This window comes from Diadema setosum, chromosome 15 (genome assembly GCF_964275005.1).
Source record: "Diadema setosum chromosome 15, eeDiaSeto1, whole genome shotgun sequence".
Taxonomy (NCBI): Eukaryota; Metazoa; Echinodermata; class Echinoidea; order Diadematoida; family Diadematidae; genus Diadema; species Diadema setosum.
Genome location: NC_092699.1, coordinates 8,507,040 through 8,567,987, shown reverse-complemented (window position 1 = coordinate 8,567,987; position 60,948 = coordinate 8,507,040). Strand labels below are relative to the sequence as shown.

General features: G+C 39.3%; 4 protein-coding genes and 1 pseudogene across 5 annotated transcripts; 4 read left to right on the top strand and 1 right to left on the bottom strand.

Annotated features, from left to right (window-relative positions):
• Positions 1 to 325: 325 nt before the first annotated feature.
• LOC140238947 (solute carrier family 25 member 35-like) lies at positions 326 to 5,450 on the top strand. The gene is made up of 3 exons (XM_072318844.1): positions 326 to 715; positions 3,281 to 3,499; positions 4,603 to 5,450. The coding sequence occupies exons 1-3, from the start codon at positions 326 to 328 to the stop codon at positions 4,942 to 4,944; spliced, it is 951 nt and encodes a 316-aa protein (XP_072174945.1). The 3' UTR covers positions 4,945 to 5,450.
• Positions 5,451 to 7,060: 1,610 nt separating this feature from the next.
• On the top strand, positions 7,061 to 11,489 carry LOC140238927 (uncharacterized). 2 transcript variants are annotated; one of them, XM_072318824.1, is made up of 4 exons: positions 7,061 to 7,196; positions 7,401 to 7,581; positions 9,016 to 9,091; positions 9,925 to 11,489. In XM_072318824.1, the coding sequence occupies exons 1-4, from the start codon at positions 7,154 to 7,156 to the stop codon at positions 10,375 to 10,377; spliced, it is 753 nt and encodes a 250-aa protein (XP_072174925.1). In that variant the 5' UTR covers positions 7,061 to 7,153; the 3' UTR covers positions 10,378 to 11,489. The 2 variants fall into 2 exon arrangements, with proteins under 2 accessions (XP_072174925.1, XP_072174926.1); XM_072318825.1 differs by having other exon boundaries at positions 7,062 to 7,209.
• Positions 11,490 to 16,652: 5,163 nt separating this feature from the next.
• Positions 16,653 to 29,497, top strand: LOC140238823 (uncharacterized). The gene is made up of 8 exons (XM_072318722.1): positions 16,653 to 17,112; positions 19,290 to 19,428; positions 21,277 to 21,339; positions 23,817 to 23,937; positions 24,848 to 24,995; positions 25,574 to 25,842; positions 26,394 to 26,637; positions 27,282 to 29,497. The coding sequence occupies exons 1-8, from the start codon at positions 16,835 to 16,837 to the stop codon at positions 27,487 to 27,489; spliced, it is 1,470 nt and encodes a 489-aa protein (XP_072174823.1). The 5' UTR covers positions 16,653 to 16,834; the 3' UTR covers positions 27,490 to 29,497.
• Positions 29,498 to 38,308: 8,811 nt separating this feature from the next.
• Positions 38,309 to 40,903, top strand: LOC140239217 (uncharacterized). Its single transcript, XM_072319098.1, has 2 exons — positions 38,309 to 39,324; positions 40,510 to 40,903. The coding sequence occupies exons 1-2, from the start codon at positions 38,309 to 38,311 to the stop codon at positions 40,901 to 40,903; spliced, it is 1,410 nt and encodes a 469-aa protein (XP_072175199.1).
• Positions 40,904 to 48,307: 7,404 nt separating this feature from the next.
• LOC140239215 (beta-lactamase domain-containing protein 2-like) lies at positions 48,308 to 56,529 on the bottom strand (annotated as a pseudogene).
• Positions 56,530 to 60,948: the final 4,419 nt, after the last annotated feature.

Here is a 60,948-nt window from a genome sequence, read left to right as displayed (position 1 = left end):
GTATATTGCATTTGATTTCTCAACTATAACCTTGTACTCGTACACCGTCTCAAAGGAAGCAAACCTTGGAACAATCGGTAGGACATGCAGTTTTGGCAAACGTCCCCTTATCATGGGCACATTGTATGTTTTTGACGTCTGTTCATTGCATTATGGCGGGCTTCACATGGCATGCAACAGCAAACGTGTGCGACTTGTGCACTTGATCTGAAGTGCATTGTTTATTGAACCTTCCAATGTGGCGGTTGACCTGGATGTCATGAACTCATGAAGGGGGCGTAATCGACAGCGACCGATACATCCACGAAATTACCTGCTTCTCACGATGCCGGTCGACGTGGTAGAATTCGTTCTCGGTGGCTTGGCAGCTTCATGTGCGGTTGTCTTCACCAACCCGCTGGAGGTCGTAAAGACCCGCTTCCAGCTGCAAGGCGAGCTGCGAGCCCGGGGCACCTACCACCGTCACTACCGTCACGTCTTCCATGCCTTCTACATCATCGGCCGCTTCGACGGCCTCGTCGCCTTGCAGAGCGGCCTGGGTCCGGCCATCGTCTACCAAATGATGCAGAACGGCACGCGACTGGGTACCTACCAACTCATGCAGGATTTTCTGACCAAAAACTCTACTTCGAGCCGTGCTAGGATAGTACCAACCATTCTTGCCGCTGGAGTAGCCGGATCCCTCGGGGCTTTTGTCAGTAGCCCCATGTACCTCGTAAGTAGGCCTGCATTATATTTACAAACTGAGAGATCTATTTCTTGCGTTAAATAATGATATTATTGGCAAGCATATACTGACAGAAAATGACATAAAACAAATAATAGATAAAAAAATCGTGGAGATTGGGTAATAAAAATGCAGGTTTGTGAAACTCCTTGTGAGCTTTACCAAAATATCACACAGATGCCAGTGTGGCATATACTACTGGCTGGGTTGTTAAAGCTGTAAAATTGACAATCGAAAAGTGCCTCGTGTAGTTCTCTTAGTGTAATATTATGGAGATGTACTAAAGTTATAAGTAGCACCTTCATCATTGTTCATAGCAATACATTGTATTACACATAATGCTCCTGAATAACCCTGTTTGAAAATCCCTACGCCTTCTGTGTATCTCTCCTATCTCTCACACACACTCTCTTTCATTCATTCTCTTTCTGTCTTTTTTCTATCAATATCTATCTATCCATCCATCCATCCATCTATCTATACATCTATCAATCTATCTATCATCCATCTATCTATTTATCTATCCATCCATATCCATCTATCTACACTATCTATGTATCTTCTATCTATCAATCTATCTATTTATCTATCTATCTTCCTGTCTATTTCTCTTTCCCTCATCTTGCCTATTCTTGCAAACCCTTTACTATTTCTCGCTATTTCCGTGAGTCTCAAAAGTCCGTATGTCATAAATACAGTTCCAATGGTTTAGCGAATATAATGCATTGATATACCAGATTATATTATATGACCTATATAGATACCAATGTGTGATTGGTCAAAATGCTGTCACGTGACCATGTTCACAAGGATGAGAAGCGTTATATTTCATAACATGACGTAAATTACGTACAATCATGGAATATAACAGCGACTACGTTAAACAAATGGCGTTATATCTGGAGGGGTGACGTAATCAAAAATCAATTGTTATGATGCGCGCAACATACACAGAGACGCTTTTCACACACACACATACTTACGAATGTAATCGTGACCGGTCGACCGACCACACGCACCATACCACTTACGTTTACAGAATGCGCTAGCGGTATTAAATGAGCATCACACTGACACACGCTAGAACAATGCAAGCGCGAATTACGAAATTGCAACTGATTTGTTTTCGTCAAACTGGCATGGCAGCTTTGATGAGCAGCTGCCCTTCGCTTGTGAGAGAGAAAGAATTGTTGTCCTGATAGCTCCTTCTCCAATCAATGTTAGACAGTCGTGACAGGAAAGCCAAAGGATTTCCCATTACATTACCAGAGCCTGAACTGAGTAAGTTTTTTTGCTACTTGTACTAGCGCAGGACCTGGACCAGGGCCAGGTCCGTAGTCTAAACAGCTCTTGTACCAGTGACCGCAGGCAGAAGAGATTAGGCCCTACATTATCAGAAAGTTCACATTCTCATACATCACCACAAACAAATGTTATGTCAACAAGCTTGCTTTACCCAGACCAAAAGCGGCATTTGGTCTAGTCTTCTAACGTTACAATTTTTACATCTCTCATTACAAAATCTGGCTCTACCGCTACGAAACTAGGCCCTACGTACGACTGATTAACGACTGTTCTAGAAATTACTTTGTGATAAACAGGCAACGGTCGTACTCCACGGATGAACGAATTCCCGGTAGGCCTACGTGAAAGCCATCGGAGTTAGATCTACGTATCAAAAGGTTACTTGTGGCTCGATTGAATACCACTGGCACTAGCGCACTGTTGTCATGCGGTACGCGCGTTCATGCAAAGGAGTAGTGTTTCTAGACCTAGTCGTTTACCCTACAGCAGTTTATTTCTTGTACTGTAGGTCATATAATATAACAGATATTGACTTTTTCCTTCGGTAGGAATATAACATTTAATTTCCCTTGGGAAGTTATATTTTTGTCTCGGAATACTATATTTTTCCTCAGCGCTACGCGCTTCGGAAAAATATAATAATCCTCGACAAAAATATAACTTCCCGCGAGGATCTCAAATGTTATATTCCACCTCTGGTAAGTCAATATCTGTATAATATCTCACGTGAATCGATCCTGCGAACAATGTGCCCAACTGCCAGCATGGTATATCTTCTAGTGTAATATTCATACAATCAAAATCACCGAGCAGAGAGTTGCTAGCACCTATAGAGAAGGTTCTACTTCTTGATATTCAAGTTGAGATCTGATTTGACTATGAGACAGATAAAAGTCCAGACAATCATCTGCTAATCACCCAAACAGTACTGTTATATTTTATCATCTATACTTTGTTTTTTCTCCTGCATGTTCACTAGTGTCTTATTCATCTATACTCGCAAAGGAATATTCTTATGTTTTGTGATTGGTGAGATGGTGTCTATGTTTTGATAGTTACTTTGTATTATTAAGGTGTTTTTTTTTTTTCTGGTAAAAGACAATACGAGAATTTTAAGAAGGTAATCTCATCATACCACCTCATTCTCCGCTGAAGCCCTTCACCCATGTATTCAAGTGACTGCTAGATGAGTAAAATCAATCAGTCAATCAATTAATCAACCTATCTATCTTGCAATCAATTACTCAGATAAAGACTCAGATGCAATCTCAATCCGTCGAGGTGATAGCGGTGGGGCACCAGCACGAGCACACGAATTGGATGCGAGGTTTGCGACGTGTTTACGTAGAGGGCAGCATACCAGGTCTATGGCGAGGCGTCAGTGCGCAGACGGCTCGAAACGGTATCGGCTCGATGGTGCAGCTGCCAGCCTTCACGGCCAGCAAACAATGGGTTGCAGACACGCAGGTATGTAATTATTATGCACAACACGTGTTTTTTTGTTGGGTTTTGTTTTGTTTTGTTTTTTGTTTTGTTTTTTAATTCGGCGGGAAAACGGGGTTTTTTCAGGCTGGATGTACTATGTGCATCTACAAGCCAGTTTATTCTTGAGATTTACAGAACGCATTTTTTTCTATTTAATTCTTTTCTGAGCACTCTGATGTCGGTTTGGGGTCTAATTGTGACTTTAAATCGAGTGTTTCTTTACGTGTCCCTATACACTGCTAAAATGTGTGCCTTTTAATATTTTCTTCTTAACTTTGTTAATGAAGTTTTGAGTCTGTGAATTCAGTGACAACTATTTGTGTGTGTTGTCCTTATTGACTCCTCCAGTGAGCATGGGCATGCAGCAGCCCTCAGTTTAGTCTCCAAAAACCCTAACCAATTACCATTAGCGTTATTGGAAAATAAAAACAAGAATGGATTATGTAGATAATGAGTACGACAGTAAAATGAATCTTACGTGCTTGTCCACGGTGCTTTTCGAATTCACGGTTAGATGACTAAGGCAACTATTCTATTGTCGACACAAGTTACGCGAAATAAAGTTTTCACCCGATTTAAGTCAACAGACTCATTCAAAGACAGCTTAGCTAAAGTATTAGATAAGCTACCAATTCAATAAATCAATGCATAGATAAATACTGAATACAGTCTCGACATGTGAATCTTTGACGTTTGTAAACTACCGATATATAATACAGCACTCATTGGATATTACACCAAAATCATGATAATGTACATTTCCTTTTGGTTACAGATTTGTATTGTTTTCGTCTGTAGTTGTATTACCGATGCACCAATTACAATCATGGTTGTCTTTTTTTAAGATTGTAGATACAGTTTTTGATGTCCCAAGGCACACTATATCTTTAAACGAAAAGTTAATCACAATAGACATGATGATAGACCAGACTACTTTAAGATATTGCAATTTGCTATTACAGTGGCCAAACTTTGATAAAGTTAACAAAAAGTAATATACATAAAAAAAAAGACAGTACAATAAGTGCAACAATGACCACGGTCTTTAACGTTTTCTTTTAAACTTGTTCGTCTTAACTCGACAGGTGTTTTCACCGAATAGTTACTTTGTTCCAATCATCGCCAGCATGATTGCAGGCGCCGGAAATGTGGTTGTCATGACACCCCTTGACGTCATAAGTACCCGGCTGTACAACCAGGGACTGGACAAACGTGGCAAGGGTCTCTACTACCGTGGTTTCTGGGACTGCGTCGTAAAGATCTTACGACAGGAGGGTCCGCTTGGATTCTACAAGGGTTGGTCGGCCTCGTGGTTTCGACTCGCCCCGCAGACTGTCCTCAGCCTGTCGTTCTGGGATGTGGCGAGAAAACATTATCACCGCAACTTGGAAAGGCGGGAAAAGTTGGTGACGGATGGAGTTCCTTGAACTTGTCCCTTTCAGTAGCAAAACCTCGTAAGCACCATTCACATCTGAAGCGAGAAAGTCGCCAGTTGAAAAGAAATATATTGAGTGGTTTAAGTTATGTTGGACACGCACTGTGGAAGGAATGCAGCGCATCGGTGACTGTTACGTAAAGTTTGACAAATGTGGCGACGAAATACCCCGACGACGTTTTAAAAGGCTCGCTGCTAGCGTGGCTAGTGAGTCGCGGTTACCTGCTGCGCAGTCTTTCGAAATATTGCGTGTAGGTCATGTCGCAGTTATGTTGTCGCATGATTTGTTTTCAACTGACATTAATACACTTATGCTTTTTTACCACCGTCTTTTTCAATAGAACTTTCTTTACAACTTTTATCATCAGCATATTATGCAACATCATGTTTCATTGCAAATATTTCTAATATTAGTGATGGAACACGCTTAAAGGCATGATGGCAATTTGTGTTATCGTTGTCAAAATCTGGGTTTAAATAAAATCCGGTCTATGCACTCTTGACGCAGCTTTGTGTTAAGTTGATTTTGTGATTTTGTAATTTTGTGAAGATGCTAAGGATGACGATGTTAGTGAAAGAATGATAAAGAGAGAGAAAGAGAGAGAGAGAACAGGAAAGAGGGGGAGGGGAGGAGAATGAAGGGAGGGAGGGAGGGAGAGAGGGAGAGGAGTCTTAACTCCAGCGTTGGCAAGGATTCAAACTGCCATGATCAATGTGGTTAACGCCATCGTCATAACCTATAAGCGGCGATTCTATATCAGGGCTGCACAGATTTATTTTGGTATTCTTATACAGGACCGGCGGAACCGGGGGTTGGGGTGTGGGTCTTTTTTTTTTTTTTTTTTTTTTTTTTTGCATCATACAAATGATTAAATCAGGTGTCACCACTTTGCCCCCCCCCCCCCCACTTTTTTTTTTTAAACCCCGGAAGTGCGTAAGTGGGACTAGAAAGAAATAGATAGAAACCGTGAAGTATGAGGGCGGTAAGGCTTTGTTTTTGTTATTGTATTTCCTTGTTAGCTATTGCAATTGTTGCGCTGAAGACCTTTTTTTTTTGTTATTTTGTTATTTATTCATTTATTATTACTATTATCATATATATATATATATATATATATATATATATATATATTGCTTTTTAGCTGATGAAACTCGGAAATGGCACCAGAACTCTGAAGTGGGCCCCCACTTTTGAAAACGTGGCGCCGACCATGCTATTCGATAGAATAGTAGGATTGCCATGATTGTAAATAATTTTGATGATTATGGTTCAAAGGTACAATTGTACTTCTACCCACACCGTCATGTTTTAGGTTCGCATTATTTATTTTGTATGACATTATTTGGTGTCAATCAAGAAAAGTAACACTTCTCATTCATGAATAAACTCTCGAAAGCATCATGAAGTCTTTCCTTATTTCAGCATAACAGTGTAGGCCGATATGGGTAGACATTTTAATAATAAGTTACCCCTTCCCCAGCCCAATACTCTACAGACTACGACTGTCAGCTGTATACACACGGGATCTATTACCAATCACAAGTAAAGAGAAATGACCTACACAAAGACGCTATATATAAGTCATATCATTTACAGGACCCGTGGAACCTCACAGATTGAGGAAAGGAAATGAATATGACTATACATATTTTCATTTTTGAAGGGCCATGAGCACCGAAAGGTGGACCTGTGTGCTATACAACATCTACATCTCCTATTTTTCGATGGCATTAATTCAACTGTAAAAGTATAAATTACAACGCCACCCACTTGGTTCAAACTTGAGAGCGAGATAAAAACATCACGTCGGTGATGATGTAGTGACATCATATTATTGCTTTTGTTGACATAATGAAGACCTTTGTTTTTCCTCGTTAAAAAAAAAAAAGGATATTAAATTTTGGCAATAGGCCTACATTGTATCGTCACATCACGTCATAATTATGGGAACATGCGTTTATGCGCGAAAAGTGTGCGCATTTTCTATTGTTTTGTAGGCATGAGGCGCACGCCAGAACTACCGCATTATGAGCGCGCTTCGCGCCCACTTTTGTTTACAGCAACCAGTACAGTAACCACACATTTTTATGTGACCATCATTTCACACAAGACGATCAATAACAGACAAGCGATTGAGCTATTGGGAGTTGTCATCACTCTTCAAGTTTCAATCGACAGAATCTGTTATGCCAAGAAAATCATGCAAGATACCAAAGCAATGAGTTCTCTTGCTGAGGTAGAAGGTAAGTTGCACAGGTAATTTCTTTGATTATTCTCGTGTCAGTAGAAAGCATGTTTTATAGATTTTACTTTTTCCTACGTTAGCAAATTATGTTTTCATTTGTGATTAGCCTATGTCTTCTTCCCGTATCGGTGTTCAATAAGTGTTATTTTTTTCCACAACATTTCATACTGTGTTAATATACCGATGTGATTCTTATTAAAAGAGCTCGATCTTAGGTCATGCATCGACGGCTCGTGCACACTGCCGCCACTCGATTATAACGCCAGCATCGATTTTGATGAGCCGATATCAGCGGGGTGCAGCGGTGAGATGAGTTGGGCCGACACGGTCCAGGCTGAGATGGGAGACCCAGCAACCCCGACAGACAAGGATATTGCAGAGAGGTAATAGCCAATGACCTTTAGGCATATTTTCATGCCCCCATCTCCTTTGATGACGATACAAAACAAAAATACCGGGGGCCGTATTCTGGGTGCTTAATCAGCGTTCGATTAGATGTATATTAGCGAATTAGTTTCAAGGGAACTACATTAGATGGAAACTTCTCTCCTACTAGAATAGACTGGAGTCTGTAATGGTGACTTTAATAGATAACAAAAAATATTATGAAACATTTTAAGTGAACATGAAAAGTGATACAGTAAAGAGAGACAAATAACAGAAAGTTGTGCCGTTTCTAAATTAAAATGATTCCATGCACGAAGCAGCTGTATCGATAACTACCATTTAGGCCTAACAACTGAATTAGAGAAATGCGACAACGTCAAACGTTTTATGATTTCCATTGGTTTGCAAATATAGAAATATCGTATAATTCTGTTATCATCAGTTCACCTAGTATTACTCTCCTAATTGTACAAAGTCATCATCGCCGAATGCGAAGGGAAGAATGTAGCCAAACTCTACATCCATATATCAAAAGGAGGGGAGGGGACGTTCAGTCAATTTTGTGCAATGAAATTTTATATGTTACTCTAATTTGTAAGTGTACTACATTCGTAAATGTATATAACATTATTGTGAAACATTTTCTGTGAAACTGTTCAGTTTCTTGGATATCACTCTGTATTAAAATTTACTCTAACATGGGACGGGATTTCACTTTGACCTCGTTATTCTTCAGCATTTATTCTTTTAAAATGTTGCAAAGTAATTATTTGTTGATATCTATCATGCTTGCACACAGCTCTGCAGATGGTGTTCGGTTTACGCGTCTCATACAGTCAGAGCCTGCTAATTGCTAATCTTGATATCTGCTTTTTATACTCCTGAAGTTCAAGACTCAACGCCAGGGAATTGTTTTGTTTTTCTTTAGTCTCCTTTTGTCAATGTCACTCTTAGCAGGGCCGGCGGAGCGTTATCAAAAGTAGGGGCTCTTTTTCGGGTTTCATGAGCTAATAAGAAAAAAAAAAAGTTCTTCTGCTCCTCTTTCCACTTCCGGGTTTCTTCAGCTGACAAGCAAAAAAAAATAAATAAATTCTTAAATACATACATACTTCTGTACTTCCGGGTTAAAAAAAAAAAAGTGATAACACCTTACATGCCTATACATGTATTCCTTTGTATCCCTTTGAATGGTGCACATAGAGTAGGGGGGAGCCCCCTGCCCTCCCGCCCCCACCCCCACCTCTCCCCGGTTCCGCCAGCCATGCTTGGGAAAGAACACATGGGTAGCTGTTGTAGGACTTTCGTGCATCAGATTGTCAACGTAATGTCGTTCTCTGCCCACCCTGTCCTGTGATTGTGAATGTGATTAGGGCCTACCTATAACCTCATTAAAATACTTTCCTCGTTATTTGAATGTATTTATACGACAGTTTTAGGGAACTGGCCCTGTTTGACTGTCCCGTCAGAACTGTGCAGAAAAATTTCAAGTCATCACATTTCCAGAAGGTAATTAACAGGACAGAACACAAAGTATATTGATAGGGTTGAAAGCCTGTTTGGTTGCTTGTAACGCATGCTACTTTTGGCGTGTCGGTGAAGGAAATTTCAACAGTATTTATATTTCATTATATATATATATTTTTTTTTTTTTGGGTTATTCTTTTAATATTATTCTCACAGAACTAATGCGGGAATACATGGTTTAAGGGTTACAATTTCGTCAATTCTGAGATTAACTGACTGTTGATGTACATGATGTATTGACAATTTAGTCTGAATGAAACCATTGCTAAAAGTTAATATGATTTTGACAACTGTGATTGCTGTTTCCTTTGATAGGTCATAATAAGCCAGTTCGGGGTTCCAGTTTGAGCATGAGCAGAAAAAGGTCATTATTACTGAGAGACAGGTTGGTTTTTAAATTCACTGAGATAAGCATCTGTAATGCTATGATTATTCATATAATCCTTATAAATTGTGCCTGCCAGTACATCCACCTGACAGAAAGCCTGGCATTTGGCAATGTTAACAGAAAAAAAAAATGTTAATGTATTCAAAACAGTACAATGAAATGGATGCTTCCCAAAGAGTTCCATAAATTGCTATGTTGGGTAAGCTGATGCATTATGTTACTTTGAATTGAGTGAAGTGCCTAACCAACTGAGAAAAATGAAAGGTCATTTGTACCCATGTGCACGTGAGCTATCTCCGAACTGGCTTATTTTGTAATGCGAACGGTCACCCGACAAGAAGTTGCCAAAGTGGAATTCATCACAAACTTACGCCATGCAGCTAGCCATGTATAGTTTCTTTCGTCCATTTGCATTTTTTCTGAACAGCGCCCTCTCAGGCAGAGAGCTGGAGACGAGAACAAAGTCCAGGCGAAATCAGCTAGGAATGGAAAAAAGGCTCGGCGGCGATCCAAACTTTCTCAAACGGGGAGTAAACCCCAAGGGAGGACGGAAGAGACAAAATCTAACAATTCTTCCTCTCCAACAAGTCACTGTCTACCTTGGGAGGCCAACGAGACTGAACCTAAACAGGAGTCGGGAGACTGGAGGAGTCATTGGGATGATGATGATGGGGACAGAAGGATGAGAACTCGGGAGGAGAATGGAATCCAAGGCTCGGCTTCTCGAGGGGAAGTGAACCAGAGGAGCAATGACCAAATGATATCAGATAGAGTGATGGAGAAAGAGGCAGCAGAGGAAAAGAAGAAAAAGAAAAGGAGAAGGAGAGTCCGGAGAGAAGATGCATCCCAGTCGAGAGACCGGAGCCTCCTTTTAATTTGAGGAGGGGGTGACGAAACAGTGTCCACCTTTTTAAGACTTTCCATGAGATCATGAGGGTGTTTCACATAGGATTTAAGTCGATCTTAAGTGCCAGAATCCACTTGAAATTATGGTATGCCATTTGTTCCTCTATTCAATTCTTTTATTTTTTCACAATTCACTTCGAATTGTTATCAAAATCTATAGTAGAATTTCAGTGTCCCTTATTTCATTTTGTATATTAATGCATGCTTGAAAAAGTCTCCAAACTTTTCATTTCCATTTGGAACTTAGAGTATCATACAACGCACACACACAGCGTACCATAATTTTAAGTTGATTTTTAATTAAAACTTAAGATCGACTTAAATTCTTCGTGCAACACTCCTCAGATCCCCCAAATCGGAGCATGAAGACCACGGTAATCATGATAATGGGCGCAAACTAAACTGCGGCAATGGAATTGGTTAAGACGACGCCACTAAATACAAGCACAAACAAGGATTGTGAACTTGTTCATTCAGAAAGCCAAGTTTCTGTTCAACTGTCTTTTTTACAAGCTTATCAAATGATAGATCACACTTTCAAAAATGCGGAGAATGGCAAATTAAAGATACCTCAGAGATACTACAACAAAACACAGCAAGGAGGCTTCAGTGAATGTAATTATTATAGCATTTGGAATGGCTCGCGGGCAGTCATTTTCCTGATGTTATGATGTACAGCGTAAACATTGTGTCTATGTGCAATAAAATCTGACTCCAATCTGAACAACAAAAATCTAGATAGCTGCTCTGTCATGTTACCTCACCCTCTCTCCTCTACTTCTAGCAAGGCCTTTCTTAGTTCAAAGAGCATAAGATACCGCTCCCCATAACGCCAGTTTTTTGTTTTGTTTTGTTTTGTTTTGTTTGTTTTTTTTTTTTTTTTTGGGGGGGGGGAGTTGTGTGTGTGGTTTTTTTTTTAAGCTTAGGATTTTAGTATTTTTTAATGAAAGATTGAAAACAGGCGAATTATGGTATGCCCCCGCTCATCACCATCCGTGTTACCATCTTTTAAATGGGAAGGTGTATCATGATTATATGTACGATTCTCCAATCATCATCGTTACTATTCATTGTTAGTATTGTAATCATTGTGGGAAGCCATTTTTTTCAAATCATTATCATTAACTTCCGTCATCGATGCCATTACGCAGAGTTATCAACAGCTGCGTTATGGCTCATTTCATTAATTTTTGTTTTCCAAAATCATGTAAGTATCGAGTCAGCTCCACCTCACTGTCACTGTAATAAAAGTACAGTCAACTGGCACCTCGGAGTGCTTTCAAAACACTGCCCGACAATCTGTAGAGTATTGTTTCTTTGACTTAAAACAAAAGAAGCAGATAGGCTATCAGTTTGTTTTGTCTTGTGTTTCCATACCATTAGATTCCATTCGTTCTAAACAGAAATTTGTAAACACATGGCCTCTAGAAGTGCAAATTCACTCCGCGAAGCAGTCAACATTACTCAGTTTTTGATTTTTGTTTTTGTTTCAAACGTTTGCGTACAGATCTGACAGCTGTAAAAGCTTTTCCACGGTAAAAAGTAAGGGTTTTTTGTTTTTGTTTTTGTTTTTTGTTTTTTGTTTTTTGCTTTGATTTTTTTTAATGGGAGGGAACATCTAGAACATTTTTGGAATTGGACAGAAGAAAAATATATAACTTTGAACTTAACATTTTTTCTGGAAACATTGGCGTACACCCTTGAATTAAGACATTTATTGTGCTTTATCTAAACAAGAATTTTATGAAAAAACAAACAAACAAAAATTCAACAACCATACCCCCCCCCCTCCCCGCATCCTAATGTAGGAAGTGATGATTCTGCATTCACAATTCTGATGAATAATCAGTGCTCGTTGAATCGCTTTATTTGCAAAATATGTTTGGAAAATTGAAAAATGTAAATAACTCATTAATCTCGTAAGTATACGTCGTACTTCAGTGGGGAAAATCAGTGCGACAAGGGTATGGACTCCTAAGTACGTTGCGAGCAACGATCAAGAGAGAAAAGATTAAAAGGGAGAAAGCAACAAACGAACATTGGCACGGACTCGGAGACTGTAGAATACTTTACTGAGCTGCTGAAGGACACCTCAAAGTCAAATTGGCTGTGTGGTCGACAATTATGGTTATTCCCGAGAACAATTTAAAGTTTTGACGTGTAGGAAATCACGTGTACAACCTCTCGGATTCAATCACCAGACACTATAGGCGACGCACACATGAGCGAAGCTCGCGGGGCGAAACAAATTTACGCCCCCTCTATTTCCGGGCCTTTGACTTTGGGGAAGGCTCTTCAAATTTCGGTCGGTGAAGTTGAGGAGTGCACTAAAAATTACTGTTACGCATTTTTTGTCTTCCAAGTATAATTTATTATGCTCTCCCAGATTTTTTTTTGCAGTATTATTTTGACATGAATTATTCATTTTTGGATAGCAAATTACAAGAAAGACTGGAATATTCCTAGCACACTGATATGTACCACAAAATTACTTTTTTACAATTTACATGCTACGGATGCAAGTTCTCGGTGCGATTTTAATATTATGCATCTTCGCTTTTTCTGTCTGATTCGGAACAATCTCGCTTTGCCCAGACTACGCCCACATGGCTGTATGAAAGAATTGCATCAGAATAAGCGTGTCCTAAATCTGACCTTCGAAAAATCTATGAAGTCATACAAAATTCACCAGCTGATTTTCTAGAAAAGTCGCAGAAACCTAAACTTGAATTTGATGTGTCGAGATTTTTATTTTTACAGCATTATAGAGGAAAGATGATCAACATGACGGAAATGGTAAGTTGAAATAATTTATTATTATCTGTCAGTGTTTATTAAGTGATTTTGGCAGATGGTTGTGACAACCGTAGACAATTTTCATGACAAGTACAGTATCATCCATAATCACATAGTCCGGAAATTGAAAACATTCCTAATTTGTCTTCGTATGTATTTTCCCCTTTTTTGTTTGTTAGTTTGTTTGTTTGGGTTTGTGTGTGTGTGTGTGTGTGTGTGTGTGTGTGTGTGTGTGTGTGTGTGTGTGTGTGTGTGTGTTTTTAGTGCGAAACAAAGAAAGAAAGAGAGACATCCCAAGTACGTCATTGGTAGGAACATCATGACAAACTATGGATGAAATCCCTGAAAAGTTTCAAGGGAGGTTCGAATAAATCAAAATCTACAGTATGAAAACGGTTGCGTTAGATAAAACGACTTTAAGTGCTCGCACTTTATTAGTTCATATAATCTGTCTGCGGCTCTTTAAACAGCAACATTTTGCTTGTCACATTAGGATATAAAACTCGATCCGTTGCCACGCTATTCATGACCCCATCACTATACGCCAGGGAAAGACGTCAAATTTTGGTAGCTGTGTGTGTATGGCGGGGGATATATGTTTTAGAATGTGTCATATGATATCAGCTTTTAGTAATAACTTTAGAAGAAATATTGCTTCTATATAAAACTCAAATTGACTTTGTCAACTTGAAAACAATGTTTGCTGGTTTGACGCAAAGCACATTAAAATATTTGAAAGCTTTTGATAACGTGTTGACAGCTGAAAGGGGTCCTACGTAGATCATAGCACACCGAACCGGAAAAGAGTTATTTATTTATTCATTTTTATTTTTATTTTTTGCTAGACTACATTATGGACTTGATAACAACGAATCAATTGATTGTTGGTAAATACAGGAGATTTTAAATGCAAAACTGTGTTTGAAGCCAAGACCAGAATATTGTTGCAATAGGGAAATTACGCTTTCTTTGTTTCGCTTTGTTCTTCACTTCCTTTCTTCATGTTATTCTTTGTTTTATTTGCCAGAAAAGAAGGGTAATTATGTTTTCATGTTTCTTTACACCCTGTATGTGATAAACGCTGCATGTCTATCTATTCCAGAGATATTATACCATTATATAAAATCTCTTTGGTCTATTCTGATAACCTTCTAAATTGAAGCATTGCATAACATCAGTATAATGATGCAAGTAATATGTTAGTATACTAATGAAAAAAAAAAAACACGATAAAAGTGGAAATTTTAACGTGCTTGTGTAAAACACGACACGAGCATCAATCTACTTGCCTTATCAAGCTCAAGGTGATATTCACAATTTTGTCACCCAAAAAAGCAAAAATACCGACGCCGATTTCATCATACATCGTGTTTCTGATCACACCCCCCTTTCTTTCTTTCTTTCTTCTCTCTCTCTCTCTCTCTCTCTCTCTCTCCCTTGTTCAAAAATTATTTTGATTGTTTCATAATGATGTCAAAAAAAGAAAAAGAAAAGAGATTGCTACTTCGAGTTCGACCCTGTTCATCCAATCGAAGAGGCAACCCTACAGCCCGCCCACTCTCCCAACCACGCCCACCTCCGTTCCGCGGGGATTTCATCATCCCTAGATGAACCAGTCAGATTGCTTTTGAGTTCTCCTCGATTGCGGTTTATCACGTGATGTCGCCACCTGCAGGCATATGACAGTTTTCGTTATCGTTGATGGCGCTGCGTACTCCATCCCGTTTCTTTGTAATTGTCTTTCTTTTCGGACAGTCATATTGACATTGAAGGTACAATCCAGTAACTAATACCATATGATATGCCGATAATGCCACTTTAAAGTCATAACAAGGAATAAACTCGCTCTTTGTTTGCTTTGTATTTTATTCATTTCCAACAAGAGTATGCAATACGATAGTAGTGACATTTGCATACACATGTACGAAAATAGAGTATGCTTTTGTTTCGTTTAGTTTGATTTTCCTGTGGAAACCATTTTTTTTTTGTGAACTTGTGAGTAATACTTTCTGAGAACTAATCACAACATATCATGAAGTGTATGTAGGCCTATATTACAAACATGCGTATATATATATGTATATATATATATATATATATATATATATATATATATATATATATATATATATATATATATAATAAGTGGGGGTTGTTTGTGTACATGTGTTAAGTGAGACCAAAAGAAGTTCCCGAAACAAGAATACATTCCTTAAAACCCCTCACATTTTCCAAACTGTTTTTAATACACGTATCTCCATTTCATGAATCTGTGACCGGTCTATTGTACGATTTAACAGTACATCGTTAAATGGAGTTGCCATTTCATTTGTTTGTTGTTGTTGTTTTTTTTATTTGAAATAAACATTATTAACGTTAATGAAAAATATTATTCCCTGTTGAACTGTATGCTATTCTGAAATTATATAGCAAAAAGAAAAAATAAGGATTATCCATACTGATGCATATGTTTTGAAATGTAGTTGTGGGATATTAATTTTTATAGTTTGTTTTCTTGGCAATTGTCCAAGTGAAAGTATCAATTGCAAGTCACCCTAGCTGCAATACCTTCTCTTGTATGACAACAGTTGCTTGATGAATAATTTCCTCATTCCAATGCACGACTGAACACAATTTGCATGTTTTGTACTTCTCTTTGTTAGCTGAAAATCGAAAGAAAGAGAACCAGCAGTGGAAGAAAAGATATATTTGTCGGTATATATTCTAATAACAGCTGAATAATGAAGGCACTATTTCAACATGCAGCCTGTTTCCCGGTCCAGTTCGCGTAACGCGAAACAACATTGTCATTAACCTCAAACACCAGAATAGCATTGCGCTGATATCAACCTCTAATCAAACATGTTTGTACAACTCGAACAAGAAAGGGTTGTCTGACAAAACATTGGAGGGACTGAACTCAATTCGAACATGACACCGTCGCTTCAATTGCTAAATTTACCGAGGATGCAAATATTAGTATGCTGTTCCAGGGGATGTAGAACTATTGAACCCTGGAATGTTGGAATGATTACGCATCCATAACTTCCGCTGTTTTTTTTTTTTCTCGATTCTTGAAGTGAAAGTAGAAGATCCCAGGACATAGAATGATAATATGTAGTATTTCTGTGGCTTTGATCTATTTTGATTTCAGACATAACCGACAGCAATTCTGTTCCATGTCAGGCATGTGGACGCAAAATATCGAGCACGTGGGGTCCATGCTTTTAAAAGTCACTTTCAGCTTTGAGGATACCAACCGCACACGCACCCAGTCGTACAATTAGGCCTACCCCCCCCCTCCCCTTTCTCTCCCTTTTAAACTTTCAAAGTAAACTGATAAAAAGCAAAGCGTGTGGCAGTTGAGTAAAACCATATTTGTCAAAGAGAGCATCGAAGATGAAAAAAGTTACCTTCCGTGATACAAATTCATAGCGAGCAGACTCCTATAAAAGAGAGCACAAGGAAACTCGTCCAGCTCACTCGACGTCAGAGTTCCAGAGGCGCATCGAGGGGGTCGTATAAGTTGCGGATTTGTTCGACGGCTTGAGCGAAAAGTCTGTTGAACTCTGTCTCGGCTCGTTTGCAATATAATCCCTTGTGGTGTCAATGTCAGGTACCTTCTCTGTGTGTATATGTGCGTTAGGATGATGTCGCATTGTGCTCTACAGTTAACCCTGCTCGTTGCAAGCATTTCTCTGGCAGCTTCGACGCCCCGACTTCAGCCTCGTGACCATCAGCAACTGACGCCGCCGTCATCGTCGTCGATGACATCGCAGGGGAGACTCACCAAGGGCTATCACGGTGCTGCTGGTGGTGGTGGTGGTGAGACTGCACCCTCTTCGTCTCCAGGTTCACGGAGTTCGTCGATCACAGCTAGGGGGCAGGACGGGAATGTGCAAGCGGACGACTGGTAAGGCAACACCTTTTTTTTTCTTTTTTCCGACGAATCATGTGCATCAAATCGGCTTACATTTCACAATCTTTATTGAGATTTGTTCATGCCGGACTTCTTGTTCTCAAAATTACAGCTATCACAATTAGCATGATTAGCGATTATTTCATATGCAATCTTTTTCTCTTACCGTCCTGGGGTCAATGCGACCTTTGTCCAGGAGAGTCAGAATGGCAACTATCATGCTACAGCTGTAATGTTCACAGGCAAAAAGAAAAAAAAAATAGATGGAGAGGTTTCATCAAATCCGTGGCTTTTTATTCAGTCCGTAAAGGACGAATAAACTAAACGTGCTTATTAGGCACCTTGCACATGCGAATATCGATTCCATGACATTTGCTCCTGCGACAATATTGCTCCCATGAAATATCTGCATGCTGAACCAAACATAAATTATACTCAAAAACGTAGCCCTAATTCTAATTCTAATCCTCGCATGAAACTAAACCCAAACCCAATGACAACCCAAAGCCTAAGTCCTGGGGGGACAAAAAAAGACAGGAGCAATAATATTGTCGCAGGAGCAAATGTCTTGTCACCGCGAGTGATATATTAGTCAGTGATCAAGTTTCGCGCGCATTTACGAAATTACATGTAACTCGAGATTTACTTGATTCATGGCTGTGAAATCGGTTATTCCCCAAAGGTGTTTCAAGAATGAATCAGAGCTGCTTTACCCCACCTGTTACAACTACGTGTCCCTCTGTGCTGAAAACTTAAAACTTCAGAATCATTATTAATGTGATTGGCAATGATCGTCTGATGCGTCAATCTGAAAAGATTATACAATTTGCGAGTGACCGGATTTTACCCTGCTGAACATGTTCCACAGAATTAAAAAAAAATAATAATAATAAATTAGTGTGATGCTATCTACTCTCAGGATCACTTTTCTTTGTTCTGTATGTTTTGAGAGCGATAACATCTTTATTCTCATTTTTTTATATGTTAGAATGCGTCATACGTAAATTATCATACACCATCGCCTGCAGAATTCAACAATAATTGTTAGAATTTTGATATACAGGAAATGTTAAGTCCGTAGCATCAAGGCCCCAGTAAAAAGTAAATAGTATCCATGAGACGTAATCAAAGGTAATCACAAAAATTTCCTCTGTAGCCTAATCATACCTAAGAGGGAAAGAAACAAATATAGGAGGCGGTAATCATAACTATACAATCATCCTCTTTGTCTAGTCCTTTGGAAGGAAGTGATAATGTTGGTTCGTCAGTGGTTGCTTGTTAAAAGGCAGTTGACTGCAATATGAGCCTGCATTGTGTTTCGAAGTAGCTTTAGATTTCGCTAAGACGTACTACGCGGCAGCCTATACGCAGTAAAATAGCAACCTCATATGAAGAAAATATGTCGTTCGTCAGATTGGCATCAAGAAGCTCCTGCATCGTGAATTTGAGGGGACGCTGAAATGAACCAGAGCCTGTAATAAAAAAAAAAGGGGGGGGGGGTAACAAAACTTTTTTTTTTGTCTCTATACGTCCTCGTCGCAGAATGTATGTATGTATAGGATAGGTACGTCATGTATATTATATGAGCATGTATATGTATGTGTACGATTACTGCTTACATAAAATAAGCACGATATATTTCATTCCATATCAGATACCAATATGTATAGGATACTTTGTATTCACACATTATTATTTTCATAGTGCATATTCGGTCATTACTCCGGCAAAGGCAACTGAACATTTAAACTTTAATATCATTATCATATTGTATTTATCATCATTACTATTATTGTAAAGTAGTTGGAGTGGTACACATACACTCTGTAACTTTCCCTCTTCCCCCTACCCTTCCCTATTTCTCTCATTCTCCATTCCCTATTCTATCCAGAGTAGGTAATAGTCTCCATACCGTCAAGCCTCGGCTTATTTTGGAGACCCTTCTGTTTAAGTTCCATAAGCTGTTTGTATTTGTCTTGTATTCAGTTGTACTAAAAACTATGTGTCGATATACTGTTTGTCATAAATAACATGTACATAATCATATCTGATGTAACGGAATTAAGCAGAAATAAATCAAATCAGATCAAATCAAATCAAAACTCCCTAGTACTGAACAGAGGGCGCAAAATAATCAATGTCGCTTCCTCCGTCTCCCTCCCTCTCATCAGGAGATGGCACACTACAGAGGATGGTGAGGTTGTCCTGGTAACGGATGAGCTGAGCGCAAACATGGTACTGACTCCGGCTAGCCGCATCCAGCTAGGGACAGTGACATTCACCTCTACTGACGCCATAAAGGGAGAGAAGGTATGTCACGTGGTCTGCCAGCAGCTTGAGCGAATCGAAATTTTGTCGAGAGGAATTAGCACGCCACGGTGTCATTGTGTCCTTAAAGGGGATGGTAAGTAACTGATCAGTGGGAACCAGTGGGAATGCAGCTGGGGGATGATTGTTCCAATTCTTGTAGGATTCATTTAAGAGTGCATTACAATTATCTCTATTGTTGTGTAAAAATTATTTGCTTCAGAATGGTCTCATACTCAAGTAATGTGCAGTTTAATGTTTCCAGGTTAGCATGCCTGTACAGTGACTGCACATCACCTGAATATGAGACCGTTCTGAAGCAAATAATTTTCACACAACAATAGATATGTAATGTACTCTTTAATGAATCCCATAAGGATTGGAACAACCATCCCCCAGCATTCCCACTGATTCCCAGTGATCAGTTACTAGCCATCCCCTTTAAAGAAAAATTCCTGCACCTTGTATTCAGTTTGAACTAAAACTAGAAAGTAAAATCAAGCATGCAGAAGAGTGCTTCTCTCTCCCTCCCCCTCTCCCCCTCTTTATGTTTTTGCATTAAAGTTGGATTAATACGGGGATATTAATATCGATCGCCTAATTACGCAAATCAAGTGAGGAAATGCTTACTATTATCTCACGATCCTATGATGCCTCGCAAGCAAATCTTCACTAAGTTTCGCTTGATTTCTGTCAGTGTAACTACAGGAAAAAAATATTTTCACATCAAATTCTGCCGGTGACATGGTTTACCAAAGCTGTATTCTCAAAGGAGAGATAATTTTCAATCTATGATCTTGAAGAAAATTACATACTATTCAGTATGTTATGCCAAAAGAAAAGAACTACAGAGATTTGTGAGGATTTTTATGTGATGCAATCAAATTCTTGCAAATTTGAGCACCTTGAGCAAATTTCTTAGAATACTAATGAGATCTACAACTCTTTTTGTTTTTCTTCGATAGAATGAAGTTCTCACTTTATAGTGTTTTTTTTTTACCTTGATATTTGTGTATAATGACAACAAACTTTCCTGAGGAGTGGAGTTTTATCTTCAAAATAGGTTTGATCTTTATTTAGGCGGGTTCGTTTTCCATTTGCAGTTTTCTATGTTCTTATCAAAGCAGGCATACGACAGACCAGTGTCGATGGTATAGTGCTTGTCATTATAACGCCGACTCATGGTCGAATATTTCAGTATGTTGACAGCAGGTGAAAGGGGCTTATACTACTCCGCGATCAATAATATTATTGAACGATTATTTTCTAAACAGAGATAATTATCATGGTCACTGTACCCAACTGACAACTGATACATACTTCGGCGACAAAACAGTATGCCTATAAATGTAGAGTCGGTGTTTATTTGCTTGCACGTTGCTAAAGAGAGAAAGGGGGAGGGGGAGAGGGTCACTGCCATGTCTGATGCTCAGAAAAGATGACCCTTATGCCTTTGAACGCTTTTAAAAACGTCTGATGTATTTGCAAAGTCGGAGAATGCGTATTCTATTCAGTCGTGACTCAATTCAACTGAATTCAAATTTTATTTCATTATTCGATGAGAACAAAGACGTTTCACTTTCTTTGGCAACAGAGGACATGGAGGCTAAGGTTTCATAAGCAAATTATGATGAACATAATGATTATGACAGTCTTCATTGTTATCATTGCTTATTCAATCACGAACATTAGGCATACAATAAAATAATTTTGACTGAAATGTGATTCTTTCATTCACTTTCTTCTTCTTCTTCTTCCTTTCTCAACCCCCCCCCCCCTCTCTCTCTCTCTTTCTCTCTCTCATTCATTTATCTCTCATATATTTATCTTCAATTTCTTTCAAATATGTAGGGAGACACAGGAACAGCCGGGCTGGAAGGCCGTCGTGGATTACGCGGCACGTCGGGTCCACAGGTCAGATATCCCGACATTAATAGTATACTAATCTTCCACAGTGTAGAAACTGTTTTACAGCAATGATCTATCATTACTCGAGAATGTAATGCCATTGATAAAGTTTATGATGCCCTTGATAAAGCTTACTTTGTTTTGAATACCTGCACCTCACCTCGGCCCTTCCCTTCAGCCCCTCAATCTGTAACCATCATCCATTCATGATTACACCCTTGATGTCTTTTGTTTTGGTACAGAAAATGAAAGAACTTCGTATAGGCAAAATAAACACCAAGGTTTACCCTATATGGACAAGATAAGTGAAAGCCAAACACTACATCACTGATCTCATCCCCCCTTCTCTCTCTCTCTCTCTCTCTCTCTCTCTCTCTCTCTCTCTCTGTGTGTGTGTCATGCAACCTCAATCGTATCCATAGATCTGTTTCTTTCATTATTTCAATCTATTTCATTCATCCATGTTCTACAACCATTCCGGACATTAAAGGTAGGGAATCCCATTTGCACGCCTTAAATGAAGAGTTGTATAAATACAGTGGTATGTTGAAGAGAGTATCATTTTAGAAACTCCCATAAAGTATTGAAAGTGGAAGGTAACATTTAGTACATTTTTTTGACCGTTAGATTTTGAATTGAATTGTTTTCGGGGCTCACCGTAAATTCCAGTACATTACTAGGCTACCTTTGCAGACCCATGTACTGCATGTGTGTCCATCATGTATATTTTGTGAAGAAAGTTCATCAACACTTACAAACATTTCTATAAACATTCTTGCCACACACTCTATATGTTATTACATCAGCTCTTGTACTTTTAGATTTGTGTTTATAGATCACAAATGCAGAAGAATGCAACAAAAAGGCTTAAGTGTGGCTGACACACAGAACTACTGAGTAGTTGAGTTTTGTGCATTATTCAAATTGTAGATAACTGTTGACTTCCAAATTTCTAAGCAGTGGCCTAAGCAAGTCCCCTGAGGTTCATATTTAATGTTTTGCTGCATTTGGGGAGGTCTGTAAAAGGTATCCCCTACCTGACATATAAGACATTCATTACCTCAAGCAGGGCTGCATTACTAACCTATTTTCCCTATTGGTCCACAGTCCTGAAATTCACTGCTATGGCCCTCCATTTTTAGCTCACCTGAGCCAAAGGCGCAAGTGAGCTATTGCGATCGCCCTTCGTCCGGCGTCCGTCGTGCGTCGTGCGTCGTGCGTCGTCCGTCGTGCGTCATGCGTCGTGCGTAAACTTTTTACATTTTCATCTTCTTCTTGAAAACCCCAAGACCGATTTTCATCAAACTTGGCAGGTACATCCCTAGGGGGTTAGGAATTCAATTAGCTAAAATGGGCACCATGCCCCACCCAGGGGGGGGGGGGGGGGGCAAACCCCCCAAAATTAAGGAATCTGTACAAATCTTCTTCTCTAGAACCAGAAGTGATAGAGCTAAGTTAATACTATGAGTTAGTACATTGATGACTGTAGTTTCAAGTTTGTTCATGGCAGAATCAGGGGTGCCCCCCTTGGGACCCAGGGCAGGGGGTGGGGAGGGGTCCTAATGGGGCCTAAATTGTACATATTTTAATCTTCTTCTTGAGAACCCCATGACCCATTTTCACCAAACTTGGCAGGTAGCATCCCTAGGGGGTTAGAATCTCAATTTGTTAAAATGGGCACCATGCCCTTATACCCAGGGGATCCCCAGGGGGCCCAAACCCCCCAAATGAAGGAATCTTTAAAAATCTTCTCTAGAATCAGAAGTTATAGAGCTTATGAGTGAGTACATTAATGACTGTAGTTTCAAGTTTGTTCATAGCAGATCCAGGGGTGCCCCTCTTGGGGGCAGGGGGTGGGGGGTGGGAAGGTCCAAATGGGGGCCTGTACATTTTCATCTTCTTCCTGAAAACCTCATGATGGATTTTCGTCAAACTTGGCAGGTAGCATCCCTAGGGGGTCAGGATCTCAATTTATCAAATGGGCACCATGCCCCACCCAGAGGGGCCCAGGGGGCCCCAATCCCCCCAAATTAAGGAATCTTAAAAATTTGGGCCCTTATTGTACATTTTCATCTTCTACTTGAGAATGCCTGGTCAAATTTTAGTAGAGCTGTGAATAATTTAGATTATTAGTGACTGCATGAAAGGTGAACTTGCGATACTCAGGTGAGCGCTAGACCTGCGGGTCTCTTGTTTTTTTTTTTTTGTTTTTTTTTCAACTGGCCCGACAATGTAATTTTTGTTATTTTACCTGTCATGTCGGACCAGTAAATCTAGCAATCCCTGAAAAGTTGCTGGTCCGACAGTGATTTCTACCGGTCTGGGACCGTCGGACCAGTGCCAGTGTGCAGCGTTGCCTCAAGACTAACAAATTTTGATATCAATCATCTTATTGGCTGTTCTCAGCATATCCAGGCAAAGTGTATTGAGTGAATGTAATCTGAAGAGTCGATGCTTATATCGTGACTCGATGTCGTCCACAGGGTCAGAAAGGCGAGCCCGGTGATCGCATCTCATTCAACGGGCCACTCTTCGTCTCCTTCGCCACATCCTCGGATGCATGCGAGGAATCGAGGAGCGGGACCATCAGGGTCGCTGAATTCGGTGAGTCTCCCCTGCCGTAGTCGATATACCATAAACCGTATCAGGGCAATTACCCCCCCCCCCCCCCCCCTCCCGACAATATTACCCCCAGCTAAATACTGGTTAGTGATAAGGTTAGAGTGAATATTATGGTTAGGGTGAGGTTTAGGGTTAGAGTTTGGGTTAGGATTAGGTTCAGGATCAGGATTCTGGTTTAAGGGTCTGGGGTATTGTCCAGGCGGTAATGGCCCTATTACGGGTTAGACCCCATGCCATGGAGCTACTTATAAAGTGTCTAGTAGCTCCATGCACATTATTATACGCTCTTTGACAGTCTCTTCCTCTTCTTCCTGTTATTGCTTGTCCATTCGTTTGATAGATTGTTTCTTTGTTTGTTGGTTTGTTTGCTTGTATGTTTGTTTGTGTGTTTTTGTTTGGTTAGGCTTACCAGTTGTCCCTTTTCTGGATTCGTATCGTTTCTACCTGTTTTGAAACATTTGACTTTTCTTCAATCACTACAATATCAATTGATTCGTTCGCTCACCAATCCTAAACATTTGCAGTTGGAGCAGTAATTGATGAAAGATACTTATTTGAATGCTTGAATGCCTATCTAACCATATTAATGAATAAGATAGGAAGATATCGTCTGCACATTTAGAATTACAAACATTACAGATAAGTTATATTACATAGGCCATGAAAGATAAAGTTCGATAACGACAGTCAGGGAAAGGAAACTTTAAGACAGCTATCAAATTTTTCTGTCATTGATGATGTATGAATGAGTGTCCCAAATGATTTAAGTTTCTGCAATACTTCGTTCTCCTTCAAGCACTCACGTTCCACCTACTTTTTTTTCCTGATGTGCTGATTTTGATTTGTCCTCAAATGATTGCTAATGATTGTTGTTTGCTACTAACACTTATAGGCGACTCCCTTGAGGTATGCACCGGGCGTGGATGGCGAAACATCGGCACAGGTACCAAGCCCAAGAAGCTTCGACGGAGCTGTCTGGAACTCCTACTCGAAGACGATATCACGGAAGACGGGGTGTACTGGGTCAATCCGTCTTACGGGTATGATTTGTATCTACTTGTTGATCAAAGATTCAACATTATTATTGTTTGGTGGGGTTTTTTTTACAAACACTTATTTTGTAACCAGATACTTACTTGTTTATAACATAACTCTCTCATAAAGCTGACTAATATTCCCGTATTCATGTTAGCGTGATCTTTTTTTTTTCAGAATCAAGTTGTTGGTTGTTGTTTGTTTTGGGGTTGTTTTTTTTTTTTGCGTATTGTGAATCACAGAAAAATAAATTTTGTCATAATTATCTTCATTCCTTGTACCGTCAGTCTCACGAATACTTTCTGGACTGTAAGCTTCTGAAAATTTCAGAAAATTGTGATGGCTAAGATTGTTAAGATTGAAAATATTCCATTAAGATCTTTATCCTTACGACGATGCATGCATGAGCTACATGAAGACTTATCTAACTAGAATTTTAAATCACTTTCTACTCAGATAATGATTGTACATCTACGTTTTAATCTCTTTTTCACAACTATACTTCGTTAAACATCCTCTAAGTACTATGCCATCGTCACCTATAACCGATGATTATTCATTCATTCTCGATTCCCATCCACAGAAGAGATACCCAGCATGCAACGCGTGTCTACTGCGACATGACCTCGGCCGGAGGTGGTTGGACTCTCGTGGCAAAGGTCACGGACGGCTTCCGGTGGATCTGCCCCGAGACGTCGACCGGAAATTGCGAGCAGTCGCTGGTAGACCCACTCCGGGCGAACCTCTTCCACAAGGTTCACGAGAGAGACCTCGTCGACCTCCGCGTCGGGTTCGGGGCGGACACGGGCGTGCACGTCGAGAACTCGATCGCCAGACACATTTTCAAGACAGGTGTGAAAAAGTTCTGACTTTTCGAACGATGTAAAAATGATAATGATGATGGTGATAATAATAATAATAATAATAACAATAATAATAATAATAATAATAATAATAATAATAATAATAAAGCTTTTGCGTGTGATAAGCTTGACAATAACGCACAGTTAAATGAAAAAGAGCAAGTGTGTCTTGATTCTTGATTGAAAGACTGCTACTAAACAGTTGTACTGCTAAATGTAATCATGTACCAAAATCAGTGGCATAGCAAGGCGTTTGAAGCTCCTTGAGCACAGTACATTACATATTATCAAAGAGCTCTATTCAGCCCATGGTGTTGTAAAAAAGATCCTGATAATCATATTGCATAATGATTTAAGTACGAGAAGATGATAGTCATCATTCTCCCAACAGTAACTAATATAAAATATAATTAAGTACGTAATTACCATTTCATCTGTCACCCATGGCTCATACGTGCTGTCTGCTACTTGAAGATGTAATGATAGCTTTAATACGCTGATGAGTGATATTGTTGTTTATCTGCTTTGTTCTTTGTAAAGGCTTGCAACAAATTCGGTTTTCCTTCGTCAGTGACCCCAACGCCGACGAGTGGAATTTTTCAGAAGACGCGTACGCCACCTTCCGGCGAGATGTAGAAAACGTCATGTTCAAGGACGGAAGTTGGGCGCAATACACTCAGAACAGGCTTAACTACACATGGAACATCATCCGGCATGAAAGGGAACATCTCTCCTTTACGGGCGAAACCATTTGTTGGGGTAACAAGGTCTCAACTCGATATAGGTAATAATCATATAACTCTCCAGAGTTTAACTGCCTTGAAAAGTGTTAATACGCTAGTTTTCATTTCCTTACCTGTAACAGAAGTGTGAATTTTATTGTGTGATTCTGAATTATATGCCTTTCTGTGCCGGGGAGTTGGGGCAGAGTGTGCAATGCTATGGGATTTTCAATACAAAGCACACAAAGGGTTAATTATATTGCCTTTATTTAAACTTCAATACATAATCAATCCATGTGGAGAGGATTTTAATTTCTTACTGCTCCACATGACTTTGGAAAACATCTAAACAGGCAAACAGACTATTCATATCCCGTGTTGCAGATGTTTAAATTGCCGAAATATCGAGAGTAGATTTGTGTAATTCTGAAACGATACGGGAATGGAAACCAAAAGGTAGACAGCACCAAATGCTATCAAAGTAAGTGGTAAAGCTACAATAAGAAAAATGATGCTCAAAATATGATAACAGTGGTGCAAACAGCATTTATCTCTATATCTTCTTGTGCTTCGTTGTCTTTATTACCACTATTATTTAATCTTCATTATTCATGACAACAGCAGTTGTTCACGTTATTCATTCAGTTAACAAAATTTCACCATGACACTGATATCTCATTATTATATTGACACCACTGCATTCAAGGTATCACGAAGGCGGTCTCCACATGGGCATCCCTTCGGCCAGCACACCTTGCCAACTGGAAGTCAACAGCCACGCCATCATGCTGAAGAGCATCTACGCATCTATGGGTGAAAACGGAAACTCGGAGTGGGTCAACGGTCAGCGCAGCTACCTGGGTGACGGATTCGTTGCCGCCCAAAATGGCCGCGTCGCGATCTGGGTCAGATAGTAGCTGCTGAGTTTTCGAGCGGCGCCGTGAGAGACACTCGAGGATGTTATTATTGTTTTTAGCTGTTTCTTGTCCTGAACTTTTTATACTTGATGGTCCATGTGTAAATGGATATCACTACAAGACTTAAGAGTGACATGGACAGTGATGGGCAGAGAATCCTGGGTTTCAATCGCGCCCAATGCATACTTCCTTGGAGGGGACGATTTACCGAATTTAACCCTTTGGACATTCTCTGTACAGCGGCTATGATTAAAGAAAAAGAGATCTTAAGGATTGGCAGCACGTATACATTGACGATGCTTACATTTCCATTTGAGTGTATGCATTCATTATTGTCGATGATATTAATACTGTTTATATTGTTAAATTACTACCATCATCATTGCGAGGTTTCATTTCTCTCAGATGCAACTGTGTGATTTTCTGTTATCTTTCTTAACTTTCTTATTAACATATCTGATACAATCAGCAAACAATCGGTTGTATTAGAGTAACTATCTTCCAAGACGTCGACATCTTCTTCATCACCATCATCATTATCATCATCTCTATTAGCACCATTGTCATTACCATTTCATTATCTAGTCATGATTGAGATTAGCATTGCCAAATCCAGACATGCCTTTATGATTTTCATTTTAAGTTTGTCTTACGGAGGACATCGTAATTATTTCAGAAACACGTGAAAGTAATTCCTTCCTGCAGGATCTGAGGAATGGTATAGTCGGAAATAGAAAACAAACCAAAATCCTGGAACGTTAATTCTTCCATTGATAGTAATAAACACTTACCTGTACTCTCGTAGTTCTGTAAAACATACCGTATATCGGCAACCAGCATTGTAGCAACAATATTTACTGGAAGTTAATGTCAGACCTAATCGCTGAAGTCATACAGTCTCTGTCAAATCGCATTTCACCCTTTAATGCTCAGGGCTTTAAAAAAAAAACCCAAAAACAACAATCTTCACGGCAGGCTTGTGATTCATTTGCGATGAAATAACGTCGTTGTTTACCGCATTTCTCAAAGAATGAATCTCGCCAAAGCCCAGATTTCAACGATATACATATACGTCGCCTCTGGTTATTGTTTAATTGTAATTACGATGAGACGTAATTTTTCAGATAGTTACAAAATGTAGTGCATCTGGCATTGAAAAACTTGGCTGAATTGATACATTGATCATGCGCTATAACATCATCAGGATTATCATCGAAATTACCAGCACCTGCCAAGCTCCTTACATGACCGCACCCATTAACCATCATGCACGATCGTCATCATTATCATCATCGTCGTCTTCCACATCATCACCATCATCACTGCCAACATTATCGTACTATTCTTTTTAGTTGTCGTTACTGTTATCACTACCCTGTCTTCCAATACTTGTCCTGCTTCAATTTTCACCATGGTAACCATTACCAGTATTCCTTCCAAACTACTGGAAAAGATTATAAGGTAACATCGGGTTTCTAATGATGTTTGCCGATCATACTGGTTCCACGGAATATCTGCTGACGATGCCCCTTCTGTTATTCTGGGGGTTTTTTTTATGTCTTTAACTTGCACAGTGTTGAGAAATTAAATGATAGCTTATAGGTCAGGCCTTAGACATATAGGGTATTTACGTAGTCAGAATGAGTACAAGAAAGATAGTTTAACTTATCAATCTCAAACGACATGTCCTACAGTTGTCCTAGCAACCATCCTATGAGTGACAATTAGGAACATCTCGTGACCAAAATGTGTGTGAAATGGATATCTGCTTTGCTGTGCATAATGTTCCTTCTTTAAACTAAGAGACATAGCTTTATAGTAGGACACGTGATTACTTTGCAGTAGATTCCATTCAAAGTGACGTCGTTTTTAGAAATGTATAGCCTCAAGGAGGGAGGGATTTCTCTGAGGTAAGTTCCATTCTGCTCTCTTTGTTAGCGTTTTCTCTACTTGGAACATGAAACATTACTGTTTTCTATGGAAATAAATGAACATGGACAATTCACATCTGCTGTAAAGTGTTCCGTGGTTTAAATCACCCATTCTCACTACAGTTTTGTTATTAATGGAGAGCTACAAATATTCGCCCTCTCCCCCTCTTCTCTCTCTCTTATTCTTTTTTTCTTACATGTACATTGACAACTAATCTACAAAAACATGTGTCTAACTAAATACATATAATATTATGCACACACTGAAAGAGCATCAGTCATCATCAGCAGCAGGTACCAATATCATGCATCCCCTTGCACCAGTACGTCAAGCCTGGAACGTGTTAAGATTTTAACTAAGGACTCTCGGGCATTGCACATTTTCCACGCAAATTGCAAATGGTTTACTTGATTCTCAAGATTTAACTCCCCGGAATCCCGCCCAGAGATGACACGCCGTCATACATTATCGGCTACTTTCGACATTCTGTTTGTTAAACGTATAATTTTATCCGTTCCTACCCAAAAGGCTCCGGGATTGTTGTTGTTATAACAAAGTTATGACAATTTGTGCAGACTTACTGCATGGCGTAAGAGCAATGGTAAGAGCCAGTGGCATTATGTTGCCAAGTTGCTCTAAAACCGCGCTTCTCAACCGTGGTTTTTTTTTTTTTTTTTTTTTTTTTTTTTGTGCCTGTGGCCCACTTTGGCCCGTACAAGGATTTTTGAGGTCCAGTTGCATTCATAGATCGAATACAAATATTTGTTATTTTCATTTTGGAAAGACATCGCGACCCACCTGCGAGTGCTTTGTGGTCAACTGGTTGAAAAGCACTGCTCTTAAAAATCAGTGAAGCCCAGTATAGTATAATAAATTATCTTGTGCTCAAAGATGCAGGAGTTTATCTCCTTTTTTGACACAAAGTCTAGAAAAAAAAATTGAAAATTTAGATGAATGAGAGAGTGTCAGTTACCAACGGAGAAAACCGTGGAGAGAAATGGTTAGAGAAAAGAGCAAGGAAGATAGAGAGAGAGGAGAGAGAGAAAGATACAAAGAAAGAGACAGTGTGCACGTGTGTAAAAAAAAAAAAAAGAAGAGATAGAATTAAAGACAGAGATTAAGAAAGATAATCCATCTTGTATACCATCTACTACGTCATATCGGGCTTGTCCGCTCATCCTGTTCTTACCGTGCGTGTGTGCATCGCCGCATCTCATTCTTTCGGAGTAATACCTACTCAAGACGGACCATTCACTCCACGCCAGTCCAGCGCCCCTCAACGAAAGTCCACACAATGGCCGTATTGAAATCGTATCGACTTTTTGACCGTACCGTTATCCCATAGAGGTCTCTACCCTTGTCCCCCTTGTGTGCTTAGCCGACTTGTCAGCCGAAAACTATCCAAATTGGCACTCGTCCACTGACAATATACACTTGTTACACCATGTTCAAGTGTTTGCTCAGGAACTTCAAAAGCATGCGTCGGACAGCTCGTGCGTCAACAAAGTTAAAACAAAAATCAAAGTAGGTGCTATGTAACTATTTGTTTTAGCAAACGTCAGCTCGGACTACCTTTAATGCTTATATCTCATCATATCTATATCAATTGACATGAATAAAAAGCGAGCTGAAGGTTTTTCGAATATGACACAGATAGGTGATTACGTCGCTATGAATTGAAAGAGTGACAATCGCTTCATTTAACATATTTCATATAATACTATGATTTTTTATGTAACAATTTAAAGTAGATTGGACCATGATAAGTAAAATAACACTATAGTTAAAATGCTGGAAGTGAATGCTTGCAGATAGGAGCGGCTCGCTATCGATTCCATTCATTTCAGGATGAATAATTTTTCTGCTTGCTGGCTTTTACTTTGATTTCATTTAGTGTAAATACTATATTTTTGTGCTTAAAAAAAGATATGAACTTAGATCTGTAGACATGGTAGATACTCTCTTTGACTGTAGATAAGATTTTATCTTTCTAACAGTGAAATAAGGAAGGAATTAACAAACACCCCTCTGTCATCCGGAGACTTAAAAAGTCATGAGTGTCATATATTAAGAAATAAACGCATATTGTTCAACTTTTCCTCCTCACTGCCTCCTCCTCCTCCTCCTCCTCTTTCCTTCCTTCTTTCTTTCTTTCTTTCTTTCTTTCTTTCTTTCTTTCTTTCTTCTTTCTGCTTGATTCTTCTTTTCTCTTTCCCTTCTCTCCTGTCAAAATCCGCTATCACCATATTCGCCAGAGTTACTGTCACATATTGTTCTTTTCTCTGTCGTTGTTATCATTATATTCATCACCAGTGATAAGACAGAGCGACAGAAAAATTAGCATCTCTGCATAACTATTAACGAGTATGTCAATTCCTAATGACTGTTTCCACACTACGTCCTATGTTGCATTACTATGAATAAAAACGAGGACATATTAACATTATCTAGGTCTATTTCTACCGCTATTATGTCATGAGAACATTCTGCTTGCCATCAATGGATACACACTCAGTCCTAGGGTTAGCTGCAATAACAAGATTTACATTGCTAGGTCTTCCTGCGCTGTCTTTCCTTTGTTGATCTTCGATACGAGCGAAACCATATTGGTCCCCGAGAATCGATCGGTCACGATTCTCCACCTCGACTTCTTGTGTCGTTTGCCGACATATCTATTTGGCTGTCCGCTCGCAGTCACTCTCTGGGTGGCCCTGCTTGCAAAAAGTGAATTTCTGACTATCTGGAGGCATGTTGATTTGTTACAGATCGTCTATCTGTATCAAAGAAGATTATATTTCTCTTCAGCGATAGTATCGTCGCAGAAGGCTGCTATTCTGGTGGATGATTCTACTCCCATCATCGACCAAATCGACAGAATCGTTGGGTCGCAACGGTAAGTACTCGAGTGGTCACGCGCGTGCGAATTCAATGTGTATGTTTGCGAAAGATACACGCCGCTTAGCCCTAAGTAAACAGTATGATTTCCTTCGAGTGTTGACCATTAAGTGCTACTCATTTCACGGAGCAAAATTATATGAAATATATCTCAGTGCGAGGTGTTGAAGTATGCGATTTCCTTCAGATGGTGACAACAGTTTCGATATTCTCGTGTCTTTTAGTGAAAGGGAAATGAGGAGGGTAGTACAGCCGCGACTTTGGTAACCATGGGCGAATGTTGGTAACCAAGCGTGTTCGCCCGACCGGAGGACAATAGGTTACAACATAAATATATCCATGTGTCCACTGTGGCAATGTTTGCTTGAAATAATCATACAGCTAAGCATTAATAGGTAAACCGAGATATAGCTAATGTTTTTATTTTGTTACAGTACTGTTTGTACATTAACTTAGGACCATGTATACATGATATGAATTAAGCATGGTTTTTTCTAGTCGGCATTGTTATTCATTTCGATGACAGAGATACTCGTTACACATTGCAAAGTTGGAATCGAGAAGCTAAATACAGCTGACCGCTTTCTGTCTAATAGAAAATGTTGTTGATATTAAAGTTATCAATCTGTGGCAGATAGGATCATCGGGACGTAATACTACTCTGACGTCCTAATAACGAATAAAACAAGTCGGCACCATTCTTTTTAATCACTTTTTTTTTCGGGGGGGGGGGTTACATACAAAATGGAATGGGTATTTACGTTTACACGAAGATTACGCACATGAGACCCTTTTTTGCGATAAATAATTGCCCTATCTCGAGCCAATTTTGTTACTAGATAGCATAACATTATGGGAATTTTAATCATTTTGGATCGTACCTCCACAAGAGTAGAATTATTAAATTCAGATAAAACGGAGTCTTCATTTTGAAATGATTCATTTCATGGTTCCCCAAAACGTGTCATTTTTCATAGTTCCCTCAAATGATATCATTTTTAACTCTTCGACATTGGTGCTACAGTGCAAATCACTCATGATAATTTTCACATAACAGCAATATAGTGACTGTCATCTAAAACCATACGTACTCCGCCGTTGACCTATTTTGTCTGCATTTCTTCTCTCTCTCTCTCTCTCTCTCTCTCTCTCTCTCTCCCTGTCTCGGCATAAGAATCTGTATTTATATATAGTTATATTGTTTTGGATCAAAATTCATCCTTTAGTGGTTTGTTGAAAGAGCTTCACGGGATTATAGGTACTTTGAATGGTGATTAAAGGTTCAGTTTATCTTTGGGAGCAGTGATTTAAAAAAAATGTTCAAGATATCACATTTTATGCATATGTGTAGGTCTGTTGTATCACAAAACATCCTACCATGAAATTTTCGCAATAAAGCCTAAAATGTAAAGAGATGTCAGCATTTTTCTGAATAAACCATAACTGTAGACGATTTAGTCTGGAAACATTTTTATTATAACTATTGTTCACATTTTGTGTATTTAACAATACTTAACATCGATAATACGGATTCAAATTTTTACAGTGGCTGTTTCTATCCCTAACTCACATTTAGAACTATTTGAAAGCACTAATGCTGGGTTTTTGTATCATCTGCAAATGGTAAGTTATGCCTTTAAAATATTGAATATTTAGAATATTGGCATGTTTGACACTCTGAGTGTGGCCTGTACTATTTTAAAAATGACGTCACTTTTCTTGACGACGTTTTCCAAATATTATACTAAAAATTATACACACATACATAGATTATGGTGTTTTTGTATGTGCTTATATGCGTATATCTGTGTGTAAGCTTACACATTTTATGTTTTTATTGCCGCGCCGGATGAAAGGGGTGGGGGATTTCAGATGCTTTTTGTGGGATCAAACATGAGTTTTCTTTTTCATAAAATCTTACTCAGTGGTTATCCTTGAAACCACAAACCCTAAGACGAACACAAAGTTTATAGTGACTGGGGTGTACAAGCAGGGGAGCACTTCAACAAGTACCTCAAACGTATATCGGGGCCCATCGAACACAGGGTCCCAAAGCCATAAAAGTGAAATCACCTTACATTCTTCTTCAAGAATGCAAGCCCTGATTCCTCCTAATACTCCCTACCACGTGACCACAAACCTATTCAATATTAAGTTCGATCTACCGGTCAAGCGAATCACACCTTGGTTACCGTGGCAGGTATTTAGTGTGTTTGTAAGCCGAGTATTCTTGGCAGGGCATGCTCTCATCACGACGTCGTATAGAAACCAACGACCATTTATATCCATCTATATGTATGTATGTATGTGTGTATGTATGTATGTATCTATATTATCTATCTATATCATCTATCTATCTATCTATCTATCTATCTGTCTATTTCTTAATCTGTCATCTTTATATCGTTATGTTTATAATGATATTTCACGTACTCGTTGCTATCATACATAATTATATTAATACACACATTTTATTATTCAATGCACACCAGCGCGTTTATACTGCAAGATACATTTCATATTCACGTGAAAGTATTTATAAGAAGGACGGAATGACCAAACATCCATTCACTCCTCATCCACCTTTCGATGTCAAGGATCCAGCCATGATGCCTCACAGACTTTACACAGGTCTGTAGTGTTGATGCTAAGACGCAAAAATCCTCGAATTCAAGTACATTGTATGTTTGTTACGGTGTGTCTTTTCTGAGTCATTAGACTTCCTGAAAACAAAACTCACAAACAGAAAAAGAAACGGATAATGTTTAAAGTATTTGAAAAAAAACAACAACAACAGCAAATAAACAGTCCATCTTATACGCAGGCTGACTCTTAAAGTCCCTTCGCGTCAACTTTGGCACAACAATTCAACGTTTTAAACAAACATGTGTCATTAAGTGCGCTACAGCAGCCTCATCAAAATAAGCAACGAATGTTCATTTCGGTTTTGTATTTTCCAATCTTGTAAGCCTGTAATGATGGTATTCAAGTGTGTTGCCATATTTGACAGACGTCTGACAAAGGGAAAAGAAACATCCCCAAGCCTTCCTCGTCAGTGAATATAACAGCGACTCTCCTGGCCATTCTACTTGCTAATTATCATTGCCTTACTCGTCTGCAATCGTTATTGTCTCGCCCAAAGCCATCACCTTTCTCGTACCCTCTGCGTAGGAGCAGGGAGGTGGGAAGAGCTTCTCTTCCCACCTCCCTGGTAGGAGAGAACTCTCAATGAAGAATGTGTAATGTAGCTCATATGAGAAGCATGTCTAGTGTATAAGCTAAAGAAGGGCGTTGTCCATCTCATTAGCGCGCTATTGTTCGGTCTACATAATGTGCGCCAAAAGCTCGGGTTTGATGTGCTGTTTCCAAAGCCGTAGTTAGTATACGGAAAAGTAGATTCCTGTACACAATCTCGTCTTCCACAGGGACGTGCGTGAAATGACGGGTTATTATGTCATTTTGTATGGAACTCAGATGTGTTTCAATGTTCATTCATTCATTCGAAATCTGTTTTCCAACGCTATTATGGTCATCCGAACGCGATTCTGTTCTCTTACAGTGTACTGCAAAACTGTAAAAGATTAGCAGTACGTATGTGGTTATTCCTTTTCCTTCCATTGAATACCATACAGATAATACAACAAACATGAAACTTCACAACTCTCACAAATGTACTGTAAATTGAGAAAATGAAATGTTTAAGATACCATGAGTAAGTGTTGATCAATTCCTTCAGCAAGATGTATGATTTAGGAATGTTAATATACTACCAGCTAGGAATAGTAACATTCTACTGTTCGTGAGTCAGAATCGGCAATGTCCTGGCGATCATTCTGACTGACGTGGTCCACAGTTCAGCTATGTTAAACACGTCAAATAAGCACGTATTGTTGATTCGGGACGGTGATCAGTAGCCCTCCATTCAAATGTATCCAAAGCTCAATGTTAATCCTGATCATCCTGCTTGCAGATGCCTAGTCCTCTAAACACTAACCCTTTCTGCTTCTCTTCGATCTCTCTGTCGCCTTGGTAGTCGTCCATGTTTCTGTAATCTTCTTTCCCCAGCCGGTTCATTCAGTATGACTGATAGGGCTAATTGATCTCGTGAATATTCATGAGGGCTTCAAAACATTACAGCGTCATTGAGTGCATGACTGGAGATCTCTTACTAAAAGTGCGATAAACAAAGGCTTTTCTGCCACAAGTGAAATTCCGACTCCTCTCGGTAATTCTTTGCTCCGCTGGGCAGCTGAGCTTCTTCTTTTTGTTGCGCAATTGATTTCCTCATTTGCATACAGTTTGGGAGAAGTTCAAGACTCAAATGACCCTTGACGGTCAATTGTCGCCGTTCCAAAGTTTGTAACCGCAAGCCTTCAGAGAATGCACGTCCTGCAGCTCTGGGGAAAGAGCAAAGGCGATTTCTAGGTTCAATGTACTGCTATCCCTAGATACTCTGCTGGAACAACTTTATTATAATTATAAGAGCTAGAACTGCAGTTTGTCTCTAAGACCATGAGTTATTCATCCTGCTGTTCAAAACCTATTGAACGCAGTGCGATAATCCTGCTAATAATCATTGTCTGGTTAAGAAGGACTAGTAGCACAATAGAGGATAATCAACTGATGACTTAACCTGCTGATGTTCATGGAAATAAATTGGTGTTGTCACTGTTGATAAACATATTCGTTTTGATCAACGTTTAGTTGTTGTTTTTTTTTTGTTTTTTTTTGACCAAAATATCGAAACCAATAGTTGTACAAATCTGTTATTTAGTCGAATGTCGTTCAGTTACGTTTCTTTTAACATTATCGTTTAATGATACCATAAGACGTTTAACAGACCTGTTTTCCTCTGTTCGTATAGGTGCGAAAAAAATACAACCCACTAGATGCAAAAACTCTGAAAGATTAGACTTTGTATTGACATTTGAATGGATGGGTACTGATCACTATCCCGAACTAACAATACGTACGTATGGGTGCGAACGAAAAAATACGACCCACAAAATGCCAAAGCACTGAAAGATTAAACTCTGTATTCCAGGTCCAACGAGGATTGTATCAAGACTCCTCTGCACAGTATGTTCACTGTGATATTGCCAACAATTATGGCTGACATATCCTCTTTCCAGGTACTGAAAGACTCATCCAGGGTCGAAATCGATGTGTTTCAACGTAAGATGATGGTTACATTTATAGACTTCAACACCTATGAAAGGGAAACGAAACTAATGACATCATACATTTTTTTTTCAAAAATTAGTGTGCATAGCGATGCCGAAAGGTGATATTTTTCAAAATCACATATTATTCAAAGTTAACTGTTTGCAAAGTCGGAAAGATAAAAGATAAACGGATGATTAATTTCTTCGACATTTTCTTTCTCTTTCACACTACACAGGACCTCGATCTGAAAATACGGGACGTGTTGAGCGGAGTCAGAAAGCAAACCACTCGAGTAATCGTAGCGGCACAAGAACACGAAAACAATCGATAACGCCATTCGTTCAAGCAAGAGCAGATATCGATCGATAGCCCAGATCCGTCTCTCCTTGGCGTCAGAGGACTCGGCTGGACAGCTGGTCACGTGATTACACATTTTGTGAGATGACAACCTCTAAGTTGATGCTCGTCGATTGTACGAGGACTGTGTGAGGACATTGTAGAAAGTTTGTTTGACGTCATAATTCGATGATCACCACCATAGAATTTAAACGGCTTACAGAAGGTAACCAGTTCAGATGATCTACGGTGAGGGAAAAACTTATTTTCATGTGTTCATTTGCTCAAGAAAATTCCTGATATGAAGACAGGGCGACACAGCTTATTTGATAGTAGAGCGCCAATAGAGAATTTTAGCTTACCTTAAGCGTAACGTCTGAGAGACTGCTTCCATTTGAGTTTTTTTTTCCTTCGCCTACAGCTGAACTTGCCATTTGAACAGGAAGAGAATAAGATTTGTTTACGCTTTGACTGAAATCGACCAAGCATGGATTTCAACTACGACCAACACATGCGATTCCTGCAGCTGTACAATGCTGCAGTCGCAGCCCAGGAGATAGAGGATAGATCGCGGCTGTCCCGACGACTCAGTCGCCAGAATTCGTTCACCAATCCCAGCAACGACCGCATCTATTATCCTCCGCCAACCCGACGTTCGGAGAGCAGCGGGAAGCTGGAGCTCCGACGCCGCAGCCGCACGTCTTCCGAGTCGGGGTATAACTCCAATCGCAGTCAGTCGCTGGATCGCAGAATGTCGAAAAGTTCGTCGACACACTGCGACACGTACGAGGGTTACCCCAAAATCCGACGCGTTAGCAACACACGACGAGACGAAAAAGCCGGGCGGCCGCCTTCTCCGACCATCATCAAGCGTAAGTCGTCCTCGAGATCCATGGGCAGCAGCCGGGGAAGGGAATCGCCGAGCTCCAGTGTGCGCTTCTCGACTGTAGAGGACATCATGTCGGCGTACGAGGACGGGAACGGTTGGAGTGGGAGGTATGCGCCAAGGCTATCGATTTCGAGCGACAGGGAGTCGTACGTGAGCGCCCATTCCATGAACGACTACGATCAGATCTATCGTCGTCGCCCGTCCAGCGCAAGCCTCGCACGAGAGTACGTCGACGCTAGACGACACTCCAGCAAGAGTCCTCGGAGGAGTTCGTCATCAAGTCGAAGGGATTCTGCATCTAGTCGGAGAGATTCGATTTCTAGTCGGAGGGACTCGGTTTCTATTCGACGCCCTTCCGTATCGAGCCGAAAAGCATCGATCTCCAGTCGGCGTGACTCCGTCTCGAGTCGGAGATCTTCGGTAGCCGGATCTAGGCGAGGGAGTGTCAGCAGTCGCAGATTGTCGTCCTACGAGCCTCCCTACGTAGCCCTTGTCAATCCAAATGGCATCGAGGGAAGCCAGATTATGAGGCGGCTGTCCCAGGGAGGCGACCTCAAGGAATGGGAGAGATCCCTCATCATGAGACGGAGTTCAAAGACTAGTAGCAGAAGAAGGTTAGTTTGATTCAACTTTTTTTGCTCAGATGAGTTACATCACTTTTGCGGTGAAACGAATATTTAGGAACATTCCATATATTTTTAACGATTTTTCTTCTATTTTTCTTCAGATTACTTTGGAACGCCCACACACATACACACAAAAAAAAAAAATCCTTCCAAACCAATATTCCTCTTATGACCTCATCATTGCTTAAGTACTAAAATGTTTAACAAAAGACTTTGGAATGCACCTTCCCCTTAACTCAGCATAACTTACATGTTTCTGTGATATTAATGTGACGAACAAAAGGCATAAAAATAATATATATATATATATATATATAATTATATGGAATGTTTTTAGATATTCGTTTCACTGCAAAAGTGATGTTGAGGGTATCATAAATCAACACAAATCGACATGAATTTGGATTTCAGGGGCCCTTTAAAACATTTCCTTTAGTTCCTGCTTATTGGACTCGATGTCTTTTGCCAAAACTTTTCACAAGATACCATGACAATAGCTACTAGAATCGACAGGTTGACATGCTACATTGGCATAGCGTTTGAAGTAAATGTTGAGATTGAACTTTGCCGTTGTTTAGTAGGCACACGTTGCAGTTTCCAGTAATTTATGCTTGGACATTAAATGAGAGATACGTCTTGAGCTGTTTGAAGCCATTGGACAATGGATAGCTTTGTTATCTCAGATATCGTTAGTAATGATACTATTCTCTCATTAATATTGGATGATTACGCAGATATTCCAAAATTGTACGAAATCACTACTACTCTATCTACGCCATAGTTATAATCTTTTTCGACAAGTAAATATAACTAACAATCATGGTCACAATAGGCAACTCATCTGCCTTTCAGCAGTGTTTAGTTGGTGGTAACTGTTTGTTTGTTTGTTTGTTTGTTTTATTTCAATACGGTTTAAAAAAAACACTATCAGCCTCAGGGCTGTTTTCAGTGAGTCCGTATTTAACAATTTACATGGTATAAAACAACAAAATAATACAAAACAAGAGATAGCATTCACAACACTACAAGGAGCATTATTAGGTGACCGTAAATCTATCATCACAAATTGTGTTTGTTCTTTTTTTTTCTGAGAATAATTAATCTGCCTCACTTTTTTTTCACAGAGGAAAACAATAATTTTTCATCTCATCCATTCTTTTTTTTTTTCTACAGGTCGTCGGTAGGTCAAGCTAGTTCAAGCGGTTCGGGCTCCGATTCGGATTCAGATTCGGATTCGGATTCTGATGACTACTCGAGTTCATCGTACGACTCGTATGATTCTTACACAAGCAGTTCCGGATCCGGATCGGATTCAGGCAGTGAGAGCGACTCCGACGGCGATGCGGCGCGAAAGTCTTCCCGTAAGTCATCAACGGTACCAAAGACAGCAGCACAGCAGCAACCTGCCAACGATGTGAACGCAAATGTGATTAATGCAGCGCCAAACGGGGCGGCAACGTCGCACTTGAACGGCGCCGCGGTCTACGCTGCGGACGGTGACGCGGGCTACCGATACCAGCGAATGGACAGTAACGACGCCTCGTCATCCGTATGCATTATCCTGTAAGCAAGAAGAGGCGTGAGTGAGTGCGCGTCACACAGTTGCCGATGTATGTGCACAGACTTTTATACATGCATGACATGAAAGACAATCTTTAAACTGTTGCCAGTTGTTTTGGTATACGAACATTTTTCAGACTGATTGTGGCAGTTTCAGTATTAAACGGTCTCATGTAAATCCTATTATCTCGATTACTGCTACATTACCCTGCATTCTCTTCATGTGCTCTTGAGACACGGTGACTTGATTTTTAATGTGATGTTCGTGGGATGATCTTGCAAACTGGATTGATCAAAAATGGAGCCAATGAAAATTATGCTAATGACCTGTGTACGGTTCGGGTTGATCGGGAAACGAAGAATGGAATTCGAGGAGCACTTACAAGCGATCAGTCCATGCACAAAGACTTGTAAAGACTGTAAAAACAGTTACTGTTTGATGCGTTTTGTTTGCTACTGTCTGTTCTTCCATTGTAAAGCTTTGCCAAACATATCAGTCGGTGTCCTTTTCGTTCGTATGATGATAGGCAAAGGGCCATGGTGTGTGTGTTAGGCGTTCATTTGTATCATTGACATGAATACTAACAGAGTAAATCCACATTATGAATTCATACCGAATTAGAATATAGCATGTTTATCGAGATGGGTATCGGTCAATGCTCATTCTAAGTACACAGTATACATGGCATAATGGCAGCCAGGGGACTGAGAACGGGCGAGTAGAAAATATTGAAAAATCATGTTGCCGACCATTCGACTGGTGCGATATTCTAATTACCGCGCTTAGTGAAAGTGAGAGAGAGAGAGAGGGGGGGGGGGGGGCAGAGATGAAAGAAAAAGCTCTGAAAACTCTGTTCATGATGTGTAAACTTCAAGCCATAAAATTGAATAATAATGGTGATAATAACATTATTTGTAATATTCCATATATTACTTCCGATCGCTTCCAAAATTCGAAAGACCGTGTAGAATTTACAGAGAAATATATTTTCTCCATTCACCTTATTTTGTTTTTGCAAATGCAGACGAACAAAATTCTACGCACAAAAGACGGAACCAACGAAATGACAGGAAAAACAAACAATTCTCCATTATCATCTTTCTTGCGTCGTTTCCAAGAATCAAATCCTCCGTAAGAAAAAGAAGCTGCCAAAAGCCCTGACGATGAGATATCATATAAGCATTATAATCAATTTGGGAAAGCAAGCGAATTAGAAAAAAGGTACACCTTTGAAATCCATATCGCTGAAAGCCATTTCAGTATTATCGTGATTATAATGAATTCCATTCTGAATGCTGCGCCTGTATTGTGTTGAGGTAACGAAACACTCATTCGCCCACTTTGGAAACTAATGACGAAATAATGTTTGATAATGTTGACTGCTGAATTAAACATCAGTATTGTACAAAGATATTTGTTTTGTGTGCGTGTGTGTGTGTGTGTGTGTGCTGTGAAACAATGTAAGAAAATATTTATGACTTAGTTGTTTATATTTTGATGTAAGCATTTTGACAGTCCTATGTTATTTGGTAAAAGAATTCAGTAATATTTTGATAATGGATAATGCTACTACTTCTACTACTATCACTACTACTACTACTATACTATACTACTAATGAATATGATGATGATTATGATAATCATCATCATCATCATCATCAACAACAACAGCAACAGACTAATAAGATAAGATTTATGGTGATGATAATAATTGTTATTTTCATTATTATCATTCTTATCTTTACTATATTACAACGTATTGTAATCACAATTTTCTGTTATTGAGAAGGAACCCAACCAGTAGAGACCAAACTTTACATAATCAGTCAAGCATGTCAGTTTCGGTTTGCCGAAATTACTTCCATCTACAGTAATTGTATACAGGGGCCTACTAACTCTTCCCTATCACAAAACAATGAATTTACTTGATAACATAGTGTAGGAAATCATAATATGAAACTTAGCCGTTAGGAACAACAAGGTCGTAGAGATTGTTCTGACAATCTGAACATGTATATATATATATATATATACAGGGCTCCACACTAACTTTTATTTTTGTTGGCCCAAAGGCAAACATCCGTCCTTTTTTGGTGGCCCGATCAGGCCACCAAAGTCTTCATTTCTGAAATTTTAGTGGCCCGATGTGCGTTTTTGGTGGCCCCGGGCCACCGGGCCACCGTTAGTGTCGAGCCCTGATATATATATATATATATATATATATATATATATATATATATATATATATATATATATATATATATATAATTTGTGTGTGTGTGTATGTGTGTGTGTGAGCGTGCGTGTTACCCTTTATGAGAATTAAGATGATGATATTTTAGCTTGACTCATTTCAAACATTATAGTAAATGAATACAAAATAAGACTTCTTTATCGTGCACAGGTCAGGATATTGCAGCAACCATGACCCTGAACAAGGAAAATATTCTTACTATCAAAATGTATTCTTGTGACGTGAATTTAAATCACTACTAATTTCACCCGAATGAAGCAAACAAACATATCAATGCCTCCCATCAACATAATCTCTACACTGTCATATCTGGTCATATCAAACACTGATGACAACCTTGCCCCAAAACGGATACTCAGTAAAATCACACGAAAACATTAGCTTTGATCGAAACAGAAGTGAAGCAACAGAATCAAGAAAATTTGATATTGTTCTCACCCCCAGCAGTGTCGCTATAGGAAGGGGTAGTAAATCTTTATCAGATCATTATGATCACAAGCTCGTCGTTCTTGCTTTACTATCTCGTGCTAGAATCTGCAGCGGCTGTAGTGTTGTAGTGCAGTGTAGCGGCGGCGCCATTCTATAATTGCGCCATCTGTTGCTGCATACACGAGCTGATGGGACCACAGACTGACGGAACTCGGAGTACAGTAGCTTTTGTTGCTGGGACGATGGATGGAGATAGCACTGCATTGATATTACTGTAAAACCAAAAACTTTCGGGAAACAGAGATGTTTCACGACATGAAACTTTGTATCGTAAATTTCCACTGGCATTCAGTGCTTTGGGTAGGAAATTTTTTTTCATAATATGCATTTTACTCTCGCGATTCTTGACTCCTCGCAAAATTCTGGTTTTACAAACAATGTATAAGACAGTGTGCAAACAAATTGTTGAAGGTACAGTGCCTGTCTGCGTTTAGCCTTTATTTATGTGGTGTGTGTGGTGCCTGCATGCATGTGTTTGTAAGGAGGGAGATTGGTAATGGCGCTTTTAATATAAACTTTGAAATACTTGAAGTTCAAGTAATTGAAGGGGTCGGTGCAATATAGTGCTAACCCACACAATTGTCATTTTGAGATAATCTTTGTTGAATCTTTGGAAAGTCCATACATTGTAAATTAATAAAACATGAATGTATGCATTTTTTTACCATCTTATTGGTTGAATTCAAATATGATATTTTCACGGAGGTTAGAGTGATGGATAAGAATTATGAAAATGCATGTAACTCAATTTTGACAAAAGTGTGGGTTCGCACTATATTGCACCGACCCTTCAATTATGCATAATACCAGTCAAGCATAATACATTGATAGCATGTCCTGTTATTTTTTCACCACAGCATTCGATTTTTGCAATCAACATCTTGATTTTGATTCCCCATTCTTTATTCCTTTAATCTTTTCTTTGGTTCCTTTTAATACTTGAAGACAATGTTTCTTTTACATGAAACTGACGCTGTGATGCATCAAAACTTGCAATAGGGAAATCTTCGTTTACTACACGGCCTATACTTTGAAACACGATAATCATATTCGGGGCAAGAAATTTTCGCGGATTGGAGCCGACGGCTTTTTTCGCAGCATGAAATTTTCGAGAATTGCCACTGACATTCAATGCATAAAGTGCAGGCAAAAACTTTCGGGTGCATTTTGATTTGGCGAATCTTTTATCCCGCAAAATTCGCGAAATTGAAATGTACGGGAACATCCATCTTTGTACAATATGCTGATATGTCTGATATATCAGTTTTTTTTCTTTTTAATCTCCCCCCTTCCTCCCCTTCAACAGCTGAAAAGGAAAGAAAGAGTGTTTTTTTTTTTTTAATCTCATATTCTATTTACTGTGCTGAAGATATAAGACCTAAAAGTTGTTATCTGTATCCAAATTGGGGTATGTATTATTTTGTGTGTGTGTGTGTGTGTGTGTGTGTGTGTGTGTGTGTGTGCAGTAATACGGTTTAGATTACTGCTCTATAGCTATGTTTTGATTAATGAAATAATAATTACCATCAAAAAGTGTACAGGGTTTATTTTTGGACTTTTTAAGAGTAAGAGGTAGACACTTCTTAAAATAATGACGCTAAATTCGGTTGATTAATTCTCTGTATCAGGATAAAAATCATAGTCGTGATCCTATCTGTGTATTAAGCTTACTCGAAAGAGACACACACACACACGCATGCACACACACACACGCATGCACACACACACACACACACACACACACACACACACATATATATATATAAACATATACAAGCGCGCCGGAACACTTCTGGTTTGGGGGGCAAAATCTCAACGGGGGCACATTGTGACGATGTGAGATCCTCGGCGCGTGAGCGGGGGGGGGGGGGGGGGTGGAAAGGGGAATTCCCCCCCCCCCCCCCCCCCCACTGTAGGGAGCTTTTGTAAAACAGGGTACAAAAGTCGCGTTTATAGACCAATTTCTAAGGTATTAAACATGGTGAAAATAATCAGTGCGAAGGACTGTGATTATTACATACGGGAGTACATAATAATGTGATGGTGTGAGATCCTCGGCGAGGGAGCGAAGCGACCGAGCAGGGGAGGGTGTGGGAGGGGGGATACCCCCTCCCACGGTGGGGACTTTTGTAAAAACACAGTATAAAAGTCGCGTTTATAGAGAATTTAAAGCAAATTTCTGGGGAATTAACATGTTGAAAAAATCAGTTGGAAGGACTATGATCATAACATACGGGAGTACAGTAATAATGTGATGGTGCGAGATCCTCGTCGAGGGAGCGAAGCGACCGAGCGGGGGGAGGGTGTGGGAGGGGGGATACCCCCTCCCACGGTAGGGACTTTTTGTAAAAACAGAGTATAAAAGTCGCCTTTATAGAACATTTAAAAGCAAATTTCTATGGAATTAACATATTGAAAAAAATCAGTTGGAAGGACCATGATCTTAACATACGGGGTATTATTATGTGATGTTGTGAGATCCTTGTCGAGGGAGCGAAGCGACCGAGCGGGGAGGGTGTGGGAGGGGGATACCCCCTCCCACGGTAGGACTTTTTGTACAAACAGAGTATAAAAGTCGCTTTTATAGAGCGAGCCACTTTCATTTTGCAATTTATCTGAAATGTACTCATTAAAAGCTTAAACGTGATCGCATCGTTCGAACAATAAAAAATATTCTTATACTACTAGAAAGCAAAGAAGAAAATGAAATATGTAAAGTTTACTAAAGGTATGTTTCAGCGGGCACACTCGAGACACGAGGCTACCATCTATACACAAAATTTACTCATAAGTTACTAATAGTGTATAGATACAATAATGTATGTTGTTAGTGCACTTTCGCCCCGTTAGGGGCGAAAATTTTGCATTTTCAGTTATGAAATTATAACATTTAGACAAGAAATACGCCTTTATTGTTCATTTTGGTCTTTAAAATCAGTGATTAATTATTTGTTACAGGGGCACTTTGGGGGGGGGGCAAAAACTCGTTTTGCCCCCCCAACATTTTGTTTGGGGGGGCAAGTGCCACCCCTGCCCCCCCGCTTCCGGCGCCCTTGAACATATATGTATACCATTATGTATATTTCATATACACTGTACCTATATGATTACATACATGTACATAATATTGCGTTGCTCCGCGTATTGGCAGTACTAGAAATAGCAATAATAATGTCACAACAGAGAAATGCATTAAATGCCAATCTTGATTTCATTAAAATCAAGATTGGCATTTAATGCATTTCTCTGTTGTGACATTATCATTGCTATATATATATATATATATATATATATATATACGAGTATATACAGTTTGTGTGCGTTTTACTGCACGCACACATTCACTGCATGATCATGGGCAAAATGTATACCGAAGTTGAGTGTAATGATTAATCTGTGAAAGTTTCAAGTTCTTAGCGCCATCAAAGTCCCAAAAAAGTCCAATTTCACCCTCACACTTCACTACCCCCACATCATGTTTGGCGAACCCCTCACATTCATCAGCCCACTGATACCAAACACAGCAGGCATATCCCCAAAGCCCTAAAAGGTAACCAATGTGCTTTGATTTATACGGTTCCACCTATGTTGGTTGATGTATTTCAATTATATCATTGCAATCATTACTGCTGTTATTGCTTATTCATACTATACTGCTACTACTGTTCCATTATTTTCACTGCCAGTGTATGTCATAACATTGCCGCTCCGTTGTTACTGTCATGTTACTGTCGATATTCCGTTTGATTTTCTTTTGATTTTCTTTTGGCTTTTTTATTTTCCCTTGTTTTTGCCTTATTCTCTTCAAACGTATGCAAATTGTTGCTTTTCTGCTTTTGCGCTTACGTCCCAAGCCCTTGAAAAGGACCGGTCGAAAGCTCGGGGAAATAAAGGCTATATAGTGAACATACTGCAACGTCTGCGAGCAGTCATTCCTCCGTCACACCTATACATAAAGAAAATGCAGCACCCACAACATAGGAGGCTGAGCCCACTTCACCTTCCAGGTATATATATATATATATATATATATATATATATATATATATATATATATATATATATTGTAATTGCTCCGCGTATTGGCAGTAATAGAAATAGCAATAATAATGTCACAATAGAGGAATGCATTAAATACCAATTTTAATTCAAAAATCCAAATTTTCGGGGGCCTCCCCCTTCATCCCTAGCGATGGTGGCAAAAAAAAGAAAAAAAATTCAAAAATGGCTAACCTTTGAAGGGATTGTTAGATTTTCCTCAAACTTTCACTGACGAGTTCTACTAATATTGCTGCACACACTGAGTCAATACACATGTCTATCAAGTTGAACTGTCCTTTATCCCATTTAGCTTAAATCATGAAGCTATTCCTTGTTGTGTTGTCTCAAGCTGATTCAAGGATATTTTATTTCTATTGTGTTCTTTAATTGTTTACCGAAACTCGTCCTCCGATAATATGGATGCCTCGGCGATTTTCACAAATATTATACATTTTACCAATTCTTGTATGCCCAAATATTCATGTCAATCCATGGTTGGTTGCGTATTACGTTGTGAAATATTTCGATAAATGTGATGAAGGGAAGCTACAGACACCTGCACCTGGTTTCAAAAAAAAAAAGAGAAAAATTTGTATTAATGGTAATAAAAAAAAAACCCTTCATAATTATTGATTTTCAAGCTTTTGGACACATCTATACAGACTCTGGACGAGCTGATTAGACCGAGGATCTTCACCGATAAGGTATGGAAGCATGGTGCTACTGAGGTAGGCGAATCCAACTGATGCCCCGGTCTGCACAGCCGTGTTGTCCGCCGGCTCCTGGGTGCCCAAACATTGTCACTCCGTCCTACAAAAAGAAGGAAAATGCCAGGTCAGTTGACGTATCAAATCATAACTTGATCCCGGGCATATGAGTTCAGGTATGTAAAAAGAAGTGTGAAATTTATATAGGGTAACAAAATATAACCTTTTATAGCAAAGGAATGTTCACCTTTGAAATAGCTATCGTGATGTTATACATCATTACTTTGACTCTTCAAATAACAATAGCGAGGGTATCATGTACGAAAATCAGTTAGGTCAGAATTGTTTAGAGAGGGTTGTAAAAAAAAAATAAAGCTGTGTAATTCAAACATTAGCCAATCAAGGTGCGGAAAAGCGGAGAAATTATGAACCGATATTGTGTGGAACGAGGTGTTTCGTTGAGGATTTGACTTGAAAAGAAATAACATACTATAAAACTGCGGGAGTGTCATTGTGTTCAAATACGAAAACAGTTACAGTCAATCCTACCTTAGTGACCACCTATCTATATAGCTGCAGTCACCTTCCGTATACGACCATTAAACTATTCCTTAGAGGGAAAAGTCAACGACCCTGGTTATAGCAGTCATCTGTCTATAACGGTCACTTTTTCGTGTCCCATGAGTGGCCGCTATAGACAGGTTTGATTTTATAAGCAACATGGATCATCTTTTACAGCAACATACCACAAATTGATCAATTTTCATCATCCCGCGACTGAAGGAGAGAGGAAGACCAAGAGTTCTGTCGACAGAAGGAGGCTCGAAATTCTGAAAATCGTCGATTCTCTCCTTCGACAGCAGCGTTCTGTTAGTAACTGGGTCTATGCCACCAGATGAAATATTCCGTAGAGCTGGAAAACAGAAGAACATTTGATCCAAATCGGAAATAGACATATATATTTCATATATTCATTCTTTCATTAATTCATTCATTTTCCCATTTCTAATAGAAACATATAAAATATTGTACAGAAACATCATAATACATAATAAAGATAAAGTTACAAAATATTGTAAGTATACGGAAATGCTGGATATAAATATATATATATTTATATATATATAAATTATATATATATATATATGTAGGCCTATATATATACATTAAATTACTGGTCAAATTTCCAGCTTGGTTAAGTAATTTATTTGTAAGTGCAAAATAGAGAAGCTTAAAGGGATAGTAAAATATTCATTAGGTGACAATTTTAGCTTTTAAATTTTGTGACATTTACTTAAAAATCACTATATGAAATGTTGAAAAGCATACGATTCTATAAAAAAGGGTTTGAAATGGATAAGATATCAAATAATATAGTAAAACGATGCAATCCTAATATATAGAAAGTGGGTCTCACCTTTGATAAGGATAACTTTGTTTTATATATCTTATCCATTTCAAAACCATTTTTTTATCAAATAAACTTTGGATTCATACCTAAATTATTTCCTATTTGGCATTTTACACCATGGAAATAATCATATCCATTCATACTGATCACTTTAGCATATTTAGTGCAGATAGCACCACGTTTTCTACATAGCCGTCATTTTTTTTTTTTTCATACGCACCTTTGCAAGTCCAGCCGCAGACCCGATACCGTTGGCTGAAGGCAATTCGATGGCTCTGTACGCGGGATCGTTAAAGACTCCGAACTGTCCAAAAGACACAAACGTTTTTAATGCTCTCTTTTCGTTGTTATTGAGTTTTATTTGGGCCCTGCCGTCAAGCAGTTTGCCCGTCAGATATGTATCATTTTGATGTAGGTGAAGCGAAGTGGGTGATTATGTTACAGGTGAAGTGGAAGATGTAGTGATGAAAACAATTTAAAGGGAAATCAAGTCCAAATATAAGTTAGTCTGATAAGGAAGAGTGAAATATTAAAATATTTTGATCGAAATCGGAAAAATAAGGAAGTTATGACATTTTGAAGTATCGCTTTTTTTTTGGGGGGGGGGGGAACAGTTCTTGAACACTCAATATGAATATGCAAATGGAAAAGTGAGCATGTCATCCCCTCACAACTTACCATGTAGTTTGTACATAAAATTTTGAAGTTTCCAGGGTTTTTTTTTTTCATTCAAACGCAATATGCCCGATACTGAAATCCTCGTATCTCTAACTGATCACTATTCTGAAGTTAATCAACCAGGAATAGCATCATGTTTCAGACTTCAATGACAGAAAAATTGAATTTTCGTCATTTCTTTTTGGTACACGATCATGGAAAATTGTTAGGGTATAACGTGTTAGCTTATTCATTTGCATAGTCATATCCACTGTACAAGAACTGTTTGCAGAAATTAGCAAAACTTCAAAATGTCAAATGACAAATGCTTATAATGAATGGTGTACAGAGAGTGTGTGTGAATGCATACATCGTGGCATGCCTAAACCTCTAGAGTTTATATTCCATGCAAATGACTTTCTTCGTGTTTTGAAGTTGAAGCTAAGAATATTCTCTTGTCGGTAGTTAAGCGCTATCAGTGATGATCATCATCTTAAATTAACCAAACAACAAAAGAAAACATCGAAGGACGTATTAAAAAACAATATAAATATAACATAATTAAAAAAAACCACACAAATATAATTAGCAATACACTGCCCAGAAAAAGACGTATTTATGAACATGCAGAGTAGAGCAAATGAGAATTAGACATTGTACAAAACAGACATCTCAACTAATAGTAGCCCCCCCCCCCAAAAAAAAAAAAATAAATAAATAAATAAATAAATAAATAATAAATAAAATGAATGTCGATAGAATCTGGTTCAACAAAAAAATCTGACGAAAATGAGGAAAAAAATACGAACTATGTAGATATTGTGGTGTATGTACGAATCAGTTCTTTGATAATTTAAGGAATAAGATAACACAACTTCCTGTATATAACGAGAGATGGACGGGAGGGGTGGGGGTCGACCCCACGTAAGGGGAACAAATATGGAGACTCGGGAGTGATGGAGTTAGCTGGTATAGGGCTTTTTTGTATTGCGACATAATATGACCAGATCTGTAACAATATTGCAGTGCGATCTTACATCGAGTTTTCTAAACAGAAAAAAAGTCGAGGGTGTGACAAAGAGCGGGGCAAAGAACGCTTGTATACAAACTTCACATCCTCGACCTTTGCTATATTGTGTGTGTGTATGTGTGTGTGTGTGTGTTGTAGGGGGAGGGGGAGGATGTTCATGTATACGTACATCTGCCATTTCATTCACATTGTCCAGGATTTCTCCAATGGCGTTCGAGTTTATCATATGAAGTATAGTTTGTCTTCCAGCCGAGGTCTGTATACTGTCCAGGAGTTGTAAGAATATCGGGCGACGGTCCACAAGAAGACGGGCTACACGGTGGTTGCTTTCGAATGGAAGACCGACGTGGAAATCTATGCCTGAAAGAAAAATAGATTTAAACAGCATTAGCCCATGAAAAAAAAAAAAAAAAATGTGCATGTTTCGTGCAAGAGGGTGCTTGTATGCTTGTGAAGGCATATAGACATTGCACTTTTAAACGCAAGGATTAAAAAAAGTTTGAACAGTGAATGAGTCTTGGCCAAGGACTTGATTATAGGTATGAAACGCAATCACCTTTACGCACGTGTACTGCACAATGGTAAATTTGGCGCTAATAGCAGCGGGAAATCAAGAAAGACCATTTCCATCAAAGGAGATATGAATAATTATGATATTATGAGTTACTGTAGGAGTGGGTACTTATTGGGAATACTCATAAAAGACTTTCCGTTATGATAACTCAACTGGCGGCAAAGAACACAAATCCCCCCTCTCTCTCTATCTTATTCAATCGTTTTAACCACTGTTTACCGTCCCCCACCCTCATTTCTTCGGTTACAGTTCGTGATTCCGAAGGTTCGTTATTCCGAAATTGAAATAAGATTCGTGAAGCCGAAAACGAAATAAAGTACCTAATTCCGAAGATTTGTAAGTATAGGTACTTTTTATTTTCGGACTAACAAACCTCCGGCACAACGAACTTTTTTGTGTGTGTAATTTGGGAGAAACGTACCTAATACGGAAATACGATCCTTTATACTTGAGTTTCATATTCAGAAACCTTCGGCATAACGATAACGAACCTTATTTGACTTTCCAATTAACGAACCTTCTGAACAATGCCTCAAATGTATGGCTAAACGAACCCGCTCTTTTCGGATAATGAACCTTTAAATTGGCCTAATGAGAAATTGTGTGTTTCAGAATAATGAACATTTGGAATAACGAAATTTATTTCATTTTCCAATCAACGAACTTTCGGAATAACCAAGATAAAGCATCTCGTCCATCGTCTCTTGATAAGAAATCACTTGACTGACTGGACATATTTATTAATGGACATTACCGAAAGGCCCTGCTATCTCCTCTTTGAAAAACTGTCCCAGAGTTCGATGTTGAGGGTCAACTCGCCGCAAAAGCTCATTGGCTAGTGGTCCAAATGTGAAACCATGGTAACCATGGGTGTGGCCATCATACTCCCATTGTGGCTCTGTTTTTGCCATGAGTTCACCCGCCTTGGCAACGTCTTGTAGCAAGTCCAGGCTCAAACCAGGTGGTGCGGATATAAAAAGCCCCGCCTTGGAAGGGTAAGTAAAACTATATGTGTCAATCACATATCATACATGCCATTTTATGAGAATAATTCACGTAAGAATGGATACAATCGATAGGATGTAATAGCACGATAATCATTATCTACATTGTAAAATTTAGCGTCATTCTCAATTGCACATTCTTTTAAGTTTGTTTGCGAATGTGTGTTTAAAAAACAAATATAATGTACTCGTTTGCACCTAATTTTTCAGTACGATTTTAACTTACAAATTCAATTGCCATCAGATTTTTATAAATCTTTCACTGTTGTTTCTATAGAATTTAACTCTTACTTACCACACCAACTTTTTAAATGTTTCAGAAATTTCCCTTTGAGAGATCTTTTCCTTGTAAGGATGGTATAGTATTGGTTGGCGTGAGATTTCAGCTTTTAACTTTTTTTGCGAGATACTAAGTAACCACGTGATGAAATGTTGAAAAGCATACCATTTTAAGAGGAATACAACTTTATTTGATGAAAATTGGTTTTGAAGTGGCTGAGACATCCAAAAACAGAGTAAAACTAAGCAATCCTTATAAAAGGTGGGTCCTGGATTGTTTTTTTTTTTGTGTGTGTGTTGTTGTTGTTGTTGATATATCAGCAATTTCAAAACCAACTTACATTCAATAAACTTTGAATTCTTCTTAGAATGATATATTTCTTCCTATTTCACGAGAGGTTTCTCATCATCTCCAAAAAAAAAAAATCGTCATAAAAAAGTAGAAAATATCAAGCCCCATCCCCAACCAAACTGTACAATCCCTCTAAGTAGACACTTCAGGTTTCAGTATAGAAAAGTTTAATGACCTTATGCTCCATCATGTGTTTGACGGTAATCTTCTCTTTGCCCTTCTGTGCGAATTCCGGCCAGTAGTGGGCCACTGGTTTGTTGTAGTCCAGCAAACCTCGATCTACAAGCATGGCGATGCACACTGATGCAACTCCTACATCGGGGGAAAGAAATCATTACAATCCATGAAATAAGGCTTGAAGTATTAATCTCCTTTATTATTATTATTGTTATTATTATTATTATTATTATTATTATATTATTATTTTTATTATTAATATATTATCATTATTATTATTATTATTACTATTATTTATAGTGCGCTTTTCCCACAAGGCCCAAAGCGCTTACAATCAATTCAAAACATGTACGACAGTATGTGTAATAATTGGATAAATGTTACAGCTACGAACTAGTTGCTACTAAAAAAGATGTGTTTTCAAGGCTCTTTTGAAAACACTGACTGATGGAGACTGTCTAACGGTAAGTGGTAAATTGTTCCAGTGCTTTGAAGCAGACACAGTAACTGTCCTATCACCGGATAAGGTGCGAGTAACAGAGTATGTGAGACGAAGCGAATCAATAGATGACCCAAAATTTTCAGTAGGTGTATATAAAGTCAAACAGGCGTCTAGATATTTCGGAGCTTGATTGTTGAGGATTTTATAGACAAACAAAACTAGTTTGAAATTATCCGTTGCTTCAAAGGAAACCAGTGCAACACAGTGGTACAGTATGGGGGGGGGGGGGGGGGGCGCAGATTGTGTGTGTGCGGGGGGGGGGGGGTGGTAGTGGCTTGGGGGTATCCCAAAACCTGAAAAAAATGACAACCCATGAGCACTGTACGAACTCCACCACTTTCTGTTCCCCGGCAAGGAGGGAAGGGATGGAAATGTGCAAGGGCTTTGTTTCTTGACCCCACGAGGTTCAGTAAGTTTTCTATTCTTTCCGTCCCTCCCTCCTCTTCGTTTCTACAATGTAGAACATTCTGCAGCTCCACTCCTGACTTCAAGGAGATAAGGGCCGGAGTGAACTAACTGATATTGAGAGTTATCAATGTGGGAATAAGAATGGCTTTGCGTAAACTAAGTTCACCTTGATGTTGTGAAATCCTCCCCCCCCCCCCCCCGTTGCCCACCCCCCACCCCCACCTCCCATCTCCAGACTTTGCCTGTGTAGAACGACACTGCACTCTAAATAATCAGTATATGACAGCGAATTTAAAGGCAAACATACCTTGTTGATAAAAATGACCTTTCCTTCTCAAAGTGGAACCCCAAACTGGCTTATTAGAATATATTGTGTATAATGAAAGTACCTTATGCATACAGGTCACGGGGAATACTATTTCTACTATTCTTCAATTCCTTTCTGTTTTTCTTGCTACACAAGTAAGAACACAAACACCTGACATCGCCTTATCATTAATTGTGTCGTTTCACGTCTGTCTTTGTGCTATAGTGATAAATCTCACCGCAGTATATTTTCGACTAAGCTTCTTCCCATTTCTGTAGCAAGTCACAGGTTTACCACAATCATCATGTATGAAACTGTAACGTGTGCAATAATTAAAAAAAAATGGAATTTACCTTTCGTTGATGAGAAGAAAATGGAGATGGTATCTTGTCGCCATTTCTGCTTGCTCTCATAATCCGCGAATCCACCCCAAATGTCGACGACTTTCTTCCCCCGATGATAGGCAGCAAATGCCGCTCCTCCTGTACGGGGATCTCGACCACTCTCAAAGTTCGCTCTGTATAAAAGATTTAATTCATTCGAGATTATTTGAATCATTAAAGATCAACTATACGGAATATGATCGACGTCTTTCTGTTCCTCATTCATTCACATGCCTACATTTCAGTGTCTGCTTCCTTGTGCTTTTAATTATTTCTTCTACTGCACATGCTGATCTTTTCTCCTTTCTCTTGGGTGTATAGCTGCTGAAGTCTAATGCTAAGGGGCGTATTATTATCTTTATTGGAGTGTACTTTTATAGGATCAGGATGAAAAGAGTTGATTCAGTCCGTTCTTGTTCCTGACACGGTATCAGATCATTTCACAGCCCCTTTTAGCCCTTGGAAGCTGTCAACTAATCTGACTTGAAATATTCATAGATTCAGATCGGGATAGTTCTCAACATTCTGGTACTTTCAAGAAGTAAGCAGATAATTGTAAATTTAATATTTTTTTTAATATTTCTTTTTATGCTTAGAGTTTATACAGCATTCTACATGACAGTAACCTCCAATATTATTTTGAATAGAACTCAGCTTTTTTTATTCATTTCTTTGAGAGATGTCAGCTTTCGTGCTTTAATATTTACAATGAGAAAGCACCTTTTGTATTCTTTGTTTCATCGTTTCACAGTGGAACAAAAAGATCTGCCTTTGGTTTGTGTTGACGGTTAGATGAATTTTAAAAATACGTAATGATCTCATTGAACCTGATGCTCATTTCAAACAGGAAGCCAGATGAATAACTTTTAAAGACGACTTACCTGAAAGCCTCTAGGACATCTTCAAATCCAGGAGCTACATATCCCCCTGTGATGACAGGTGGTGGAGTCTGAAAGAACCTTGGCAGGAACACCACCAAGATGGCTGTCACACCCATAAGGGCAGCATTCTTCATAAGCGCCATGATTGCAGTATTACTTGGCAGTTTTAACTTCACTCCAAGAATAATGTGAGTCAGTATACGATCAAAAACAAGAACGGAGTGTCAAGCCCACCGTTGTGTTACCGTCCGATCAAAGAACAGGCTATTTGCACTACACCAGACACCAGATAAGTAGAACTTGTCTAAAATATTAACCTGGCAAAACACTGCACTTTGGACCTTACTCCGACTGAGAAATGAAGTACTTGCACTGCGTTATGCGCAATCTTGTCGCTTTTTTCTGTGATTTTTCAGCAAAGATAATATATACCATGAATTGCACCGTCCGTGACTGTCATTACCATCACTATAAATGAGAAAATGAGTGTGTGTGTGTGTGTGTGTGTGTGTATGCATAATTACAGCATAATTTTGAAAACTTCCTGACCAGACTGGCAACGATAGTGACATAGAATAATTTCTACTTTAATCTGTTTTTTTTTTTTTCTGGAATGGGGTGGGTGGTAATAATGCCTACAAAATGGCCCTAATGAAACATTGTACAGGAGCAAAAGTCCATCATGGGACACTTGATCTTGAGATCTATGAATCCAGACTAGATGAACTGATAACAAAATAGAATTTGTATATCGTGTAGTACGTGATTGAGTTCTCGGCAAACACCGTGCATGTCTGACGTACTTTGCAAATATGGGAGACATTGTGTGTGTGTGTGTGTGTGTGTGTGTGTGTGTGTGTGTGTGTGTGTGTGTAAATGTGTGTGTGTGCGCGTGTGTGTGTGTGTGTGTGTGTGTGTGTTAGAGTGCGTCTGTCCATGATATAATCCGTACTCTTCCAGTACCACTGAAAGCTAGAAAGAGCACAGAAAACAGCTGCTCACTATGTTATCTGAAACTAGAAGATCTATTATACGGCTTTGTAATAATGGCTGGTCTCCAAGCCGAAATGGAATCAACTGCACATGCGTCGTCTGCATCACAATAGGCTTTAATAAACACCATGTCCTTTAGAATACACAGAATACACCATCACCTGGTCAGGATACATCTTCCTCACTTCATACTCTAAGCTCTATCCATCAGCTGGAGAGTATTATACTCGAACCAGCTGATGTCCGCGAAACTGCATTATACAACCCAAGCATGCACCATGTTGCGGCACATTTCGGTAAATTGCACATTTTGGTAAATTACCAAAATGTGCCACAGCGCCCCCACGTGTGACAAGGTGTGACAAGGCCTTAACATGGTTACGGGTAAAAAGGATTTGCGTGCGCACCTCCGGGCGACTACGGGTGAGATACGTGCCAGGTACTGTTACATGCAGGTCATCTGCGGGGACCTCAGGGTAGTAAAAATTGTTCTTCGCAAGTCGCACGCAAGGCTTGCCCGGAAAGATGTGACACGGCCTGAAGGCCGTGTCACACCTTTCCGGGCAAGCTACGCGGGCTTGTTGCTAGTAAGGATTTTTCAGCACGCAGGAAAATTTTCTGCGGGCGGACAAGAATGTTTACGAGTTTCGCACTTGTGTCTTATTTGTTAGACGCGTGCTACTTACCTTCTACTTGCGTGTATTCCGTTTGACCTGCGCGAGAACTTCGAAACCGATCAGTTTTCTGTTACGAGCGACTTACGGGTACTGCGAAATACCTGCGATGGAGTTGTCTGCAAGGTGCTGCCGGTAAGGGTCTCCTACTGGTGTTCTGCGTGTACCCCCCGCAGCTCACTCGGAACATATTTTGAACATGCTCAAGGCCTTTTCATACCGTATATAATAATAATAATAATTAGACAAATTTGTATAGCGCAGCTACTATGTAAATATACTCTACTGCGCTGTGATGTAACAGAGCTCCTGTCACTGATTAGACACACGAAAATAAATAACAAATTAATCAAAGGCTTCTGAAAAAAAGATAAGTCTTCAATAAAGATTTGAAGACAACAAGTGATGATGCCTTCCTCAGTTTCTCAGGTAATTTATTCCAAAGTTTTGGAGCAGCACAGCTGAAGGCACAGTCCCCTAAAGTTACTTTCGTTTTTAAGTGAGATTGCTTTAGAAGCAACATATCCTGTGTACTTCCTAAATTATGAGAATATGAGTGTGATTTCATTGATATCAATTCTGATAGATAACCAGGTGCTTGACCATACAGTACTTTATAAACGAGTATCAAAATTTTAAATACAATTCTCTGTCTTACTGGCAACCAATGTAACTTCTTCAAAACGGGTGTAATATGTGAACATTTTGACGAACTGAACACAAGTCTTGCACATGCATTCTGTACACGCTGAAGCTTGGTTATCTGTGAATCTGGTAAACCAAACAATAGCCCATTACAATAATCAAGCCTATTGCTAATGAATGCGTGAACAAGAGTTTCAGCGTCTTCCTGGCTCAAATATCTACGAATGTGACGCAAATTATGCAACATATAAAAAGCAGACTTGCATGTGGTTGATGCTTCTCCATGTTTAAACGAGAATCAAGCCATACACCCAGGTTTTTCACAGAGCTCGATGGTTTAACTTCCAAATCTCCAACTGATATCTTACTAATATCTAGCTTTGCTACTTGTCTTGGTGTCCCAACAACAAGAAACTCAGTCTTTCCATCATTAAGCATTAACTTATGGGGAAGTTTGACTTGCGGGAAAACAAATTTTGCTACCCGGAGCTCTCCGCAGTTGGTCCTCACCTGACAGTACCTAGCGCGTATCTCGCCTGTATTTGCCCGGAGGTGCGCACGCAAGTCCGATTTGCCCACAGCTAAGTTTACAGCATGACCAAAACTTTTTCCGGGTGAGTCGTGGGAATTGCCCGCAGAGGTACACGCAGAACTCCAGATAGGAGGCCCTTAGCGGCAGCACCTCGCAGGCAACTCCCACGCATGACTGTATTTCGCAGTCCCCGTATGCGGCCAAATTAATGACATTCTGTGGTACTTCTGCCATTCCTTCAGAAGAATTCCTTCACTGAGTTGTCAGCCCCACGCACCTGGCACGCAGGTCACACAGCATACCCGCACGAAAAGCAATCGCAATAGCTTACTCGAGCCTTCAGCACGGGTGAGCTAAAGTAGTGTCTTGCCTGTCTTCACTGCAGGACCATTTTATCACCTTAACTCCTGACCGTAGTATAAATCTCAAGCCCATCGATGGGTTTTTAGTTCAGTTACCAAAATGTGTAGATTGTCCAAAATGTGCAGGCAAATCCACTTTTAACTGCACATTTTGGTAACAGTTGATCCCGTCAGGTATAGGTGCACTAGTATCGGCACATTTTGGTAAATTACCAAAATGTGCACTTACCAAAATGTGCCGTATCATAGTGACGGCACATTTTGGTAACTTGTACATTTTGGTGCTTTACCAAAATGTGCCCTAACACACCCTGCCTATAATCACATACACTCTACACATCACATGACATCATGTTCCCCGCGTTTTAACTCCTCACTGATTGGCCTCTATACATAATACTGAAAACTTGTTAAAGGGATCGTACAGTTTTGGTTGAGGCCTAATTTCAGGTTTCTAACATTTTTTTTTTTTGTGAAATAATGAGAAACTTCTTATGAAATATGAAAGAGCACGTAATTCTATGAGGAATTCAACATTTATTTGATGAAAATTGGTTTTGAAATGGCTGAGATATCCAAAAAAGAGCGATTCTGATAAAGTGTGGGACCCACACTATATTACGATTGCTTTGTTTTACTTTGTTTTTGGATGTTTCAGTCATTCCAACCCCGATTTTCATCAAATTAACTTTGAATTCCTCTTAAAATGGTATCCTCTGTACTATGTCATAAGTGTTTTCTTGGTATCTCGCAAAAAGTTTAAAGTCCAATTCTCATCTCTACCGATACTGTACCATCCCTTTAAACTCACCCAACGGTGCCCAAGCTTACTCAACTATTTTACATAATAATACTATCATTAATATTCAGTTTCAGTTTCAGTTCATAGGATAGATTCATAGATCCCTAGATCAAGGATCAAATGATGGACCTTTTTTTTTTTTCTCATGCAATGTTTGATTAGGGGCATACTGCATAGGTGTAATTGCCCCCCCCCCCCCCCGAAATCGAAGATTAGAATAGTAATAGTATTCTACATATGCCTCTATCTTTGTCAGTCTGGCCAGGAAGTAGTTTGTTTGTTTGTTTGTTGCTTGTTTGCTCTTTCGTTTACATCTGAGAAGATGGCTGGATAACCCATATTAAGTTGCACTAGCTGGTCTTCCATGGTGGTCCACTTGGATGTAAGGCGGGACCACTTCACCCGGGTAAACACCCTGCTCTTTGATTGCGATGAATACATGAAGAGGGATTTTTTACATGATGCATGAGTTGCGACTCTATCACACACGGGACCTTCATTTTACGTCCTATATCCGAGGGACAGAGCTTTTTGCCTGTTACAGGAGGGGACAGTATGATACTTCATGTATGATTACACACAGTATT

Excerpts from the sequence above, each read along its gene's own strand:
- LOC140238947 (XM_072318844.1), top strand. The coding sequence starts at position 326 with ATGCCGGTCGACGTGGTAGAATTCGTTCTCGGTGGCTTGGCAGCTTCA. Across the intron at positions 716-3,280 it reads TCAGTAGCCCCATGTACCTC|ATAAAGACTCAGATGCAATC; the intron begins GTAAGTAGGCCT and ends TCAATTACTCAG. Across the intron at positions 3,500-4,602 it reads AATGGGTTGCAGACACGCAG|GTGTTTTCACCGAATAGTTA; the intron begins GTATGTAATTAT and ends TTAACTCGACAG.
- LOC140238927 (XM_072318824.1), top strand. The coding sequence starts at position 7,154 with ATGCAAGATACCAAAGCAATGAGTTCTCTTGCTGAGGTAGAAG. Across the intron at positions 7,197-7,400 it reads TTCTCTTGCTGAGGTAGAAG|AGCTCGATCTTAGGTCATGC; the intron begins GTAAGTTGCACA and ends TCTTATTAAAAG. Across the intron at positions 9,092-9,924 it reads AGTCATCACATTTCCAGAAG|CGCCCTCTCAGGCAGAGAGC; the intron begins GTAATTAACAGG and ends TTTTCTGAACAG.
- LOC140238823 (XM_072318722.1), top strand. The coding sequence starts at position 16,835 with ATGTGCGTTAGGATGATGTCGCATTGTGCTCTACAGTTAACCCTGCTC. Across the intron at positions 23,938-24,847 it reads CATCAGGGTCGCTGAATTCG|GCGACTCCCTTGAGGTATGC; the intron begins GTGAGTCTCCCC and ends TAACACTTATAG. Across the intron at positions 25,843-26,393 it reads CAGACACATTTTCAAGACAG|GCTTGCAACAAATTCGGTTT; the intron begins GTGTGAAAAAGT and ends TTCTTTGTAAAG.
- LOC140239217 (XM_072319098.1), top strand. The coding sequence starts at position 38,309 with ATGGATTTCAACTACGACCAACACATGCGATTCCTGCAGCTGTACAAT. Across the intron at positions 39,325-40,509 it reads AAGACTAGTAGCAGAAGAAG|GTCGTCGGTAGGTCAAGCTA; the intron begins GTTAGTTTGATT and ends TTTTTTCTACAG.